Raw genomic sequence first — 72,089 nt, 5'->3', positions numbered from 1 at the left:
CCAAAGAACATGTGATGATGAAATGTACAATTAATGCAAACTTTACATGTGACGATGAAATGTAATATTATGTTTTAGTTTACTTTTACTTGTGTTGCTTGCGTGCATTGATCGAGCGAAAACTTTACAGTACGCGTGCGTATACGTATATTACTTTACAGCGAATAATGCATATTCGAAAACCAAATTAAAACAAAAAATAATCATCAATTGAAATAAGCAGGAAAAGAAAAAAAAAGACCCTTTAGTCCCGGTTGGTAATACCAACCGAGAATAAAGGGGCCAGCCCAGGCGCTGGCGTGGCTACCTTTTTAGTCCTAGTTGGTATCACCAACCGGGACTAAAGGTCCACTTCTATTCTCGGCTACTAACCCTTTATTCCTGAACTCCTATTCCTGGCTGCGTAACCGGGAATAAAGGGGGTTGGCAGCCGGGAATAGAAGCCCTTTTTTACTAGTGCTTGTTACCAAGGTTTGAAAAGCAGTTCTCTACTAAAGTGGCTTGAGCACAACTTTCCATAAAGGATGTGATCATAGATGGGGTAAACATTCTTTGAGGGTATGAGAAGCTAGTTAACCAATATCCAAACTGGTTGTAGCAGTGCAATCACTCAGATGTCAACTGATGCAAAGCTACATAATGTTCCATGTGTGCAGTGCTCTTTCTCTAATAACAACACTGTATTACCTGAGTCTGTTGAGTGAGCGGTGAATGTGATAGCTGACTCTATTGACTCAGCATTTTCGACGACCATTACTTAAGGGAATCCTCGTATCCAAGCGGCCACAGTTATCTGGGTTGAATCTGACGCAATCTCTTGGGTAAAAACACATATAAGGAACCAAAGGCATATCAGCATTGGAGAACCATTGATGCAGAAGGATGTTAGCGAGGCTTAGAGGACAACAAAAGTTGTAAGTAATCACAAAACTAGGGACTAGTTCACTACCAAGCAGGTTGAGTATAATTTGCCTTCATGGTGAAGTGGCGCAGTAAGTTGGGGTGACTTGTACTGTAGCAAAATTTTGCCTGGTCGGACTACTTTTGACATTGAGGCTTCCTTTCTACTATCAATCAACAACTCAAAATCAAAGTCTCAAATCCGTTATTTGATACTTTTCCAATTGTTTTCGACCCACAAAAGCACAAGTTGACTTGTTGAACACTTTGACTGCTCTAGCATTGTTGATATGAGAGGGCAAAAGCAAGGCAAAAATGGGTGCTAGGAGTCTTCTCAAGGGCATCTAAGGTATTATCTAACGACAAGACATTGACCATGTTGCTAAACTTAGCATCAATTACAAACACAACTTCTCTAATGTGAGGGATGATAGTAGTCAGCAGAGAAATCATAGATTTTGTACCTCTCAGTAATTAGTTATATCCGGCAACAAATGCTCCATGGTGCACAAATCTTGGTAGGCACCTAGATCCAAGAGTCCTTTAACTACTGACCAAAATTCAGCTCAAACGGACACCGTTTGACTATCCAACAATTCATCTACCAAAACTGCTTTGTTCTAAAACTTTGTGACTGAACTGTCAAAACATCTCACAAATCCAATACTTTACTCGACCAATACTGAAGCCAACTTAAGATACCGAAGTTCCTTAAGCGAGGAATGAGATTACCAAGTTTGGTGTGAATTCAACCATGTTCGAGCCACTAATCACTGTCTTAAAAATGACTAGTGGAGTGCCACAAAGCCTTGACATATTTCCCATTCTTCTCTTACTTTGCTTCACACGTTGTGGTGTGTGTTCTATACTCTCAATCTCTTTGTATAGCAGCAGCAGCTCTTTTCTCTGAGGATGTAGACTAAGGTTTTCCATATGTGGTTCTCCGGAAACAACTTAAATCGTTTGATTTAGACACCAACTTGATGACGCACAAGCACAGGACTTGTGGCTATGTTTTCAAAACGCAAAGCATACTCTACATGGAGGGACTGTCCTACAGAAATAAGGAACCATTCCTATATATCTTCCGGCACTTCGTCCAATAGAGTTCGGACACCTGTGTTAGTGGCACTTGAGGGCACAAAGATGCTGACTAAAACTAGGGACGTGCTTTTGCTAGCTCCTTACGTAGCCGATACAACGTCTTGTACTATCTGTGTGCTTGTCCAAGATGGAATTGACTTGACAACGTAGGGCTTGGAGAAGAAAGCAGTACTGGCATCGCTGACTAGCTTTGATGTTTCTTCGTCTAACATTATTCTGTGAGATCTGCCTTCATAGTTACCAAAGAGTCGTTACCTAATTGGAGACTAACTTTCCTACTGGTAACTAATCAGTTGTCTCTCAACACTAAAAAGGTTCCAAATCTTCACTCTTGATAATAAAAATTGTGGTCAAAGCATAACAGATGGTCGCCATTGAAGTCAGCAGAAAGGGGTCACACCAAAGAAGGTCGGTTCGTCTACATGATCCTTATGCACCTAAAGATTGAGAACTTGGACAGGAACTCATATATACCAGGTGACCTATTACAGCACATAATATCTTGGTCCATTTATCATCCAACTGATAACTTATTCAACCTTAAGTGTGGTGCACCTTTCTGATCCAACGAGAATGACATAAGTTGCTCACTAGATGACCTATGTCATTACAGGGATAGTCACGTCGAGTCACTTGTCTACCATCTCTTGCAGTCTGTTAATGTTCAGGTTAGTGACCTATTCATCAAAGGTCATCCTTTGAACAACTTTAAAAGGGAGTCCTATTGCATCTAGTTCGACATATAGATCTCTTGACATGATAAGGAGAGATAACCAAGGAAGAGCTTACGTGAAAATAACACATTGGTGTAGTTCTACAATGGATCACAACTAGAAACCTCGATACCAGCGTGTGCCGAGCAGCACAGCCTTATGTGTGCACCCACAGGAGGCTCTCAGTTTCGTCGCGGCACTGTAGATTGCTAATCGTGGCACCATTACTGAACATACTACCCACAAGAAATCTCACATGGCACAAATTTCATGGCATAGGAGCAAGCACTATGCGAAGGAGGGATAGCAAACAAAGGTAGTCACAAGGTTAGGAGTCAACAAGTAGGGGACCCAAAGATTAAAACACAGCGCAAGAGAGCATAGCCTAATTGCCAGAGACAACATAGCAGGGGACTCTTATCGCATTTCCATATACGCTTTGTGTCCACCAAAGTGATTACCAGCTAAAGATTAACATGAGATTTGGTCTTGCCGAGCAGCAACATGAGATCAAGATTAATCACATCCAGAGACTAGGAAGAGTTGGAGACAAAGCAAACGAGATTCGAGGGATAGAGCCAAGGCACTAACTAAGAATTCAGTTGATAAAGCAACAACATGATCAACGAGGAAAAGGTTCCAAAGCCAGGGTAGATAGCGATTAGCGTTGCACCAGATCATCTGTAGAAGAAGGAGCAATGAGATCCGATAATGATTTTGGAGCAAGGTCCTCCTATGCAGGAGCAGGACAACCACAACACAAGCAAGCATTCAAGGGAACTCTGCTGGGGCCTAAGGTCAAGCCAAGGCATGGATAAAGGTCTTCATAGCACAACTTTCAATGGCTAGCAACCACGTGTACAGGCTCAGGCTCCTAAGAGAGAACTTAATTGGAGATGACAACCATGAGATTCCCAAAACTTGGACGTTGTTCTAGGATAGCGATCTTCAACACTCGTATGCTTACCGAGGACACAAGGGTGACAACTACAACACTACCTAGATAACGAGCATCCGCACCTACATCCTGGTCTTAAGCAAGCATTTCGAAATACTCAATCTAATTAGCTTAAGCGACTATTACTAAGCACAAAGCTCGCACCTAACAAGTAGTCACCTACAACAACACTTGCTACACATATCATGCAAAACATGGTGGTAAAGTATTGTTATCTTTTAATTCCTTTTTACTGAGTAGGTGGATATCTCTACAAAACAAGTTTTACTTACATTTAGCAATTTAGTTTTCAAAGGGGTGAACCTTTTGCTAACTATTAACTTGTCATCTATTTCCTTTGGAAGCAAACCTACAAGGTAAAGCTAATCACACACTATCTTCAAGCACAGCTATTCAAGCGGCATGGAACAAGGCACTTTGTCTAGCTTCACACAAGGAAGATAGTAGCATCACATTGATCACAAGTTACTTAGTATTAGAACAAGGTGAGGGAAGCATATTTATGCACAAGCACAATAGTCAGCCTTGTTCTATTCGTCCTCACAAAATTGCCAGCCTAAGGTGGCAATCACGTTCTATGTTGGTGGCATAACACGTACTCTCTTGATATATAGCTAGTCGTTAGCTATATTCCATCTACGCATTCGTGGTTAGCATACCTGCAGGCAAATTCATTGCAGCCCATCTCCACAAGAGATAAATAAGCACACAATGAAAATAGTAAACTAAGATACCCTCCATATACACATCCCCAGATATATATACTTCGGTATCCATAGCTACCCGACAGATATACCCACAATTAAGTACCTTCATATATACATGTGTGTACCATGTAAATATTCCAGTAACCATAGCTAACTCTCCCCTAGACCGATAGTTGGACGGTCATGCTCTCACAACTCACACTTACCTGGGCATAGAGGCAATTGATCCATACATTACCATTCAAGTGAACGACATCCAAACAATAGCACGCCATATGGACGATGAAAGTAAAAATTGGAATAAAGTACATCCCCCAAAGTTAGTACTTAGATAGCCACCTAATAGTCCTTAACTGGGCATAAAGGAGGATGTTGCTAGCATAGTTTTGTAAATATGTTTTGATAAATTTGCCTGTAGCTAAAGTTTTAGTTAACATAGGCTTTTTAAAACCAAAACTTGGCTTTTAAAACTATGTACATGACAGTATTATGCTTAATCTCGCTCTGATACCAGCTATGACAGAATTACCCAATTTATACAAGATCAAGTACGACTGCCCCCGCTAACACGTTGACACGCGCATATTCTCACTTATATAAACCCGGTAGTCCACCGAGTGTCCCGAAAGACCTCGGTAAATCAACATCACAACCAAGATCGCGTGATTAAACAAATACACATCACATACGTAGAGTTGCATGGAAATAATATTACAAATGATTTCACAAATAATAGTATAAGTTTAGGTTTAAAAACCGATTAGTGAAAACAACATTTGCTTTCAAAGGATTACATTGATATAAGTTCCAAATACATTGCTAGCATAAGTGACATCCTCAGATAAAAGCATATAGATGAGAGATAACATAGAATCACCGAGTCCACCGGTGGTTAGCCACCATCTTCAGTTGGCCGAAACCTCACCTGCAACATGGTGGGATAAACCCTGAGTACTCGAATGTACTCAGCTAGACTTACCCGTCATAACTAGAAATAAAATTGACTCCAAGGATCATGCAAGGCTGTATAAGTGGATGTAGCTTGACAACATTTTGCATAAAAAGCAATTAACTAATTTATACAATTATAATTCTGTTATCAAGTTAATTATGACTATCCATCTCTAAATTAGCAACTATCCTGTGCTAAACATGTGGTATATCATTTTAATAGCATACAATAGTAACCATAGCAGGTATTGTAATTCCATATTCATTCGAACCATCATGTTCCATAACATAGTTACTACGATGCTGGAGCTAGCCAAGTTTCTCACTATCCAGGAGAGACGGCGATTCGAATCGATTTCAACCAGCTGGGAATTTATTCCAAACACAAACCCAGGCAGACCAGATCAACGGTCACCTTAGGTCACCTTTGGTACAACTCAGGTACACATTTTGCAGGTTCATACCGCGCCGCACAATCAGGGACACCAAAGGCTAAGACGTTCAGGACTACCCTGCCCTTAGGCTCAGTTTGGCTCCCTGTAAGGAGGTCACAACAGAACAGGACTTGACCTAAGTTGAGCTACTCTGCTTCGTGGTCAGAACGAGTTATCCGGCCAGCTAAGTGATAGGCATGCGTTCAATCTTGTTAGAAGTTCCAACAACGGTACGGTCCTTAACCGGCACAGACGGAATCACACGAGTCAACCTACACATAGACTCCGTCCGGCCTCGACTTACATCACCCCATGGTTCTGTTCCACGATAGCAAATATAGCCAACCATGCTTCGGTATCCACCTATATCTCGTAGGTGATAGGAAATCACCCGACTTCTACCGGTCTAAGCATGGCTAAGCATACGTTCGATCCTGGACCTACACACGGTTAACGGTGTATATATCTGGACAAGGAATTTATATGCATCAAGTGGTTCCATTCAATTCTTATAACCTAATGCGGCAATCGTAAGAACTTAAGTAATCATTTGTAAAATACTGGGAGACTTAAAATTCTCCGGGGCTTGCCTGGAATCCAACACTAGGTTAGTGCTTATTAGACGACACTCGTTTGGTGAGCATCTCCCATCCTAGCACTTGTCCAGTCCTTCCATCTTCAGGATAGATCCACCATACATCGTCTTCGGGTTTGGCTCCAACATCCCATCCGGCATGTGGTTCATCTAGCGTACCTAAATGAGATGCAAGCTGCATGTGTATGAATGTAATGAATGGTAACACAAGATGCATCACATAAGCATTCAAGACAAACACAAGATTATGCAAGACATAAACACCAATAGCTATTTAACTAACATCACACAACTAACTATAGAGAGCAAGCACATCAAGCATGACACAAGTTTAACAAGGTCATAAGTATCATAACTTGACCATCAACAAGGACATAATCCACACTTAGCAACACATGGAGTAAACAACCACAACTAGCATATGTCTATTTTTGGACTGGAAACAATAGCTTCATGTTTGGATCATAACCAGAGTTATACAAATCCAATAGCCATGCAACAAGACATTCAGGAAAGCTTATGAAATTCTCTACATTTCATCTATAACCATCACAGCATGATTCACAGGTTAAGTTGGTCGAAATTATATATTTACAGAAACTGGTCTAAACAAGACAGAGAGCAATCAATTCTGTAACCCAACTTTAAATAGGCATAACTCACAAACCACAAGGCCAAATACCACCAAATTTTAACAGAAACTAGATACATGAATTATCTACAACTTTGTTATTATCACCAAAAGCTTATTTCAAAGCTAACTAGGTCAAACATGCCAATGTTTCATATCTGCACAGAATACAATAAAAATCTGATAGAAGACTTAAAAGTCATGTAACTCCTAAACTATCAGGCCTATGGTCTTACAATTTGGACACAAGCAAGATTATGAAATTTCCTACAACTTTTGTATTCACTACAATCATAGCAAACATCATTTATACCACGAAAATAATTGCACAAGCAAAACTGCAAATCCAGCCCAACAGCAGTGGTACAGAAAACTGATAGGAACTTCAGAGAAGCATAACTGGAGTTCTCGACCTCCAACAAACATGAACCATAACTTTTTGAAAATCTTAGGAAGCTACCTACAACTTTATTATTCTCATATTAAGATGATTCTACAGTTAGTAGGGTCAATTAATCCAATGAATGAAACTCTGTCTAAAACTTGGACAGAAACTGATATGCCACTTCAAACAGCTACAAATGGAGTTATACATGTCCAATAAATGTGGTTCTAGACTTTTTAAAAATCTTAGAAAATTCTAAACAACTTTGTTATAAACACCTAAAGCTAATTCTACTATTAAGAAGGCCCCACAGTAAGAACAAGGGAACCCTCTCTAGGTTTGGGGCAGAAACAGCCACAAAGATTTAAGCAAGTATAACTCAAGATCTACTTAACCAAAAATCATGATATTTAACTTTTTGAAAAGCTTAATAAAAGTAATACAACTCATGTATTTTCATCAAGTCATGATTCATAACTTAACTAAGCCAATTAATTCCAACATGCAAAACTGTTTAGAGTAGGAGCAAGGCAATACAGGGCATTTGTTATTTTTATAACTCTTAAAATATAAATCCTAAACTCCTGAAATTTTTACCAGACAACAAAAATTACCTGATGAGGACTCCATAAAAATCTCACATTTATTTGAGAAAAATAACTATAGTTATGAAAAAGACAAGACATGACAAGTATCAAGAACCTAGCTGCATAGATCTATTTTTACAGCAAAATATTTAAACTAAAACATGCCATATTATAGATCTAGTGCATAGAGAATTTCACAAGGATTCCAAAAAGTCCACATTTGTTATTTTACGATTTGTCTACTAATTATTACGATTTTCCAAAGTTCAGCACAGAAATCTACAAAAGAAAAGATTAAACCGAAAAAAGGAAAATACTTTTGCATTAGGAACCCTGGAAATCTTAGAAACCAACAAAGCTCATATATGTAAATACATGTGTCTGGCTTTTGTGCAAAGTGGACACATGAAAGAGCTTCTATTTACAATTCACCCCGTCTTCTTCAACCTCACGACGCCGGACGCCGTGAAGGGGCAGCGTCGTCGGGTCAGCCAGCAAGGGGGGCATCGAGGTTGGACCTGGGGGCGCTGGGATCCGGCCGTGGCCAGCCCTCGGCTGCGCCTGACCTTGGATCGGTCGGCTATAGCCAGCAGCAGCCTGGCCGCGGCAGCAGGTGGCACCGGCGGCGACGAACTGCGGTGGCAGCGAACTATGACGGAGGAGGGGCTGCCGGTTAGAGCTTGGGGACTAGAAAAATGAGGGGGTTATCCAGGCGAGGTTGGAGCAGCTGCAGGTCCTAGGAACTGGAGGACAGCGTGGTTCCTATGGTAGATTTGTGGCAGCGGCAATGGCTTCTTGTTGTCGCCGTGTCTGGCTCAGCAAGGGAGAAAGAAAAAAAATGTAGAGGAAGGGAGAGGGAGAATGAAGAGGGCAGGGGAAAACGGGGCTCAAGTTCGGCTTTCATGCACCTGGGGCGAGGTGGCGATGGGCATAGTCACGGGAGGCCACGCGGCATGAGCGTTCTGTTGCAGCTGTGATACAAATTTCCAATACCACCTCAAACGTACAACTGAAACTCCATTTTCCTCCGATCATATCTCCTAAACCGATCGATTATTTGATCAACCGATTGCATCGTTACGTAGAGCTACGTGTGTACTATAATATTGCTTAAAGGAGTCTCGTCTAATTCTCAATGATTTCCAAACTAAAATTCGCTAAAGGTAGGTACACGAAAACTGAAACACGAATTTCAGTCATCCCAGACTTAGCCGATTTTCGAGGTTTCCAAAACAACACTGAGTTCAATCTTTGGGCCTCGGTTTGACTTGCTTCAAAGCTGATCTAGCTCTTGACCATTAAACAAAGTTTGTTCTACATAATATGAACTACAACTTTTATTTAGGTTCCACTGCCATGCAAATAATCTAAGACATAGTTCAAACCAAGTCAAAGTAGCATCACGATAAAGCTTAAATTATCCTTTTTGATCTATTGAAGCATTTTCTGGCCACTTGCTCAACATGAACCTTTCATAACTTTTGTTGTAGAGTTCCTCTAGAGTCATTTGGGCAAGGTTGCAAGGTTCATTTAATGACCAATGTTTCCATTCACTTAACAGGGCAATTCCAACAAAGATGTAACTTATCATTTCATGTGACTTCTTGATTCCAAACTTCATGAAACTTTTCCATGGATCAATATAGATGGATATTGATGTGAGACACATGAAAGAAGTACATCCAACATTACTCAAGCATATTTTTTTTGGAAAGGGCAACATGTAAGCAATGGTGCATGGTCCAAGTTTAAGTGGTGGCTCATTTTTGTAGATTTGATCTGACATCTCCATCACCATTTAACATGCCATGGTTGAGTTTAAACCCATTGCTTAACTGGTGACAAACACCTAGGGTGTTACACATGGGATCCTGAGTTTTTGGGAATCCTTGTGAGGCGGCTCTAAGTATTCCAACATCTAGAGCTTCTAAATACGCCTCCATGCGGATTTTCCAATAAGGAAAATCATCTCCCTCAAAGATAGGATGAGGTCTATCCCCATGAGACATCTTTCTCTAGGCAGTTAAGCCTAAATACGTGAGCACGAGGCTCTAATACCAATTGAAAGGATCAAGATGCCCAAGAGGGGGGGGTGAATTGGGCTAATTCTAAAATTCTTTGTAATAATTAAACCCTACGGTTAGCCCACTTCACCCCTTGTGCCTAGAATATGTTTCTATTGGTCCACCGCACAAAAGTTTAGCAACCTATGTTCCAATCCTACTCTAGCATGGCAATTCTAAGAATGTAAATACAAGAATTGAATTGCTCAAAAGTAAATGCTCAAAGTAAAGAGAGGAGAAGGAATGCGGCGATGTTTTGCTGAGGTATCGGAGAGTCGCCACTCCCCACCAGTCCTCGTTGGAGCACCCGCGCAAGGGTGTAGCTCCCCCTTAATCCACGCAAGGATCAAGTGCTCTCTACGGGTTGATTCTTTGACACTCTATCGCGGTGAATCACCCACAACCGCTCATAACTTGAGTTGGGTCATCCATAAGCTCCACCGGTCTAGGTGATGGCGATCACCAAGAGTAACAAGCAAGAACTCTCACTTGACCACAATAAGCCTAATGAGAAGGGTGGATGCACACTTGCTACTCTCTTTTCATTAATGAGGCATCTCTCTTGGATTCTCATATCTCAATCACCTCACTGGACCTTGCTCTTCTTGGCACTCTCAAGGGTGTTTCTCAGCTATTGAAATGAGCAAAAGTAATCCCTTGAGTGAATAGAGAAAGTATTTATAACTCCTCATTCAAAATGAACCGTTATGTGACACTGCGTGGTGATCGGACGCTCTGGTCAAGTTGACCAGACGCTCTGGTCAAGTTGACCAGATGCTTCGGTCAGTTCTCCCTGCCATCGAGCAGTTAAGTTGTGACCGAACACTGACCAGCATCCGGTCAGCACTGACCGGACACGTTCGGTCACGAAAACTACCCTCTGGAACCTTACTGATGTTGACCAAACTCTAGAACCTAGCGTCCGGTCACTTTGCTGCTCAGCATCCGGTCAGTAGCCAGAACCTGACTAGCGTCCGGTCAACACTGACCGGATGCGTCCGATCAGGATTCTCTATCTCTGGAACCTTACTGGAGTTGATCGGACTCTGGCACCCAGCGTCCGATAACATTTCACTCAGCGTCTGGTCACATCCAGATGACCTCACCTTGATCAAATAAACTGACCGGACTCTGCGCCAGCGTCCGATCACACTGGAACGCGCATCCGGTCAACAATTGACCCTTCATTCACTTCCAACTCACTAGACTCACCTAGGTCAAGCTACTAGTCCATACCCCCCTTAATAGTACGGCCAAAGAAAAAATAAAGTCCTAAACTACTCTAAGTGTCTCTTCAACACCAAACAACACTTAGAACTAGTCCATCTTTAACCTTATCATCCATCCTTTGAAAATCAAAATGATTTCCATTATAGGGGCATGACAACCATGATTGCCCAATCAATTGCCATTACCATGACCTAACTTAATTGCATCTGCAAAACACACGTTAGTCACAGTAATCTCGTATTGTCATTAATCACTGAAACCCAACTAGGGGCCTAGATGCTTTCACCCTAGTCCACGCCATCTAATTTGTTATAGTTATCTTCACTGTTTGCATCTATCCATAGCCGCCGCAACAACTTTTGCGTGCATTGTTCCCGTTTTGTCCTCTAATTCAGAGTCAGTTCTCAAAACTAGTCTAGTTTTCGCATATGAACTCAGATTTCGACGTTCCATATATCAAAATTGATCAGAAAAAAATTTAGATCCGCTTGTCCCTAGAGTTGTCAGGTTTGGAAAATTTTATTTTCGCCAAAAACTGGTCACAAGATCCTCTTTTCGTGGTCATAAGCTTTTTGTTAATTCTGAGCACGTCTTCTGAATTTTCCACAGGCCACGCCTTTCACTTGTTTAAGCTCATATTTTCCGTGGTTACTTCTTTTATGCCCCTAAGTGAAGAAAAAATATAAAAAAAGAAAAAGAAAAAGTCAAATAATCCCAAAAAAACAACGACAACCCAAAAATAGAGAAAAAATAGAGGGGCAAAAGTGGAACAATATCTAGAGGAGCACATAGAGAGCGCCATTTGAGCTGTGCGTGTGCTGATTTTTGCCTTGTTCCTAATCATATTCCTGCTATTCACATCACTTGATACATCTAGTACTTGAAATGTTAATAGGCCAGCAACTAAGACAAGTACTCGGGATACTTATTCAGCTTTGCTATTCAGTTGTGAATATTGCTATTCCTTGCTACTATATTGTGCCTGTCCAAGCTCTACTTTCTTCTAACCAAGTACAGATTTATCTTGCAACTGTTACACTCAAGCTACAATGGTATCACAGTCACCGACCGATTGCACTGCCTGTTGCTTTAGTAAGAACACTTGTAAGACCATGGTAAGACGCTTGAGAGTGTGTGACTTTACTTCTTGACCACATCCTATAGTAGCTGATAGGAAAATACATACTTGTATGTTTTCTTGTTTGTTGCTAACAATGACAGGTTACAACACGTACCGATATGAGACATCAATGATGTATGAGCCACGCACTATTGCTGCTACACCTCCTCCCATAGGTCAATCTATTCTTTCTTCCCCGCCTACTTATGATGGTATTGGTGCTGATGAGTACATTGAGTGGGAAACTAAAATAGATAATATTTTTGCATAAAGTTATATGTGTGAATGGAGGAAAATTAAAATGCAACTAGTGTTTTGAGACAATCTGCATCAACTTGGTGGGAGTCTTTAAGTTTTTTAGATAAACCTCACACATGGAATAATATGAAAGATCTTATGAGAGAAAATTTTGTTAATCCATCTCTTGTAATTAATTCAAATGATGAGGTGCATCAACTAGATCAATCTCTTATTATTCCTCTTGCTATACCTAACCTTTTGCAGGACAATGTACAAAAGAGCGATGATGACGAGACAGAAAATGAGATGCTCACAGCCTCATATGAAAATTCAGAACCATCAACTATTACTCCTGCTGAACATGAGAGCAAAGGTAATGCCCATGATGCTAAACTCACGAAAGGTGAGAGTTCTCTTGATGTGCTGAATTTTTCCACCAATCATGCTATGATAGAGCAAATTTTAGTGGAGCCTTCACTTGATTTACCTTTGTCACAAGATGATTTGCTTGATGTTCCTTGTGACGAAGATGACTTGCATGATGACATTTATGTTATACCCATGCAATCATTGAAAAATGATCATGTTTTATGTGTGCTAAAATTGAACACTTGTGCTGAAAATAGACTTATTATTCATAATGCTAGTGAAGTTGATGAGCTAAAATTGTTGTCTTCTTTAAATACTTTGGGTTGCATTGAATTTGATGTTCCATGTAATCTTAATTCTTTATAGGAGAAACTTTATGCATATGCTGATTTGCCATGGTTCTCTAGACATACATATCATATTTTTGGCAAATATAACCATCAAGGACAATATTTGATACAACAAGTTTACATTTATACAAATCTGAATTCTCCTTTTGTTGTGCAAAGTAATGATCAACTAGAGGGTAGTAAAATCAACACTATTGTTATGCCATATTCCTCTAGTTTTGCTTTTTGAACACAAGTGGAATCCAAAGATATTGATAAAGATCGTGTGCATTTCAATCGAGTGCATTTCAATCGAGCAGACTATATGTTTCTTGTTAGTACTAAACTTTTGCATGATAGTATTGATAAAGATCATGTGCATTTCAATCGAGCAGACTATATGTGTGTAGGACAAGACATGCTACAAACCTGGACATATGGTCATATTCTTTCTCACAACATTGTCCATTCCCATTATTTTGGAAACCTCGTTTGTCCTCATGTTGTGCAGGATCGACTTCAAGCAAAATCGACTCCGAGGACGGCTTTTCTTCAAGAAAGGGAGGATGATAAGGACATGAGCTCCATGCATATGACCATGCTTGGAGATAGAGGATGAGGAGATCAGTGAGGGTGTCCTAACTGAGAAGGAGGCCCGAAGCTCATCCAGTTCGAGCCACCAAGGTGGAGGCCCAAATCAAGTTCGAGCCCATCTCGAGTTCTAGGACTAGTCTGTCATAAAACTGGTCATACAGGCGCGTCCAGGCCCTGTTTTCGACGATCCACATATGGATGAAAAGCTAATTAGATAAGGAAGCCAATGCAAGTGGTCTCACATCAAAAGCCCTTTGGAATCAACGGGAATTGTCGAAACAAGTTAGCGTCCAGAATCTGCTAGGGTGCTGCGACACCGTCTTTTGGTCCGTTGGACCGTGTATCATGTTTGGGCCCATTAGGGGGCGCGTCCAGGGGGTGACGTCCGGGGCTCTATAATTAGCAGTCGTCGCTCTCCTTAGGGTTTGGGTTTTATTTAGTTCTTGATTTCCTTGTGAAACAGACGTCGTTTTGCTACAACTGTGCCACCAAGGCTGCTTGCTATGAACTAGGGCCCCGGTTCTTGATCTTATTCTCCTATGGCAATTAGTCCTTTTGAATAAAGACCTAAAATCCTTCTCATTATCATAAGCCTTATATTTATTTGCAATTTTAGATTGTGTTCATTCCGTTCTTACTTGTGTTCTCAATTCGCTTGTAGGAAAGCCTTCTTGGCGAGCTCAATCGCGTTCACAAGGTTGATAACCAACGGAGCAGTGGTGTAACAGTTGCGAGGGTCCAAATCAGTCTTGGTTCAAAGCCTAGATCATGAATGTCGAGTCTCCACCAATCAACGCTATCGTACCCATCAAAAGATCGGGCCTTGTCTACATCAAGTGGTATCAGAGACCTTGTTGCCCGTTAGGTATACTTTTATTTTTCCTTTTAGATTGTTACTATTTTTGTTTTAACTATAGTCCACAAAAAGCAAAAAAAAAATATACACCGCCTTGTGTTTCGTTTGTATCCATCAAACCCTATGAAAGGATCAAGATGCCCAAGAGGGGGGTGAATTGGGCTAATTCTAAAATTCTTTGCAATAATTAAATCCTACGGTTAGCCCACTTCACCCCTTGTGCCTAGAATGTGTTCCTATTGGTCTACCGCACAAAAGTTTAGCAACCTATGTTCCAATCCTACTCTAGCATGGCAATTCTGAGAATGTAAAGATAAGAATTGAATTGCTCAAAAGCAATTGCTCGAAGTAAAGAGAGGAGAAGGAATGCGGTGATGTTTTACTGAGGTATCGTAGAGTCACCACTCCCCACTAGTCCTCGTTGGAGCATCCGCGCAAGGGTGTAGCTCCCCCTTGATCCACGCAAGGATCAAGTGCTCTCTACGGGTTGATTCTTCGACACTCTATCACGGTGAATCACCCACAACCGCTCACAACTTGAGTTGGGTCATCCACAAGCTCCACCGGATGATCACCAAACTCCCAATCACCACCAAGCCGTCTAGGTGATGGCGATCACCAAGAGTAACAAGCAAGAACTCTCACTTGACCACAACAAGCCTAATGAGAAGGGTGAATGCACACTTGCTACTCTCTTTTCACTAATAAGGCCTCTCTCTTGAATTCTTAAATCTAAATCACCTCACTAGGACCTTGCTCTTCTTGACACTCTCAAGGGTGTTTCTCAGCTGTTAAAATGAATAAAAGTGATCTCTTGAGTGAATAGAGGAAGTCAAAGTAGCATAACGATAAAGCTTAAATTATCCTTTTTGATCTATTGAAGCATTTTCTAGCCACTTGCTCAACATGAACCTTTCATAACTTTTATTGTAGAGTTTCTCTAGAGTCATTTGGGCAAGGTTGCAAGGTTCATTTAATGACCAATGTTTCCATTCACTTAACATGGCAATTCCAACAAAGATGTAACTTATCATTTCATGTGACTTCTTGATTTCAAACTTCATGAAACTTTTCCTTGGATCAATATAGATGGATATTGATGTGAGACACATTAAAGAAGTACATCCAACATTACTCAAGCATATTTTTTTTGGAAAGGGCAACATGTAAGCAATGGTGCATGGTCCAAGTTTAAGTGGTGGCTCATTTTTGTAGATTTGATCTGACATCTCCATCACCACTTAACATGCCATGGTTGAGTTTAAACCCATTGCTTAACTGGTGACAAACACCTAGGGTGTTACAGCCCTCCCCCCTTATAGGAATCTCGCCCCGAGATTCGGTGCGAAAGACTTTTGAGGGAAGAGAAGCATGTTACCGGTTTCCAATATCAACGATAGCTTTAGGCTACATAGCTTCGAGCATCAGAGGGACCAAATTGGTCGAGACAACTTTCTATACTTGTTCTTTGTGGTAAATTTCTGTCAAAAGGATTTCGTTCATTGTCTTCCATAAAGCATTGTTGCATTGGGAGGAATCCAAGATAGCACTGTCCCGCGTACTTCGTCCTCAATGTAGGAAGAGTAATTCAAACGTAGACTAAATACTTGTAACATCTACTTCTCTAGTGGATATAGCATAGACCATATGGACTTTGCACTAGACCGCAGCCTGTTGACGGATATTCCTTGCAACGGTGCTATACTTCACTAGTAGAAAACAGACCTTTTGTCTTGGTACCAATTTTGGAGTTACTCTCAGCATTTTTTGAACCCGGGAGTGAAGGAGATTTAATCCCGGCTATACCCTCGAGCCGGGAGTAAAGGTCGCTGCCCAACGCTGCTGGCTCGGCAGGCAAACCTTTAGTCCCGGTTGGTCTTTTGGTCCATTGGACCGTGTATCGTGTTTGGGCCCATTATGGGGCGCATCCAGGGGGTGATGTCTGGGGCTCTATAATTAGCAGCCGTCGCTCTCCTTAGGGTTTGTGTTTTGTTTAGTTCTTGATTTCCTTGTGAAACAGACGTCGTTTTGCTGCAACTGTGCCACCAAGGCTGTTTGCTGTGAACCAGGGCCCCAGTTCTTGATCTTATTCTCCTGTGGCGATTAGTCCTTTTGAATAAAGACCTGAACTCCTTCTCGTTATCATAAGCCTCATATTTATTTGCAATTTCATGTTGTGTTCATCCAGTTCTTGCTTGTGTTATCGATTCGCTTGCAGGAAAGCCTTCTCGGCGAGGTCAATCGCGTTCGCGTGGTTGATAACCAACGGAGCAGTGGTGTAACGGCTGCGAGGGTCCGAATCAGTCTTGGTTCGAAACCTAGATCGTGAACATCGAGTCTCCACCAATCGACGCTATCGTACCTATTGGAAGATCGGGCCTTGTCTACATTACTATGTGCCTAGACAACGAACCGGTGGAAGATAACTTTTTTTGGCTCTGACTCCAGAGAGTGCAAATCACGGCCGGAGCAGCGCGGAGCAAAGTCCCTCAACTTTATTTGGTAGGCGGAGCCACATAGCTACGTGGGGAGTTGCTCCGAAAATGCTACCAAACGGGGCTTTATATGTGCCAAATTATATAATATATTTGCTAAATCTCTTATATTTGAAGACTATATTTAGAAAAAAAGTATGGTCAATCGAAGAGCATGCTAAGTCAAAATTTAAGTAATTTTTAATGAAGGGAGCATTATAATAAACTAAATTATGAAAATGTTCAACACGTAGCATCTTCAGATTGGATAATCCTTCCAACCGTTCAATTATCACTACCGGACTCAGTGAATTTGCCGAGTGCCAGGGGCACTCGGCAAAGCCCAATTTGCACTCGGCAAAGAGCACTCGGCAAAAAAAGAGTCGGCAAAGACGTCTTTGCCGAGTGTCTTTTGTCGGGCACTCGGCAAAGCCTTTGCCGAGTGCTGACACTCGGCAAAGTTGGAACCGAAAAAAAAGCCGAAAAAAATGGGAATTTTTACCCAAAAAAAAATGAATTTTTTTTTAATTGGTGGAGGCCCCCACCGGTCGGCGCCCATCCATCTTCGGCTTTTTTCGCGTAAATTTCACGGCTACGCGGCCGACGGGATTCGAACCCAAGACCTCCCGCTGCGCACAAACCTCCTCTACCACTACACCACACTGTCACTTGTGTCTAGATTCCGTTTTAGTTCCCAATATATTATACTAAACCGAGTGTAAATTGCTTATTTGAGACCCTAAATGAATTCAAATCAAAAAGTGGTCAACTACAAAGTTTCATAACTTTTTGAGATCTACAATTTTCATTTAGTAAGTTTTTCCATCCGAGGTCATTTGAAAAATTTGAATTTTAAATTTGAGAGATTCAAACGTAGTTTTGCATGATAAGATGATTTCAAATCAAAAAGTTGTCAACTACATAGTTTCATAACTTTTGGAGATCTACAATTTTCATTTAGGAAGTTTTTTCATCCGAGATCGTTTAAAAAATTCAAATTTTAAAATTTTCAAATTCAAACGTCGTTTTTGCATGAAAAATGATTTCAAATCAAAATGTTGCCAACTACAAAATTTCATAACTTCTCAAGATCTACAAAGTTTATTTTGGTCATTTGTTCATCCGACATAGTGGTAGTAACATTGTTCACAAATCATATATATCTCTCTTCTATTTTCATGAAATTAATGAGAGATGTATATTTTATGAACAACGTTATTGTCGCTTTGTCAAATGAAGAAATGACCAAAATAAACTTTGTAGATCTTGAGAAGTTATACAACTTTGTAGTTGAAAAGTTTTTCATTTGAATTCATTTAGGGCCTCAAAAATTGATTCGAAAAACTGATTTGCCGAGGGCCAAAAAAATGCACACGGCAAAATACCTCTTTGCCGAGTGCCAAAATATAGGCACTCGGCAAAATACGGCTTTGCCGAGTGCTAGAAAAAAGGCACTCGGCAAACTGAGAGTAAATTGCTTGTTTGAGGCCCTAAATGAATTCAAATCAAAAAGTGGTCAACTACAAAGTTTCATAACTTTTTGAGATCTACAATTTTTATTTAGTAAGTTTTTCCATCCGAGGTCGTTTGAAAAATTTGAATTTTAAATTTGAGAGATTCAAACATAGTTTTGCATGATAAGATGATTTCAAATCAAAAAGTTGTCAACTACATAGTTTCATAACTTTTGGAGATCTACAATTTTCATTTAGGAAGTTTTTTCATCCGAGGTCGTTTGAAAAATTCAAATTTTAAAATTTTCAAATTCAAACATCGTTTTTGCATGACAAGATGATTTCAAATCAAAATGTTGCCAACTACAAAATTTCATAACTTATCAAGATCTATAAAGTTTATTTTGGTCATTTGTTCATCCGACGTAGTGGTAGTAACATTGTTCACAAATCTTATATATGTATCTTCTACTTTCATGAAATTAATATGAGAGATATGAGATATGTAGATTTTATGAACAACGTTATTGTCGCTTTGTCAAATGAAGAAATGACCAAAATAAACTTTGTAGATCTTGAGAAGTTATACAACTTTGTAGTTGAAAAGTTTTTCATTTGAATTCATTTAGGGCCTCAAAAATTGATTCGAAAAAATGATTTGCCGAGGGCCAAAAAAAATGCACACGGCAAAAAGCTTCTTTGCCGAGTGCCAGAAAAAAACACTCGGCAAAGACGTATTTTGCCGTGTGTTTTTGTTTGCCGAGTGTATTTTATTTGGCACTCGGCAAACACGGTATTTGCCGAGTGCCCGATAAAATACACTCGGCAAAGCCTCGGCACTCGGCAAATCGCCGGTTTCCGGTAGTGTATAATGGTTCTCATGTGGTTAACAACAATAATCTCATCATATGATAACGTGTTAGAAAGAAGGCCACTTTTTGTTCGATTGATAAAGGCTCCCACATAGGAGTTTTACAATTTACATTACGCAGGTGCATGCTGTTCGAGCAGGATTCCTGTGGTCAGACCCGTAGATTGACAGGATTAGGGTGGGCAACTGTTCAGGGTCCCCAAAATTTATGGGTCTCCAAATTTACAGTAAGTTATTAACAATAGCTAATCCTCTAAATCGAAAAAAATAAATAAAATGTGGCATATCCAAACAAGCCTGCAATTGCTGGTTTGTTAATTGGACCGATTCACCAACGTAAGGCCCAATGGCCATGTCCACTGGCCTGCTTTTTGGCTCCTTTTTTCTTTACAATTACTAGCAAAAGTGCTCGTTAGTTGCAATGGGAGAAAAAAATACTGTCGGATATTTATGGGAAACAAAGACATGAATACTTTATAGTTATTGACTCTTTATTACCTTTTCTATAAATTTTAATAATTTTTATTTTATGATGTCAAGACACACATAATACTAAGTTCATAGTGGCAATAATATGTAAATGTCATATATTAACCTATATCGAATTAAAATATAATATTTATAGATTGTATTGGTCCGTTAAAGTCTCAATATTTTAGTTGATGGTTTGATTAGCTAGACTATCGGCTGATCCAAGTTTTAAAAGAATAGATTTTGTTTCTAATAAAAACTAACGATCAATGTGCTTCTACGGGAGGTCCTTGTGCATTCATGTGCGCCGCCATGGTCAAAGTGCATGGCGCGCGCCACCTGCCCATTGCCTGATCAAGCAGCGCCTAGATGTCATGGAGGAACGAGGAAGTTAAAGCCTTTAGTCTGTCCCTCCCCTATCTCTCCCATGTCGTCGTTGGCAATCACGGTGGGGTCCTCGAACAGGTCCTGGAGAGACGGCGAAGGCGTGGTGACTTTGTCCTTGCCAAAGAGCATGGCTGGCACCAAATGACCTCCTCTCTCGGGAGAGATTCCTCGGAGCAGCGCTCTGTCCGCTACGCGTCGGTATCAGCAGCTTTGGCTTCTTGAACGCCGTAGGCGAGGCCACCTCGACCACGCCCAGATCGTGGCCAGCCTTGTCATCCTACGCATCCCAAGGAGTACGCATGGGTGTCCTATAGAGGCCGGTATCTTTTATGGGTTTCTATATATAGTTTTTTATCGGTAAGGAGAAACACAAGTGAGGTTTTGACGCAATGTAATCGAGTTGGTTCGTATACGAAAACAAACACAAAAGGAATCCAATCGAAACATCTTGTATTTGGATTAGGATTCTAGTTATATTCAGGTTATTTGAAGATGACATACATATGTCATATATATAACACGAGCTATAGATAGACGTGAAGATTGATAATTTCCATATTTACAGAGTTAGAGGAAGATGGTCCAAAAAATGGACGGACTAAAAAATGGGCTAAAATTTTGCCTCTTTATTATTAAGAAAAAATAAATATAGATAGAAACTGAGAAATATTGGGGAAAAGAAAAATCACGGAAAATTTTCATAGAACGGATAACGCAAAAACAAACGGGAGATACTCGAAAAATGTGGAAAGAAGAAAACACATAAAATATAAAATGTAAAACCGGAGATACTCCAGAAAAGAAATATAATAGAGGAAATTCATGTAGTGCACAAGAAAAAAGGACGTAAAATATGACCTGAGTTGTAGAAACAGAAGCAAATCTCCTTCCTTTCCTGTAAGCTTTTATAAAGTGATATACACAGGGTATTAGAGAGAGGGAGGAGACATCACCGATTGTAGCCCTTCCTAGTTCCGGCCTACGACGGTGGCCTTGGCGAACGTCACATTCCTTGTTGGAGGCGTCGTTAAAGCACACCTGTGGCTGTCCATATCTCGACGCCACTTTGAGCTCCTCCTGTCTACTCTTAAACCTCTCTCCGCTCTAGTTCAACTACCCTCCTACTTCTTGTGCTCTCCCTCCCTTTGGTCTGACTACCCTCCTACCCTTTGGCCTTTGCGCACACTACTTGCTTCAGGTGCTCACCGTCAACGTCTTGCTATGTCGTTTTCTAGCTCATTTGAGTGCTTCGCCTCATCATATGCTGGGATGCGGGGATCTTGATCTCTTCTCTAGATCTCCCCGTTCTCCTCGTGGTGGTCGTCCCCTTTGAGGCTTCCCCAAATGGTGTTAGTGGGCGGCGGTTGGAACCCAGATGCTCTCATACACGATGCAACTCACGGTTGCCGTCTGTTGGCTTCGACTCAATGCCTTACAGCCTCCTGGCTGTCATCTATCAGATCCCACTCAATGCCTTACAGTTGCACGTGGTTTAGAGTTCCTCAGAGTCTGTCATTGATGGTGACACATGTTAGGATGTGGTGTTTGCATTCGCTTCGTTTAGTGTAGGTGAGCTCGTAGCTAAATCATGTTGTTACTGTTTTGTTGTTGTTGTGCTATTGTTGTTGTGTTTAGTGTTGTAATCCTTCTCTCTCCCACTCATGTACTTCTCTGACCTTCAAGGGTCGCCCATGTAATATGTGCTTGGCACCCTCCATCCCCCAGCTTGCCCGGTATCAATGAAAAATCATTCAGGTGAGGCTCACACCCCTCAGGTTACGTCTTGAAAAAAGACTTGTTTACGAATCCGTTATTGCCTATTGAGTGTCTTGCGGATTTGCTATTGGAGGTGGATGTGCGTATATGTGCGTCGTGCCTCTGCCTTGGAAGTGATAGATCCAATATGGATTCATATCGGATTTGGACTCGGGCTATTAGCTGTGAACGGAAATTTAGGGTGGCAAGAAATTTTACCTCTTTAATATTAGGTATAGATAATGTTTTCTTGGTTCAGGGGCCTCCAAATCTTTGGTACGGCCCTGCCTGTGGTAGCCAATATTAGCTACCTCTGGTCAAGGTTCACTTGGTGTTCTAGACTAGAGAAACAACGTGTGTTTCCTGCTTCTTGTAGTTCGAACGTAGAGTTTAATGTACTTAGGGCTGTATTTGGGTTAGGTTCTACTAAGTGCTTTTTTTTACCAAAAAGCAGAAAACTAACTAAACGGGTAGAATCTGAAGCTGTTTTTCATATACAGATGCTTTTGCCCAATTTTCAAAGCACCTTAGACCATACTTTTAGCTTTCAGATTTTCAAAATGGGTACAAATAGAGATGCGTTTTACGACTATTTCAAGGGAGGTAAAAGAGAGTGTAGATTTCATAGTTGTTTTAATCAAATAGCTTATAACTTTTTCACAACATATAGCTCACAATAACTTTTTCATAGCTTACAAAAGTTTTTTCACAGCCCACAGCTTTGGGGGTATAACCCGGCATACCCACAAGACCATACATGGGCCACGCCGCTAGGGGAGGCCTAGCCCACAAGGTCAAGTCGCGTGGTGTACGGCACAGGTCGGCGTGCGCTGTAAGACCACGTGAAGAATCCTTAATGACAAAGGATGATATGATCGGATATGCTAAGATGCCATATTCCTTGTAAATAGATATCATGTAACCGATCAGGATTAGATTCATCCGACCTGTAACCCTACCCCCATACTATATAAGGTGCGTAGGGACCCCCTCGATTTTATCTCATCATAATATACAACCCACCAAAGACACATGACGTATTGACTTGATGGCCTGAACCTGCCTAAATCGCTGTCTCTACACCTGTGTCACCGTCTAGTTCGTATCTCGCGCACCTCCACTGATTCAGCTACTACCGTGGGCATACCCTCGGTAGACTACCGACCATATTTCATCGATAGTGGTGCGCTAGGTAGGGGGTGTGCGTGCTGATTCCATGGCGAGCCAGATGGTCCACTTCCCGAGCTCCATGTTCCTTCCCGAGCCAGGCCAATCGTTCATGGTTGGATCCATCACCTGGGTGATCGGTCCCAATGGCATCGGGGAGATCATGGAGGCGGTGCAGAATCACCCTGCACCGATCGTGCCAACATCTTCAATAACATCTCCAACCTCGGTACCCCGCCGCTGGGTTAAGAGATCCATTGACCAAGACGATCTGATCGCATCTATCGATCGGGTCACAGATGGCTTAGCCGAATGCCTGTCTCTCATGGACTCGGTCTTAGATCGGTCTACTATGAGTGGCGAAGTTCCTGCACTCCGAGATCACCAAGCCGCTACAACCGAGCGATCTGCTCAGTCGCATCGTTCGAGGTTGCAAGATTCTGATCTGGTGATCACGGCTACTCCAGAAGGGCGTACGATGCAACGCCAACCACTTCCTGCTACCGGCCTGTGCCTCACCGACTATGAAGCCCCGACGGAGAACATGTTGAGGCCCTATCCTTTTGGGCTGGTGGGTGCGGGATCTGCGTATCAAAATGCCATCCACCACATTTTCATCGACCACGCTAAGCGCGACCACATCGACGACCTCTACATGATTCATCTGCCTAAGGCTGATCAGCCTGCTCCCATGGTGAACATGGCGGCTATCTGCTAGATTTTGGATGACTCCCTCCACACCATCTTGGAGGAGAGCCCCGATGCCTACTCCGAGGGCTCGACCAAGACCGCCTCCAGTTGCCCCCTTTCTCCTAGGGTTCGGGGGCAAGCTTTTCCATATCAGCCATGACAGCGTCACCAAGGATGGCGAAACCACAAACGAGCGCAATGCTCGCCTAGCGAAGAACGCTGACCGCCAACATCGTCGAGACGAAGAAGCCACCCATGCAGCTGATGGGGATCCAAATGCCCCGCACCGCATCTGTCGCAATCTCGATGAGAAGTTCGACATTGTGGGTAACCAACCAGTGCAGTAGATGCCAAGTGCCAACCTCGTTGTTGCTTTCACCAAGTTGGCTAGACTCCCACAGACTCTAGAACTCGAGAAGATCGCCGCGCATCTTGAAGCAGCTCAAGTCCAAGTCAACGAGATTCGGAATCCTGCTCCATCCTACTTGACCGCATCAGCATGCAACCGTCACCCCCATGGCTCTTTCCATGATAGGGGAAGTTAGCGCTAGGTCTCCGATTGCCCTCATTATCAAGCAGGCGGCCCCTATCTCTATAGAGGGTCTAGAGGCAACTACGAAGGGTATCTGGACTAGGATGGACGTCCCCCACGTCCACCGAGCGGCCGAGGCGACCGCCGCAATGCCAACCAGGAGGTTAATCAACCCCTGCCATATGACGTTCATGAGCGCATCAATGCCAATTTCGATGTCTGCGACCACACTGAGGATAGCCAATCCACAAGCCATGATGTGGAAATCCAATGCCGGTAGCAGTATGATGCCAAGCACGGTGCACCCAGCGCAGCCCGAGCACCACCTGTCGTCAATACCTCTGGACTTTGTCCCTTCATGGCAAGACTATGGGCTGTCTGGTGGCCCACGAGTTTCAAGATCTTTGGGGTGGAGACATACGATGGCAAGGCAAATCCCAAGCAGTGGCTGATGCTGTACGAGATCGCTGTGCGCACCACCAGCGAAAGCGACAATGTGATGGCAAATTATTTGCCCATCATGCTCAACCAATCTATGAATAACTAGCTCCTCAGCCTCAGGGCAGACTCCATTGAATCTTGGGATGACCTCAAGAAGGTTTTCATCACGAACTACATGGCCACGTGACAACAACCGGGCACCAAGTATGACGTGGAGAAGCTTCATCAAACCTCTAGGGAACCTCTGTGTAGTTTCATCAAGTGTTTCTCAGAGATAAGGAACTCCATCCCCAACATTAGCGACAACGAGGCCATCTCTATGTTCACCAAAGGACTCCACTACCACGAGTAGCTTCGCTCCAAGCTATATTGCAAGCGGCCAGCAACCAACGGCGAGCTGCTGTAGACAGCAAACACTTATGCCGACGCCAAGGAAGCCGATTGGGCAACCCGCCCTGAGCGGCACCAGCACCTTAATGACGACCATCACGAATAGAGGGGCCACGACGATTGCGAGCGCTGCCATGATGAGCATGACTGTCACTATGATGATCGCGACCACCAGAGTGATGATAGGCCGGAAGGCTCAAGAGGGAGACAGTCCCACCGATGAAGACCAGACAACTCTATCAACGTTGTCAACGCTCGCGCTAAGCGCAGCTACGATGCTGACTATGTAAAACTCATGGACGACCCCTGTCCCATCCATAAAGGCAGTAAGCATACCATGGGCAAGTGCAAAGGATTGAATAAAGCATTCCATGAAGAAGATAGGAAGAGGCCATGGCACAAGGACGACAAAAACAACGATGGCCAGGAGGAGGATCATGGCAAGGACGCTCACCCTACCTACTAGGATCCCACCAAGACCGTCGCCTCGATCTTTGGCGAGAAGGCTGCCACCAAGACCAAGCAACAATAGAAGCTCACCACCTAGTAGATCATGTCGATCACCACTTACAACGACACCATTAACGACCCCAAGTACCTAGACTGGTCAGAGCACCCTATTACCTTCTCTAGGGCTGACCGGTGGGAAGATATCCTGTACCCAGGCTACTTTCCACTTGTCCTGGATCCCATCATCAAGAGCATGCACTTTAAGAAGGTCCTCATCGACGGGGGGAGCGCCCTCAACATTCTTTTCACCAGATCCCTAACAGAGTTAGGGCTCACCAAGGAGGACCTCACCCCCATTGACTCTCCATTCTAGGGAATCGTTCTTAGGAAGGGGTCCCAACCTCTAGGGCATATCACTCTGCTAGTACAATTCGGCAGCGCCGACCACTTCCGTACCGACTACGTCAACTTCCTGTTCACAAACTTCGATACAGCGTATCATGCCATCCTAGGCCGACCAGCTCTCACCAAATTCATGGCCATACCACATTATGTGTACTTAGTCCTAAAGATGCCGACGGAGTAGGGAATTCTCACCCTATGTGCCAACCTCAACACCGCCTATGCCTGTGAGAGGGAAAGGTTCGTGCACATCGAGGCTACCGGCATCTCCATCTGCATGCAGGACTGCCTCGTCGCTTTATAGCAGATGCCACCAAAGGAGCAGGAGATCCCCACCATGGAGGCCCCCAAGTATCCACCAAGTCCAAGAAGGTCAAGGAGGTGGTCCTTGTCCCTGACGACCGGAGCAAGTTGGCTTGGATCGGGGCCAACCTGGACCCCAAATAGGAAGACGCGCTCGTCAGCTTCATATGGGAGCACGTCGATGTATTTGCATGGAAACCTGTAGACATGCCCATCATACCTCAAGAGCTGATTGAGCACTCCTTAAATGTCTCAGCGACCGCCAAGCCGATCAAGCAGAAGCTTTGACGATTCATGCAAGACAAAAAGGAGGTAATTAGGGTAGAAATAACATGGCTCTTAGCAGTCGATTTTATTAAAGAGGTGTATCACCCAGAGTGGCTAGCCAACCTAGTTCTTGTAAGAAAGAAGAATAAAGAATGGAGAATATGCATTGATTACACCGATCTCAACAAACACTGCCCTACAGTCCCCTTTGGCTTACCTCGCATAGACAAGGTCGTTGATTCCAAAGCTGATTGTGAGCTTCTGTGCTTTTTAGATTGCTATTCTGGTTATCACCAGATCTCCTTAAAGAAGGAAGACCATATCAAGACTTCGTTTATCACACCCTTTGGCACCTATTGCTATACCACCATATCCTTTAGACTTAAGAACACTGCTGCTACATATCAGAGAGCCATCCAACATTATCTTAAGGACTAGATCAGGAAGAACGTCGAAGCCTACGTCAACGATGTGGTGGTTAAGTCTAAGACTACCGATAACCTCATCGCCGACCTTGAAGAGACATTAAAAGCCCTGAAGAAGTACCGATGGAAGCTAAATCCCACTAAGTGCATTTTTAGCATTCTGTTTGCTATCCTCTTAGGCAACATCATTAGCCACCATGACATCAAGGCCAATCCAGAGAAAATAGAAGCAGTGACCAAGATGAAACCACTAACCTATGTTCAAGACGTCCAAAAGCTAACGAGGTGCATGGCAGCTTTAAATTGTTTCATATCTCAGCTAGGTGAAAAGGGACTCCCTTTCTTCAAGTTGCTCAAGGCCAAAGAGAAGTTCACTTGGTCGGAGGATGGAGACAAGGTGTTCGCCGAGCTCAAGCATGTCCTTACCCAACCTTCGATCATGACTGTGCTCCAAACGGTGAAACCCTATTAGTCTATATCACGGCGACCAACTAGGTGGTCAGCATGGCTATCGTCGTCGAACGCAAAGAGGACGAACATGCCTACAAAGTCTAGTGCCCAGTCTATTTCATCAGTGAGGTCCTAAACGAGTCTAAGACTCACTACCCTTAGGTCCAGAAGCTGCTATACGCCATCCTAATCACATCCTGCAAGCTCCATCATTACTTTGAGACGTTCCCCATAGCAGTGGTTACTGAGTACCCACTTGGCAATATCCTCTACAACAAGGAAGCCAATGGCCATATCATTAAATGGGTGATCGAGCTGGGCACATACACTATTGACTTTAGAAGCCGCTAGACAATCAAGTCACAGGTGCTCGCCGATTTCATCACTGAATGGACTGACAAGCAGACCCCTATCCCGATCAATCACCCTGAGCACTAGACCTTGTACTTTGATGGTTCCCTTAACCTTGACGGTGCCAGGGCAGGTGTATATTTTATTTCTTCAACCAGGGATAAGCTTTGATATGTCCTTCGGATCCACTTCCTGGCCTCCAATAATGCTGCAGAGTATGACATGGCACTACATGGTCTCCATATAGCCATAGAGCTCAACATTAAATGCCTCATGGGGTACGGTGACTCCACACTCATAATCAACCAACTCAACAAGGATTGGAATTGTACCAATGCAAAGATGGATGCCTATTGCGCCGAGATAAGAAAACTTGAAGTCAAATTCTATGGTATCGAGTACCATCACATGGCTCGGGCTGATAATCAAGTAGTTGATGAGTTGTCTAAGCTAGGGTCGACCCGAGCCAAAGTTCTAGCTAGAGCATTCATCCAGGGCCTCGTGACTCCATCCATTAAGCAGGGGCAAGAAGTCATTGAAGAAGCGCCACCTACCAAGTAGATAGTTGTAGTGGTCCCTAGGCCAAGCAGTGATTGGAGAGAGCCTTTCGTCAAGTACCTAACCACTATAGATGTCCCGGCTAACAAGACAGAGATGGAGCACCTTATTCGCCGTAGCAAGCATTACGTCCTAGTCTGTAACGACCCGAGTTCGTTACACCATAGGCTATCATTTTTGGATATCCAAGACACAACCCATCGAACTCCATGGACATCCTTAATAGCCCAAACCAAAGAAATGCTATGTCCTAGCAACCAACTACCCGACGACGCACAGAGTTAACTACCGATCAACTAGGTCAACCAAATGACCGTCAAAGGAGGACGCCAATCGAAGAACCCAACTCAAGACATTTATGTTCACCAAAAGAATGAGCAAGGCCATTGCAAGCCTCAACATGGACTCAAAGGTCAATGAGATTAGGTTCTTAAGCTTGGATAGGCATAACCAGATTCTATCGGATAGTCCGCCACATCTATCGGACCATCCAATAAAAGTGCAGGGACTATAGATTGAGTGGAAATGAGTTGTCCTCCATTAAAGGGCATGGCCCACATGTCAGCATGAATTGGAGATATTTCCCAACACCTGAACCTCAGCTCCACTCACTCTCCCCTCATTTCCCTCACACACATTCTCTCTCTAGAAGGAAGACCAAGAGAAGGAAAGGATGAACTAGAGTGAGAAAGTGGAGGAGAGAACCAAGATTGCAAAGGGTAGCAAGATCGGCACCTAGATCAAGCACTTGAGCTTCCACAATCTGTCATCTCGTGGTTAGCTCAAGAACTCTCTCTTCTCATCATCTTGAGATCAATCCCTAAACCCTAACTCAAGTCTTCTCTCTTGCATGGTTGGATCATGAGGATTACTTGATGGGAAGCAATCCAAGGACAAGAAGAAGTCTCTCCCTTTAGCTTGGAAGCAAGGATGTCAAGTGTTGGATATTCCACCTTCATGACAAGGAACTCATCAAGAGCCCAAGCTAAGTTGCCATGCTCAATCTCTCTATATCCTAAGGATTTTTTTGCTAATTAAGGAATTGTTAGTTACACTAGTTAGAATATAATGATCTTAGATGTAATAATTGGGTGTTATCTATCAGTCATGTGTTGGTTTATTATTTGGACCACTGTATGCCACTCACCTTGATCCTGAAGAGGAGTTGTCGAGTGCGCTCTTGGGGGCCTCGCGGTGGAAATGCGACAACCACCGTCGGCCTCGGTCTCGGGACGTGACAAGGGTGGGGTATCGAAGCAAAGGTTGACTCGCATATACGATCCTTGCATTAAACCTTCATTGACTAATGTATAACACTCGAGAAATTGGGTAAAATGTTGGAATTCTACTATCTAGAACTAAACACTAAAGGTGATAGTAGCTCCTTCCTAGTTAGTCCATTCTAGCCTCTCACCTAGGTCAATTAGAGGCTAATCATTTAAAGGGTTTTGGAAACAAAACAAGCTTGATAGAATTGCAAATACTAACTCGGGACAGGAATGATAGGATAACCCAAGTGAGGAGTTGTCTTCTGTAGTCGCCCTACGCGTAGTGTGTCATGGCGATAGGATAGTCGAGACAGCGGTAGCAATCCCAATCTCCTCGTCATCCGGAGGCAATCGTTATCCCTTATCTCGTCAGAAATTTCAAGAGAGTCTCCCATCTATCTTGGCCTTATCTCCTAATCACAGAACAAGCAGGCAAGTATATATACACAAGATATTCAAGAGACATCACCCACATTACAAGAGATTCACAGATATAGTCCACAAGCATGACATAAAGGGTTTATTAAGTCCTTAACCATTCAACCACGACAAATGTAGCGAGATGGCCACCTCGATGGGTGACCACACCACCAACCAAGTTTCAAGTGTAGCAAAACAAGTATCACGCCCAATGTGGCTAGGCGACAAACCAACGATCGGATCATGTTTTCAAACTATTACTAGAAGGTAGCCGGGAGGCAAGGATGAACATCACTGTTGTGGAGGCGGCGGTGGATTCGGCTGTTGCGGTGGCTGCTGGGTGTGCGATGGTGGAGGAATCGGCTGATACGTCAAAGGAAAGATGCCAATGGCAGGTATATTCAGGGGCACTCCTACATCAAAGGTTAATCGTCAATTCTAGACTCAATGGGTTGGAGTATGTGAGGTACAAATCTGAAAATTAAAGGGGATTTAAGTTTATACCAGTCAGGGCAGAGCCTGATGCAGTAACTACTTGAGGGTATGGCGCTGGATGGGGCACTGGAGTTATACCTGCAAGAAAAGTGAGTTCAAGTCAACTGGGTAAAAACTTGAGAAGTGAGTAATATGGAATAACCTAGAGTCACCAGCTGGAAAACCTGGCAGATATGGGCAGCAAGTTTGTCATGGGATTGCCTAAGCCGCGTAATGTTCTAGCATCGGCCATTAGGTCATTGCGGACCCCCTGTAGCTCTTCCCTAGAGACGAGCAACTCCATCCTCTCCGCCAAGTTGCGCACTGAGGTCTGTAGCGGATTAATGAGGTGTTCCTACAAGTAGCCTCATTCATGCTCGAACCTCTGGTGAAGGCTCCCCTCCATTGGCGCTATCATGTTGTGCACATGAGCACAAATGTCCTCAAAATATGTATTAAAGAAACCAGATGGAGGCACCCAACCACCATGACCCCTAGCACCTGCATCCCTCCTGCAACCATGAGCAACACCTTGAGTTGAAGACTCACCTCCCTCAGCTGACAAAGCTTGAGGCTGAGGCAAGCCTTTGGTGAAGAAATCCTTATCGTTGACGCGCTGACGGAAGGACTTATGCACTATTTCTTCAACACCATGGAAGGCTGCCTTAGATTTGACCAGTGCCACGATGTAGGGCTGGTGACCTAAGGAACCCCACACCTCATGCTTGCACCACATCTGCTCCTCAACAAGGAAATCAACCTAGTTCACCTTTGTGCCATCTAGGATGCTCTTGATTGCCATGTAGTACTTTTTGCGGATAGCATCAGTGTTACAGACCATGAGCAGTAGAGTATAGCGAAGCATCGTGTTTAGTACACTTGGTTCCATTGCTAGATCCTTGATCTTGCCATACTCGAAGTTTGGAGTCACATAGAGCTGAGTCACCTCACTCCTCTTCTTCGCCTTACGAAGCTTGTTCATCTGCTCTCCCTCCTTCATGGTATGATAATCAAGCCCGCACACATCTACAAATTCCCCGAAGGAGGCCTTGTAATTTCCCTTCCCAGTCATCCACTTAATTGTTTCCTTCTCATAGTTCACCTCTAGTGTGGAATAGAACTATCGGACCACGGCTTCATTCCAATTGTGATAGAATATCATGATCTTCTTCAACCCAGCCTCCTCAACTTTGGACAGTAAACCCTGAAGAGGCTCGTACTTGCTCATGAAGTCCCAATCCACCCACTTCTGAGTCTTGCACATGACGGCCTGCTCGAACCTGCCCCAGAAAAGGTCATACTGGTCATGAGTATGAAAGAAAGCATTTGGGGAGGCTTGTGGCTGGCTAAACTACTTTAGTTCATAGGCATCATGGAAGGCTTTGAAGTGATCCTCTTTCCACCTACTCGGATGAGTGGGCGGACCTGATACTTCGATGGGGGATACAACTATCCTTGGGTTGTATTCCAACACCTCATCACTAGACTCTTCCTCTTCCTCAGCACCCTCCTCACCCTCATTGCCCTCCTCCTCATCACTCTCATCACCACCATCACTCCCTTGTTCCTCCTCCTCATCATTACTGTCATCTCCACCACTCCCAGACGGTGACAGAGATTGTGAAGGCGAACTCAAAGGTGACGACGAAGGCGAAGGCTATCGTCGTGGTGGAGCTGGCTGACGCCTTGGTGGAGCATTTGAGGCACTCTTGGACCTTGTCCTGTGTGGAACTAACTTCTTGCTCCCCATCTCCTCTTCGGCATCATAGTCACTGTCCATTGGATCATCGCCATCAGGAACTGGACGTCTGCTACCACCTACATCCCTCCTTGGTCTCCTTTTCTCCCTGCCACCACCACGGAGACGGAGAACTGGAGTACGCCTAAGAATAAGAAGACAGCAAGGGTTAGCAAACTGGACAAGAGTGAGCAATGATTGGCAAAGATTGGATTAAAGAAAGTAAAGATAAAGATTTGGGGCGAATGCGAGTACGGATATGAGAACAAGGTAGTAATGCCATATACAGCGTATACACAAGCTCACTAGTACATCTGAAGGGTATCTACAAAGTTGCTACAACAAGTTGAATAAATCTAAACTAAGTCAGAACTGGACAAAGACTAATGGAGCGTCCGTCAAGGTTCGCAGACCATCCGTCAGTTCAACAGCAAGCAGAAATAACCATGACAGAGACCAACCAGACACTACCAGAGTATTTCGCCAAATTATCCAAACCTTCCGTCAACGGACAGATTTTACACAGAGAGCAAGGACACGCTACAGACTGACTAACGGATCATCCGCAGGGTTCACGGACCATCCGTCAAGGAGTGAACAGAACAACATCTCCACAGTAACCAACCGATGTCCAATCCACAAAATAATCTCGTGACTCAATCAACACTGTAACATCCCAGATGTTAAAAAGCACTTAAAACTTGATCATGAGCATCATCAAGCATAATCACCAAGTATCATGGCATACATGCAATTTATGTTTCAAGTATAGCATTCATGTGTTGCATATGTGATGTTTCATATGTTGCATCTATAGTGTTTCTTATGTTGCATGAAATGTTAACAACATTAGTGTTTAAGGTTCTTTATGATTTTATATGTGAATTTGCCTAAACAATTAAAATTTTGCCTTGATAAACTTTGAAGTAATAAGTTTATACTTTACACTAGTGTCAAGTTGGGCACTGTTAGCATTTGAAACATGTTTTAATTCGAGCTCCAAAAGTGAATTAAGCATTGGAATCTACGCAGCCAATTTTTTGACTGTCCTTGAAAAACAGTTCTTAAGTTCAATTTTGGGAGGATTATTAAATAAATTTCCATGAATAAAATTTGTCCAACTTTTGTTTCATTGGTTGGTGTGATGATTAATCTTTGATGATGTGTTATTAGTTGTGATGTATGACTAGTGGTTGTTCACTAATTAATTCCCAAAGTTGCTTAACCAAAACTGTTTCTGAAAATCTAAAAATGAATTCAGTTTTGAGTTTCAAAGTGCCTGTGTTCAAAATTCAAAATCGTTCCAACCATCGATCTTTTGAGGATGATTCTTAAATCAAAATTGGATACCTCGTGTAGATGAACAAGTTTTATCAATGGAGTTGATCGAGTTTCTTTATGTAATCAAGAGAAAAGGAGGGAAGAAGATGGCTGTCAGTCGGTGAACAGTGACGCCGGCAGCAGGCTGCTCCACTGCTCGCCGTTTCTCGCGCTTGGACACGTAGCTTCGCGCGTGGACGATCTCAAGCAGGTGCTGGCGCATCCAGAAGTGTCTCCCGTGTCGTTTTAAAACGCCAGACGCTGGCCGCCGTCTTCTTTCCTTCTTCTACGCCGCCGCCGAGCAGCTCCGCTCGCCGGCCATTTTCGTTTGCCGTCGCCTTGCTGCCTTAGTCCGATTCCTCTTGCAAGAAGTTTCGCCTCGTCCTTGCGCTCATCCGTGACCTATTCGCGTTGAGCTTTGTGGCCGGAGTCGCCCCCAGCGCCGGCAACTGCCGCGGCCGTGCGTTGAGCTCCCGCCGTGGCCGCCCACTCCTGCCACGGCTTGTCCATTACCTCCGAGCTTACTCCGCCCAAGTAGACTGAGACGCAACCTTCCTCATCTCACGCTTTACCTCCTCAGCCCCTCCTCCGACCGCCGCCGCCACCAGAGCACCGCCTGCAGCAGCCGCCGCCGGCATGGCCTCCTCTGGTCCGCCCACGTGCGTGGCCACGGAGCCACGGACCGCCTCTAGCTGGTACAGAACCAGGATCAGGTGAGGTCCGACGCCTCTCCCTCGACGCCGGCGAGCACCTTTCCCCGTCGGAATCGGCCTTCTCCGGCGTCCTCTGTTCTTCAAATCGCGAACAGGGACCTCGCACAACAATAGAAGCTTTTCCAGGGGGCTAAGTGCACAGACTGTGACTCATATGAACAGTGATATACAGGATTCCCCTTTTCTTTTTATGTTTTCAGCTGAAACTTGTGAATTTCATAAGTAAATATAGAAACATGATAAAAATGTGAAACTTTTTCTGTATCCTTGTTACGACATGCTCTACCATGGAAAAGAATGAATTAGCCATAATCAGTGGTTTTGTTATGCTTAAAAATTACCTCTTTTAATAGAAAAATGCTTGTTGTATGATTTTTGTAGACAAAAATATTAATCCTGTTATGCTGAAACTTTTTGTGTAAGTTTATCATGTTCAGATCTGCCTTCACAAAAAGTTTGGTATTGTTTTGATAATTCTAACTTGGTTAATTAATTTAAGTGTGTTTAAATGTTTTTTTTCTTAATTAATAAATGCTAAAATGATTTATATAAATGCTTATATGACTTTGGTGTATTTTGGAGTTGATTGTAGACCTTGGGACACAAACACTTATGCTGTTCCTTGGCAACTTAATTATATTCTTGGTGTGCTCATAATCAACTTTTGGTTAATAATGAAAATGACTTAATTAAATGCTTAATTAGTAGATGCATGTATATAAGCCTTGATTGCTCCTTGTATGCAATAGTTTGAGTAAGTGGTTATGCTATGTAGATGCTTTTCATGTTAATCACTTGCTGGTCCATGTTAGTATAATTCCTTTCATAATAAACAACTAATATACTTGATAAGTTAACTAATTGAAATACTTTTATGATAATGAACATGGTTCTTTGGTGAAGCAAGGTTGTAATCAACTTTCTTAACTTTGTTTAACTTCTATCGTGCACTAGAATGTCTCTCATCATGCATCATGCATCATGTCATGTATTTCATCATGTTAAGCAAGCATCATTTATTACGTATAGTACATACAAGAGTGAGAAGACTCGTGTTGATCAAGTTTCAGAGAAGGTCCATCTACCCGTGGTGCTAGTGCCTAGTCTAACTCCTTGATCCACCGTGGATTCTAACCTTCTCTGCAATGCAGGCAAGCCCTGGAGCATAAACCATTCTCTAATATTTACAAATATTTATTACACTTTATGTCTTGTGAGATGTGCATTAAGTAATTAGGAGTTGGTCGAATACCATTGCTGCATAATTACCTTGATATACAGGTATCCTTAGTTATACCCTGCTAGTATGGATAGGTCGATACCTCTTATGCTTAGTAAGGCGTAGATTTCGGTAAAAGTCGAATGATGGTTTCATCGTTCGCAAGAAATAGGTTTTACCTTGATCATCTCAGCTCTGTTGATGGCTCATGAGATTACCCAGATAATGTTAAATATCTAAATTGAGACAGGGTGAGACATGGTTATGTCTTCGTATGGGATATTGGTAATGTCCTGGTACAGAACATGAGATGTGTCTCTGGTGGGTAGGCCAACGGGGAGAGCCTGTTGTGCATCATCCCACCTGTGTCGATTGAGGACCGTACCGTTGTAGGCCACCATGTGGTCGAGACTTTATAGTACTGGCCACATACTCCGGTAAGTCTGATACCTCGGCTATTCCATTATGTGAAAAGACAACTACGCATCGGGCATGGGAGATGGTGAGAGTAGCGTATACACATCCTGTGGATCCACCAAGACTAGCACAAGGAGGTGGAGTAATATGCTCACAGGTAGCGCAGACCGGTTCATGTTTTGGAGGATCCGAGTGGAGGTTGATATATGTAGGTCTTAGACCTGCATATGTCGTGTGGTAAGGAAACCCTAGTTGGGCCAAACTGATTCGAATCGCCGTTGCTTCTCAGAGATGAAGACTCGATCCTCTGACCTGCATCGTAGTTAATCAATAAAACATGGTTACTGATGGATATGAGATGATATAAGTTGAGATGGGATGAGATGCTTAATGAAGTTATTGATTTAGACCAGGTGCTAACTGGATACCGATGATAACTTAATACGCAACTAAAATGTTGAAAGTAAGGATCCACTTGTAGTAAGCTTTTCTGTAAAAGTTATTCTTGCTTCTACCTTACCTTTAAACCCGCATGCTCTTGGAGTCTTTTCTTTTAGTCGGGTAAGACTTGTTGAGTACCCTCAAGTACTCAGGGTTTGTTGACCCCTGTTGTAGGAGCTGACTTGTGCTATTGATCAAGGTCGTGTCAGTGGGCTCGACATGATCTGGTCGTCTCTTCTTCCTTAGATGCTACACTTAAGTTGCTTCTGTAGTTCTACTCATCTTTTGGAACTTAAGATAAATTTGACTTGAACATGTTTTGTAATCTACTATCATAATTCTTCCGCACTCTGATGTAAGTTATTTTTGTACCGAATGTTGTAATGTTGTGGTAACTCTATGTTGATCCTGTATGAGTTATAAAATATGGATGATTCGAGGTTCCTCGAGGACACCCGACAGACTACCAAAGCTATCTGGCTCTCGTATGCAGCAGTCAGAGGTCTGTGAGACAATGATGGGCACATGTGGGCCATATAATTTGGGTGGTTCTGCCACACACACCAATGCATCAAAACTTGCATAGAGGCACATCCAAACATACTCTACAAGACCCCCAAGAGGAATTTGGAGTAACCCTAACCATTGCATAGATCGGACCAACCCTAGCTTTTCAACCATGGAGGAAAATGTAAAAACAAAAGGAAAAAGGAGCTTACTCAATGCCCCACATTTTGGAGAAGCAAGTGGTTGGGCACATGACTGAAGGAATTGTGGAAGAAGAGTCCAAAAGTCAGCGTTGCGGAGTGGGTGGTGGCATGGGCGCATGTGCGTGGGGGACCAGCGGGTGGAGAAAAGAAAAAGACATGTCCAAGGGGCTATCGGCCTATATATAGCCTGATTTTATCGGATAGTCCGTGAGGATGGTGGAGCGTCCGCCAGATTGCTGAGCCCGGTAGTTAGGGTTAGATTCAAAGATATACCGAAGAATCCGTGAAGGATTTCGAACCATCCGTCAGAATTAACAAATTAGCAAATTCTCTAGTGATTAACGATTCCGGAGAAAAGAAGGAAAGGTTTTGGAAAATATCCTCAAGTAAATCCAAAGCAACCACTTGGCCAGCTCGAGGATGAGCTTGAATTTAAGTGAGGGAGAGTTGTAATGACCCGAGTTCGTTACACCATAGGCTATCATTTTTGGATATCCGAGACACAACCCATCGAACTCCATGGACATCCTTAACAACCTAAACCAAAGAAATGCTACGTCCTAGCAACCAACTACCCGACGACGCATAGAGTTAACTACCAGTCAACTAGGTCAACCAAGCGACCATCAAAGGAGGACGCCAATCGAGGAACCCAACTCAAGACATTTATGTTCACCAAAAGAATGAGCAAGGCCATTGCAAGCCTTAACATGGACTTAAAGGTCAATGAGATCATGTTCTTAAGCTTGGATAGGTGTAACCAGAGTCTTCCAGACAGTCTGCCACATCTATCAGACCATCCGATAAAAGTGCAGGGACTGCAGATTGAGGGGAAACGAGCTGTCATCCATTAAATGGCATGGCCCACGTGTCCGCACGAGTTGTAGATATTTCCCAACACCTAAACCTCAGCTCCACTCACTCTCCGCTCATTTCCCTCACACACTCTCTCTCTAGAAGGAAGAACAAGAGAAGGAAAAGATGAACTAGAGTGAGAAAGTGGAGGAGAGAACCAAGATTGCAAAGGGTAGCAAGATCAACACCTAGATCAAGCACTTTAGCTTCCACAATCTCTCATCTCATGGTTAGCTCAAGAACTCTCTCTTCTCATCATCTTGAGATCAATCCCTAAACCCTAACTCAAGTCTTTTCTCTTGCATGGTTGGATCATGAGGATTACTTGATGGGAAGCAATCCAAGGACAAGAAGAAGGCTCTCCCTTTAGCTTGGAAGCAAAGATGACAAGTGTTGGATCTTCAACCTTTTTTTGATCTCATTGGATCTTCAACCTTGATGACAAGGAACTCATCAAGAGCCCAACCTAAGTTGCCATGCTCGATCTCTCTATATCTTAAGGATTTTTCTCTTAATTAAGGAATCATTTGTTACACTAGTTAACCCAAGCCAAACCATAAGTATCCTAAGCCTAGTTACCTACCTAAGCTACACTAGGAATATCTGGCACATGCATGAAGGCCTCAACCCAAGATCTAGACATTAATCCTAAAGTCTTCACCTAAGAACCCAAGAGCATAGGTTCTGTCGCCTAACTGATGGAGTGTCCATTGATCCTGAGTCTAGCCACCAACAGCCTAAGTTCTCTTCCGAGCAACACAATGAAGTGTCCATCACTCATGGCAGAGCGTCCAATGAATTATAAAGAATAGTTACCTAGTAACCAAGAGAGCCTAGTTCATACCGGATCGTCCATCAGTCCGTTGGACCATCCGATGGTAGCAGCGGACCTTAGAATCGACTAAGTCCTAAACCTACCGGAGTCTCCATGACTTCCCATGGAGTATCCGCCAACCTGTACAAAGCCAAGCAAAGACATTATATCTCAGAGCCCTACACAGCGGAGCATCCATCACCTAGGACGGAGTGTCCGCCACTCACAGAGAGTGTGAGTTAGTTCGAGTAATCTACCCAAGTAACCGACCACTACCTAAATAGCTTAGCTACCAAATAATGCAATAGCAGAGCCATAGTTAAATGACTTTTCCCAAGTTTCCAATCAATTCTGAATCTCTATCTATCACGAAACCATCTCCAATTCTTGGATCCTCTCTCTTTCAGGTTCGGTTATCTAGCCTTGTGAGGATCATGTGTGAGTCATCACCACTAACTGGATCTTTAGGAATCGATAGCATTATCAAGAAGGCACCCCACTACTATAAACCCTATTTTGGATACTTATCGAGTTTTATTATGAGTTATGCATTTCATGTAGGTTTGGATAGTAATCTTGTTCACCTTACACTTAGAGTCACTCATGGAATCAATTAGAAGCCTCTCACCTAAACAATGGGATTGGGAATGCTTAATTGCTTATTGCTTAGTTGCTTAGCAATGGTAGAAGTCAAGCATGAGAAGGGAACTCATACTCGCGCGTGTAGGATGCTACACTTGGATAATTAATTACTAAAAACAATGAGGGTACAACTTGACTTGCTTTCCTAATCTGGATAGGATTCACTTCACTAAAGGTTATAAACTTGGACACCACCTTGATAACTTCGCTCATGCAAGGGGTAGGTCGTTGTGAGTGTGGGATCTCAAGCGACGTAGCTCGTGGAGCAGTTAAGGACCATTTATTGGGATACGTGAGTTTGAGTAACCACCCATACAGGCCACATGTTGTGGATGGGGTCGACAAGCCAAGTAAGTAATTGTGACCGGTTTATTCGTGAAACTGGCATGGGGGTTGCGCCGGTCGGGAATGTCTAGGACATTGACTGAGACCAGTCGAACCTTTCATGTGACATTCGGGATGGATTAGGGAAAGGTTGGAGAACGTGAGGCAACCCCTACCCGAGCATGAGTATGGTGGTTCATCCTAGTCTCCGTGTGGGTACAGTTGTACACCTATGCACTTAAGAAACGCCATTGCCTTTCTGCAAATGTACAAATGCCTGATAATTACTTTGCATCCACCAAATATCTATATGTTGGAATTAAGCCCTACGAGTTGGCAATGTACTCACGGTGCTACCGTTAAGTTGTTTTGCTGGTATGTGATAGAACAGGTAGAGCCACGACTCTAACCACCGTTGTATATTAGCATTTGGAATGGGTATTCCGATTGTGCTGCAAGTTAACTCCGAAGTTCATGTATGAGCGACCATGAGTGTCAACTTTAGTTAGAATGGGTACTCTTGTCCATGGGTGGGACCGTACAATGAAATCTTGTAACTTACTTAGAATATAATGATCTTAGATGTAATAATTGGGTGTTATTCGTCAGTCATGTGTTGGTTTATTATTTGGACCACTGTATGCCACTAACCTGATCCTGAAGAGGAGTTGCTGAGTGCGCTCCTAGGGTCCTCACGGTGGAAATGCGATGACCCCTATCGGCCTTAGTCTCGGGGCGCGACATAGTTGATGGGAAGTTGATGCGCAAGAACGCCAAGGAAGAATTGCTCCAAAAGTGTGTCTCCAAGGAAGAAGAAGAGAAGATACTCAAAGAAATCCACGCCGACACCTATGGCAACCATGCAGCCTCTAGAACACTAGTCGGCAAAGCTTTTCGAGCATGTTTGTATTGGCCTTTAGCCATTGTTGACGCAGAAACACTTGTTTGCCGGTGTGAAGGTTGTTCGCCAGTATGAAGGTTGTCAACCGTTGTTGACACAGAAACACTTGTTCGCAGAAACACATGTTCGCCGGTGTGAAGCAAATCCATGTTCTAGCTCAGGCTCAACAAATGATCCCTGCTTCCTAGCCATTTGCATGCTGGGGTCTGGATATGATCGGGTCATTCAAGCCTGCGCCAAGAGGTTTCCACTGGGTTTACGTCGCTATCGACAAATTCTCCAAATGGATCGAGTACAAGCCCCTCGTTCAGGCCACGACAAAGAAGGCTGTGGAGCTACTTGACTATATCATTCACAGGTTTAGCCTACCGAATAGCATCATCACTGACCTGGGGTCTACATTTACCGACAGCGACTTCTGGGATTTTTGCGACGAGCGATGCATCTCAGTCAAGTACATCTTGGTCGCACACCCCAGGGCTAACGGTCAGGTAGAACACGCTAACAGTATGGTTCTAGATGCATGGAAGAAGAGACTCTACGAGAAAGAGAAGAAGCACCCGGGCAAATGGCTTAAAGAATTGCCGTCTGTGGTCTAGGGACTAAGGACCCAACCCAGTCTCAACATCGGCATCTCCCCTTATTTCCTGGTTTTTGGCTCCGAGGCTATATTACCTGCTGATGTCGCTTTCCAAGCATCCAGGGTGGAGCACTACGATGAAAAGAACTCCGACCAAGCCCGGCTTGTTGATGTTGATCGCTTAGAAGAAGAGCGTCTGGTCACATGTGTTCGGACGGCCAAATACCTAGAAGGCATGCGAAGGTACTACAACCGTAATGTCCAAGATAGGTTCTTCGTGGTCGGTGACCTAGTTCTCCGTAGAAAATAGAAGACTGATGGGATGCACAAGCTTTCATCACTCTAGGAAGGCCCCTACATCGTTAAGGTGGTCACCCGACCCGGGTCTTATAGACTGTGCGATCTGGATGATCGTCCTACTTAGGCGTTTCTATCCTTGAAACATTTCATACAAGATATGTAGCCTTTATGTTTCAGTATTAAATAAAGTTTTTGCCATGATGTTTCTCCATACCGTTCTCTCTATGATTATTCTCCAAACGACTTTCCTCCATGTATACCATCTTAAAGATGTCATACGCTTTTGCCATAACGGCCTCCCCGAACAGCCACGTTTATGTTTATGCTTTCTAGAGAACCAAATAGACCACTAATCTATATCTATATCTATATTCTATTATAAAGGAAAACCCCACTACAAGTTTTATCTAGCTCCATAGTGTTCTAGGTCATCACCTAGCTAAACAGCCGCACATCCTCTATCTCCTTTTGCCATGTACATGTTCTCAAATGGTGCACTTTGTTTCAAGAATCAAAAACTCATTAAGTATTAATGCCATGGTAGTGGCTCTTGAAACAGTGCACTTCATTTTATATTCAAGAATCAAAAAGTCATTAAGTATTAATGCCATGGTAGTGGGAGATGATATGAGGAGGTAGCAGCAAATTCATTAGATGGCGACTGTTAGGGCTTGATGCCCTAGCGTTACTGCGTAGGTTGTAAGGGTGGAAGAGGGGAGGACGTGGTCTGTACTCTCAACGCCGGCGAGGGGCCATGGCGGTGAGAGCGCGGCGGCTGCTACTGCAGCCCTAGAACTCTTGTGGTGCTACAGTAGCGGCGGCACTGTTCACGCACGACAACAGCAGGAGGCGGCTAGGGTTAGGAAATCCTGGCTTCCTTCAGGAAGCCGGAAACAACTCTGTTTCTGCTTAATTCTCCAAAGTAGTCTTACAAAGTATTTATATGTCCTCTAATAATAATAATAGAAATAACCCCCTAATAACTATAGTAATTCTGATAAAAAGTAAATGCTGATGACTTGGGCCTTCTGGCCTTCTCCTGCGCGGGCGAGGCCTAGCCACTGGAGGGGTTGCGCCTGGTGTACTAGACGCCCATCATAACATCTCTCCCCGCCTACGAAAACAACTCGTCCTCAAGCTGAAAGTCAGGGTAAGCTTCCTGGAACTCATCGAGGCGCTCCCAAGTGGCATCATCTTCAGCCAAGCCATGCCACTGGATCATCACGCGCCAGACACCATGGCAATGCTGCGCCTGCAGCGCGTGTTCAAAGTCACGGCTAGACACCATGGCGACGCTGCCATACCGAGAGCAGGAAGGATGTGCCTGTCCTGAGTCGAAGGTAGAGCACCCGAAGTCGCGGGCGGTTCACCGCGGTGCTGCTTCAACAGGCTGACATGGAACACATCATGGAGGTGAGCACCATCCAGCAGCTAGAGACGATAAGCAACGCTCCCAATGCGCTCGAGCACGCGGAAGGGCCCTGGCCAATGTGGCCCCACCTTGTGTTTGGCGCGGGAGTCCAGAGACTGCGCCGTGCAATGGAGGAGGGGCAGCCAGACCCATGAACCGACGTCGAACTCCATGTCCTGGTGGTTGGTGTCGTAGTACTTCTTCGAGAGCTGCTGGGCTTGAAGGAGGCGCTGATGAACCTCGGCGAGGATATCATCACGGCTGCAGAGAAGGGCATCCGCAACCTCCGTACGTGTTGTCCCCGGCCGGTATGGCAGTATGGGTGGCGGGGGATGGCCGTACACCACCTCAAATGGCGTCGCGCAAAGGGCAGTGTGGAAGGAGGTATTGTAACAATACTCCGCCCACGACAGCCAGTCGACCCAAGCGCGAGGGTGGTCCCCTATAACACAACACAAATACATTGCGATTACCTTATTGACTACCTCCGACTGGCCATCCGTCTGGGGGTGGAATGCTGTGCTCATGCAGAGCTTGACGCCCGCCATCTTGAAGAGGTCACGCCACACGTGCCCGGTGAACACAGGGTCCCGATCACTGACAATGGACGTCGAGAACCTATGAAGCCGGACAGTGCCATCGAAGAAGGCACGAGCGATGGACGCCATGGTGTAGGGGTGGCCGAGCATGATGAAGTGCGCATACTTGGAGAAGCGATCGACGACGGTGAGGATGACCGACTTGCCACCGACCTTTGGTAGCCCCTCGATAAAGTCCATGGAAATGTCAGCCCACACCTAGGATGGCACGTCCAGGGGCTATAGCAAGCCTGCCAGCTATAGGGCTTCGGTCATGTTGCGTTGACATGTAGCACATGTGTGCACCCAATCCTACAGAGCGGTCGCCTAGAATATAAAAGTCCAAACAAAGGCGATGCAGCGTCTTCTGGATGCTTTCGTGACTGGCACCATGGGCAAGCTGAATTGCCTGATGCTAGAGGTCGCCAAAATCGGGGACGAAGATGCGGGAGCCGTGTAACAGTAGCCCCACGTCCTTGCGCCAGGCGGCAGCAAGCTCACCCGCACGGAAGCGCTCCTACAGCAGCAAGGCGTTGGGGGCAGTGGCCGTGGCACGGCGCACATCGTCGAGGTAGGCGAAGGATGGCCCAGAGAGGGCCGCTGATGCTGTTGCTGTGTAGTACCGCCCTCCGCAGTGGTGGCCTCGGCATCGCAGCGGGAGAGGGCATCCGCCACGGTGTTGAGGCCACCGGGGCAGTACTCCACAGCGAAGTCAAAGCCCAAGAGCTTGCTGACCCATTGATGCTGCGGCACCGTTGACAGGCGTTGGTCTAGCAGATACTTGAGGCTGTAATGGTCAGTATGAACAAGAAAGTGACAACCCCACAAGTATGGCCGCCAATGGCAAACGACCTAGACCAACCCGATGAGCTCCTGCTCATAAGCGGTGAGCTTGAGGTGGCGGGTGGCGAACGGCCGGCTGAAGAAGGCGAGAGGCCCGGTGCCCTGGTGAAGGACGACACCGAACCCCGCACCCGAGGCGTCGCTGTCCATGGTGAACATCCGGTCGAAATACGGCATCTGAAGGACCGGACCGGTGGTGAGGGCACCCTTGAGCGCCCTGAAGGCCGAGTCAGCATTGTCGTCCCATGCGAACGCATCGCATCGCAGAAGGCGGGTGAGGGGCGCCGCGATGATGCCGAAGTCCCGGATGAACTTCCGGTAGTAGCCGGCGAGCCCCAGGAAGCCCCACAGGGCCTGAGCAGGCCACAGAGCGGGCCACGAGGCAACCACCATGATCTTGTTAGCGTCCATGGCGACGCCTCTAGTGGAGATCATGTGGCTGAGATAGGCCACCGAGGATGCCCCAAACGAACACTTGGAACGCTTGAGGTGCAGATGGTGGGCGCGGAGGGCGTTGAGGATGATGCCGATGTGCTGCAGGTGTTCGGCCCACGACGAGCTGTAAATCAAAATGTCGTTGAAAAACAACAGGACAAACCTGTGGAGGTACGATCGAAGAACATCGTTCATGAGCACCTGGAATGTGGCCTGGGCATTGGAGAGGCCAAAGGGCATCACCAAGAACTCGTAGTGCCCTTGGTGAGTGCGGAACGCCGTCTTGCTGATGTCGTCCGGGTGCATCCGAACCTGGTGGTAGCCGGAACGCAGGTCAAGCTTCGTAAAGAAGCGGGCACCGTGAAGCTCGTCAAGGAGCTCGTCCACTACTGGGATAGGGAATTTGTCCATGGAGGTCTCGGCATTGAGGGCGCTGTAGTCGATGCAGAACCTCTAGGAGTTGTCCGCCTTGCGGACCAAGAGGACCAAGGTAGAGAACGACGACGTGCTAGGGCGTATGATCCCCTGTGCGAGCATCTCTGCACACTGCCGTTCTAGCTCATCCTTCTACAACTGCGGGTAGCGGTATGGGCACACGGCAATAGGAGCCATGCCCGGCAGGAGGTGGATCCTGTGGTCGTAGGGTCGGACCAGCGGAAGACCGCGCGGCTCGTTGAAGACGCCGCCGAACTGGTGGAGGAGCCGGTCCAGGAGCGGCTGCCCTGGGGACGTGTGGATGGCCCGTACCGTGGGCTCTCGAATGTCATCTTGGGGGGAGCCCAGTCCTTTCCACAGAAGGCGGCGGCCACCACGAGTGAACGCAATGCAGAGGTCCTCGAAGTCCCACAGGATGGGTCCGAGGGTTCGGAGGAATTCAACACCAAGGATGAGGTCGAACTCGCCCAGACTAATGCCGAAGCAGCTGATGGAGAACTCCTCGGTGCCAATGGCGAGGGACACATCGCGAGCAACCCCTTGGCACGGAACACGGTCGCCCTTGGCCACCAACATCCACAACGTGGGGTGGGGGGTGGTGACTAGCTAAAGCCGACGCATGAGATCAGCGTTGATGAAGTTTGTCATTGAGCTGGAGTCAAGAAGCGCCACCATGTGGTGGCCGTGTACTGTCACCGGTAACAGCATGGCGTTCTCCATGCGCACGCCAGCTAGCGCATGGAGGGAGACCTTGGGCTCCACCATCGGGGCGGTCTGGGCAAGCGCCGCGGCATCCTGGCCGAGGGAAAGGGCAGCGGCCGCCTCCTGCGCCTCCGGGAACACGGCCGCAGCAACGACCTCCACCGACACCTCGTCGTCGAGGAAGTCGTCGGTCTCGAGGTAGAAGAGGCGCTGACAAACGTGGCCGTGCACATTGGGCTCATCACAGTTGAAACACAGCCCTTGGCGGCGGCGTTCCTGCTATTCCGCCGGTGACAAACGGCGGAATCGCGGCTGTCCGGCCGCTGCTGGTGTAGACGCTGGCAGGGCGGGGGCTCCTCCCCCACCCACGGTGGTGTTGGCCGTCGGCCGAGGGGCCATGGGTAGCCCAGGGCGCACCGGAGGCCAAGCGCTGTGCTGCTGTTGCGGCGTAGCTAGGAAGGCTGCCGCACGACGCTCGTACGCCCGAGCATAGTACATGGCCGACTGAAGGTCGGGCGGGTGGCGCATCTCGACGTCGACCATGATGTGCTCGGGAAGGCCACCCACGAACAGTTCTGCCATTTGGCGAGGATTGAGGTCGCGAGCATGACAGAGCACGGCATTATAGCGGTCCGAATACTCCTGGACCGATGACTAAAAGGGTAGCCGGGCGAGCTCGGCCAGCCGCGTGCCGTGCGTCGGGGGCCAAAACGGAGCTGGCACAGGTCGTGGAAGCGTTCCCAGGTCGGCATGCCTTCATCTTGTTCTAGCGCATAGTACCAAGTTTGAGCAGCGCCGCGAAGATGGTACGAAGCTAGCCATGTGCGATCCGAAGCCAATGTTCGCTGGCCACGGAAAAACTGCTCGTAGTGGTTGAGCGAATTGAGCGGATCAACGGCGCCGTGGAACGTTGGGAATTCCAGCTTGTAAAATTGGGGAGGGGCATGGGCGCCGTTGGGAGCAGCGACAGACGAGTCCTCGGCGGATAGGGCGCCGCCGGAGTACCCGCCTCCACCGTAGATGAGGGTGCCGTCCGTCTCTCCATAGAAGATGCTGCTGGTCGGGGGCGGCTGGTGTGCCCCGAAGGACGCCGCGACCGCGGCCGCCGACGGTGTAGGGGTCATGGCCATCGTGTAGATGGGCGGAGTCGTTGAGCCCATCGCCCACGACAGGATGGGATATGGCAAGGCCGACCACCGCAGCAAGTGGAGGGGCACCCCCGTCCCGCTGGTCTGGGGCATGCCGTAGGGGAAGATCGCCTGCGGCTGCGATGGCTGTGGAGGTGGTGGTGGTGCTGGCTGTTGTGGAGGGGGAGGTGGTGGAATGAGGGTGGCCAGGGTTGCTTGCATGGCCGCCATGCCGCGGGCAGTCGTAGCCACGTCGCCGGCCAAAGATTCCAACATCAGGGGCGCTCCCGAGGATGCGGACGACAACCCCAACGTGGCTGACGGCGCTGGTGCTGATGGCACGGGCAGGGAGGCGAAGGTGGACGGTGGCTGCGTGGATGTGGATGGAGGACCTGACATCTCTGATACCAGGCTGTTATGGCTTGATGCCCTAGCGTTACTGCGTAGGTTGTAAGGGTGAAAGAGGGGAGGACGTGGTCTGTACTCTCGACGCCGGCTAGAGCGCGGCGGCTGCTGCTGCAGCCCTAGAACTCTCGCATGCTACAGTAGCGGCGCCACTGTTCACACACGACAACAGCAGGAGGCGGCTAGGGTTAGGAAATCCTGGCTCCCTTCAGGAAGCTGAAAACAACTCTGTTTCTGCTTAATTCTCCAAAGTAGTCTTACAAAGTATTTATGTCATCTAATAATAATAATAGAAATAACTCCCTAATAATTATAGTAATTCTGATAAAAAGTAAATGCTGATGACTTGGGCCTTCTGGCCTTCTCATGCGCGGGCGTGGCCTAGCCACTGGAGGAGTTGCGCCTGGTGTACTGGATGCCCGTCATAACAGCGACATGACCACATTTGCTGCCCCGGCGTGCTCTCTCTCTCTCTCTCTCTCTCTCTCTGCGCTTCAATATTTGTCTCTCTCATTTGCTGCAGTCTAGACGATTGAGGTGAGAGTATTCATACGGTCTCTCTCATATTATTCGCTGCAGTTTAGACTATTGAGGTCAGAGTATTCATATGTACGAGTACTGTACAACCAAAATCCGATCCTCTGCCTGGGCATCACATATTCACATTACCAAGCAACTGCCATCTTTGTATTCTACTATGGTGCAACTCCAGGCTGTTTCGGTGAACTACTCTTATCATGAGGCTGCTACAGGGAAATATTCCGGTAAAAGGAATAAATTAGTCGCTCAATGGCTCCATCATTGTTTTTTCAACAAAATTTCTTTTTATGTATATAACCATATTTGTATATTCTACTATGGTGCAACTCGCATGTGTCCTTTAGGCTGCCTCAAAATTTCAATAACAAAACTCTACCTTTATTCTATCACACATCTTTTGTTCATTCATCACTTGCGCTCATCTAATATTGTCTCTAAATTCCCGTAGCAACGCGCGGAGAATTCTAATTGGATTAAGGTATTATTTACTTTTTCAATTCATTTAACAACGGAACACGCAATGGCAATGGGTATTCAGACCGGCACTTTTGGAGGCTTATCTGAACTATTCCTGTTTCTTCTGGTCGCTGCCTCTTTTCTCCATATTGTCTTCACCAGGCAACTTCTTCCGCTGCGCAGTATATTAAAAAGAAAAAAAGGAAGACTGAGAGGCATGAAATTGAAATAACAGGCAGGTCAGGTGTACGCATGTATGCCGTGCACTGCAATTTCTATTGTTTTGTTAAGTTAAAGAACTTATGCTGCTTATCCTTGCAGATTTTTGTAACTATTTAAAAATCAGTGAATTATTTTCTCTAGTATATATATACTGGAAAATTATATTGGAGGTGTAAAGATATACCTCTGCTAAGCTTGCCTTGTGATACCTGTATCCCTGAAACAAGAAACATTAGAAGAATGAACAAAAATGAGTGAGTGCACGAGGACCGAACCTTAGATGTGATGTAATAAGTGCGCAATTGGCAGGGTGAACAATTTTAATCTTACTTTGTCTGTCCCATATATATAATCGCAGTATGTGAAGAAAGGAGCGTAGTTGCCGTGGCGCCCTCCTACTCGGTGATGGAAATCATGGAATTCAGCACCTCCATAGAACGGGATGGACTTTGTGGGGTTGAACGGGAAGTCGTAACTGCACGTGTAGATAAATTTACGATAGATTCGTTATTTTCACAAGAGTTCATTCATATTCATACACACATCGATAGGTACACTACCCGAATTCAGAAATTTCGTGAGAGTGCAAAACACGTCACGAAATATGGTTTTACTCTCACGAAAATAATGCCTAAGGTTACACCATCACATATCAACTCTCACGATAATAGACAAACGAAAATCACATTTTCGTGAGAGTTCACCGCCATGGATTATTTTCATGATGGGAAGACCGTGGCGGCCACCCTCATGAAAATAACGTGTCGCCAGGTTTGCATCGGTGTTTTCATGATGGCTTTTTGGTATTTCATGAGAGGTCACCTTCATGAACTGATTTCGTGAGAGTTTGGTATTTCGTGAGTCACCCTCATGAAATTGATTTCGTGAGAGTATCACAAACACATAGAAAATATAGTATTTCGTGAGAGAACACCACTACGAAAACAAGTTATTTCGTGAGTGTACAAACCACCATGAAAATTGCCTAACTGGAGCCAATCCAAATTCCACATGCACACATATAGTCCAAATGTCAATCCACCACACAAATACAATAAATTCAAATACATGTATATATGCACCTGATTCCAATCCCAATATATTTCAACTTCATTCAAACGTAGTTTTCCATGACAAAATGATTTCAAATGAAAAAAGTTGTCAACTACAAAGTTCTATAACTTTTCCAGATCTACAACTTTCATTTTGGTCATCTTTTCATGTGACTTCGTTTTATCAATTCAAATTTTGAATTTCAAAAAATATCAACTTGAAACAACATTTTCAAAAAGTAAATGATTTTAGTTGAAAAAGTCATGAACATACAAGTTGTACAACTCATCAAGATCTACAACTTTTGTTTCGGTCATTTGCTCATCCGACAAAGTGACATTAACATTGTGAACAAATGACCAAAATAAAAGTTGTAGATTTTGATCAGTTCTACAATTTTTATGTTCATGACATTTTCAGCCGAAATCATTTACTGCTACAAAATATTGTTTGAAGTTGCCATTTTTGAAATTCAAATTTTAAATTGATAGAACAAAGTCACATGAAAAGATGATAAAAATAATAGCCAAAAGAACATAATAAATTGATAGAGTATGATTTTAGAAAATTTTAGGCAAAAATCGTTAAATTAGAAATTAGTACGAGGGAGAAAGACTAGTTACAAGTTTTAGTCAGAGATTAAAAATAGAAATCCGAGTTCTTCAATAATTTAAAAATTAAATTTCAAATAGCATTTTAAAGTAGTAAATGATTTCAAACGGAAAAGTTATAAACATCAAAGTTCTATAGCTTTTCGAGATCTACAACTTTTATTTTGGTCATTTGTTCATCCGAGGTCGTTTGAAAAAATTCAAATTTTAGTACTTCATTTTTACGATCATCCTACATTTGCTTGAGAAATAAAATGACCAATAAACAACAATAAAAAAAGCAACAAGAACGCCATGAATTGATAGAGCATGATTTTAGAAACATTTAGGAAAAAGAATCACCATATTTGGAGCTAACATGACCGAGAAAGACTAGTTACAAAATTTCGCTGTAGATTAAAAGGAGAAAACTTTTGTTCATCTTCTTCAATGTCTAGTATTTAAGCAATTATTTTTCTACTAAAAACCAGCAACCCATATTTCGTGGCGGTGGAATTTGACTCTCATGAAAATGATCACTCTCATGAAAATAGGCAATTTCATGGCGGGATAGTCATTTTCATGGGAAAATTTAAATACTCTCACAAAAACAGCTGATTTTCGTGACCTTGTGTGCAGCACTCTTATGAAAATAAGTTTTCGTGGCGGAATTTACATCACCCCGATGAAAACAATTATTTTCATGAGAGTGTGTTTGCCACTCTCACTAGTACAGAAACGGGCTTTACTCCCGGTTGGGAAACCCCTTCAGTCCCGGTTTCCCAACCGGGAGCACGAATCCAGGACTAAAGGGCCCCTCCTTTAGTCCTGGCTTCTCGCCCGGGACTAGTCCCGGTTGGTAAGACCAACCGAGACTAAAGAGGCCTCCCGGCCTGGCCACGTGGGGCGGCCCTTTAGTCCCGGTTGGTATTACCAACCGGGACTAAAGGTTTCCTTTTTTTGTTTCTATTTTCAATTGATGATTCGTTTTGGTTTTCGAATAGGTTTTCAAATACGCATTCTACGCTGCTAGTAATATACGTATTCTACATGTTTATAATGTTCGAACATTTTGTACAAACTAAAGTATGAAACTAACATATATATTACATGCATATATATATATATTATACGTTATTTTATGTACATATAATATGTATATATATATATATTACAAATAAAGCTTGCATTGTATATTCTATCATATCATTGGGATAATAAATTCACTCCATCTGGTTTGGCTTCCATGTTTCGTTGACGTCATTGTAGAAGTCGTCGGCGGGGTTGAGGACCTGGTCATTAAGAAATCCTGCTATGGTCTCTTGAATTGCTTTCAGTTGGTCACGTCGTATGACTTTTTCCTTCAACCATAGAGTCTTCAATAAAAATTAAAGGAAAAGTATTAATATATATATATATGTGTGTGTGTGTGTGTGTGTGTTGGTCACGTGATTACTTATATATATGAGCAACAAAAGAAATTGTGAATATATGAATATATTTATATAACGTACTTTGAGGATCTCTTCAGGAGTTCTTTTTGCATACGCCATGATGAACTCGCAAACATATAGTATCCGCAGTAGTTGTTCCCCTGTTCTTGCCTCAGAACCCACTTTTACGAGAAAAAAGATCTGGTGAATTGAAAACATGCATGGTGTTAATTGAATTATATATATATATATATATATATATATATATATATATATATATATATATATATAAATGTAGCTAGTACTTACTTTGTGTGCGATTACATCCAGTGGCACTTTGCAATGTTTCATGTGGTGTTACTCAATGAAACTTTTCTAAACACTGCGCCCAATAAAATAAAAAATTAATTTGGCCTTTAATAATTGTTGCAGTTAAGAGATCGAGGTATATATAGTTGCTAGAGAGACCAAATTACCCTTGGATAATATCTATCATGTCTTGATACTCTGTTTGCTCTTTTCTTAACGAGTCTAAGATGCTCAACCGATTATTGGCCATATCGATGACCATCAATATCCAGTGATTGCTGCATATGTTTTTATACACAAATATGATCGACATTAACTAGAGTCAACATATATATCGGTTAGGGAGATAGCTTAGCTAGTAAGCAAATAATTGAACAAATATCTATATGATCGACATTAATTATTTAACACTCACTTGAAGTTGTAGGGGAAGAGTATGTTCTTGTTTTGTTGGTTCACTAAGAACCTCATGAGATTTTTCTCGAGTTCAGCTTTCCATTGAGGCGGGGGGTTAGGGTGTTTGAATACGACATTTGGATCAACGAAACCAACATCATTATCCTTTCTCTTTCTGAGTTCTGTCATCTCATATCTGCATATATAAAAATATAGTGTGAGGATATATAATTTATATATATACATGTAGCTTTATATATATACACTTTAATAGTAGAAAATAATCACACTTACAGACAATAGTAGCTAATGAGACTTTTGTCGAGAGAGTCCAGGTGGCATAGTTGGTGTAATTTTACAAACTCGACATATATATAACGTCATCGCCACGGAAGTAATGTTGGTTTCTAACTCTGACAGGAACAAAGGCCTCTCCCCGTTCACACGCCGCCATGTACCACTTGTTTTGCAGGTACATTTGCGTACCCAGTTCACCTAAGGCCTTAGGGTTGTATAGACTCTTTCCATGTTCAAATTTCTTCCAAGGATCCACTTTCGGAGCAGATGGTCCTTCAGCGAGCACTTGGGCAAGGTCCAAACCAGTTTCCTCGTAAAACCGAGCCAGCTCCTCAAAATCGACATCTAAGTCTAAGTTCGAACCATATTCATTACGAATGACAAGAGAGGGGACTGATTGTTGCGATTGTTGTCCGAGTTGTGCAACACCTTTCCCTAGTCTAGTCTTTTTCTGTGCCGCCTCAAATGACTTGGTGAGAGAGCGGTCGTAGTTCGATTTTGGTAGGGTCTTTTGAGATTCCCGCTTTTTCTGCTCCACCTTCTTTCATAGAAGATCTAGAGGTAGGTAGAAGTACGGTTTCTTCGGGTTCTCCCTCGCTTCTCATTGCTTTTTCATTTTTTTGAAGAAACTGTCCACATCTTTTTGTACTGTAGCATTTAATTCCTTTTCACTTTTCTCATAAGACAGTTTTTGGGGAATAACTGGATTAGATGAGGCTTTCTTCTTTGCTGGCTGGTGGGCCAACGGCTTCGTTTGTGGGGCGGACCTCTTAGGAGCTGTCTTCTTCTTAGTCATCAAGGGAGGCGGGGAAGCCATTGGAGACCTCCTTGGAGGCATTGGAGACCTCCTTGGAGGTGGCGGCGGTGGCGGCGTTGCCACCTGATTTCCTGAAGCACTATGATGATCTAGAGATTGGATAATTGGACTTAGGTTGGCGGAGACCCTGCTGTGTGAGTATAAAAAAGAATAATTAGGTATAAAAAATTGTTATTTTTAATCAGCATGTCAATAGAAAATTAGTGAAACTTTTTTTGTTCACTTTTGTCCGCACCTATTGTCTGGCAATTGAGGAAGCGGCAGTGGACTAGAGACCCCGGGAATAATGATGTAGCGATTGCGCCATAGTATGAATGTCTTCTCTGCTTCTCCTAGAGTCTTCTCCCCATCACCTCCTGGAATGTCAAGAGCCAGATCACTAAAATCTTTGTTAACTCTATCCACTGAGACGCTAACAAATCCAGGTGGTATTATTGCCCCATGGATTCTTGGTGTCTTGGTAGGATCTGGAGGAGAAAAAACACCGAGACCCACCATGATTGTGGCATTCTCTTTTGGAATATGTAGCTCACATGATGTAAACGGTGCAGTGATGTCATCCACAGGGAAACGTAGCATTGCGTCATCTTGATTTGGCAACTTCGTGGAAGCGTAGTTGCTTTTCAACTGATCAGGGGGCTAATATTAATGTTGATTCCTGGATCTGATGCCTGCCTTTGGGCACTCATTGCTATTTGCACTTGCTTTATGATTTCGTCCTGCATTCTAGCTTGCATGCTTTTTTCGCGCTCTTGTGCTTGAAGCAACGCCTCCCGTGACTCACGAACATATTCCTCCAACCTGTTGATCCGCGCTGCTTCCTCATCCTTCCTTCTCTGCCAGCTTCTGTAGGTATCTTTGTCATTAGGGAAACCATGCTCCCAAGAAATGTTCCGTCCTAAACCTCTCGTTCGGCCACTGTGTTCAGCAGTCCCAATGGCATACATCAGTTCATCCTTCTCTCTATTGGGCCTGAACACACCAATAGCTTTAGCTTGTAGAGCATAAGATAATCTTTGTGTTGCTCTTTTGAGTTTTGGGCCATGAACCAGCTTCCTAGTCTTTAGGTCCAGTCTTCCCCCATGAGCGAAAAACCAATTCTTCACGTGTTTGGGCCAATTGAGTGATTCTGGTGTGATACCCTTGGCAAGAATGTTTGCTTCTATTTTTTTTCACTTGGGAATGGCAGTTGCGTAGCCACCAAATCCCATGCCATGGTGGTATACCTTTTGTCAGGCATTCTCTTGGTTCCTTCTCACCCGTTCCTCACCCTCTTCCGATGTCTTGTACTGTACAAAATCATTCCGATAGGGCCTCAACTTCGAGAGCAGGCCCCTAGTATTGAAATTAGGCGTTAGGTTCTTCTTGATGTATTTCGTGTATAGGGATTTCTTCCAAGTCTAGAATTGTGTGGCCATCTTCTTCATAGCCCACTTTCGAACTAGCTCCTTCAATTCATCATCGTTGATATCAACATAATCATCCGCTTGCAACGTAAAATGTTGAAGGATATCATCCCAAATTAAATTCTTATCAAGATCAGAGACAAAACTAACATGAGGCTCGTTGATCTTTTGCTTCCATTCACGGGCACTAATCGAAAGTCTGTCCCTTACAAGGTACCCACAGTGTTGCACAAATTTCCTTGCATGTGGACCAAGTGGTTCGCCTGTCTCGATATTGAATTCCGATATTATGTAGCGCCCCTCCAATGGCTTTTTTGGGCCTCGAATATTTTTGCTTTTCGCCGTTGTGGTCGTCGATCCAGAGGGCTACGTATAAAAAAGAATAAATAAATATCATGTGTACACATAATAGATGATAGATATTCAAATATATATATACAATATTCAAATATATGTATATATAAATATATATACCTCGCTAGTATTTTCTTGTACAATATTTTCTTGGTTATCTTCAAGAGCCAGGTATTGACTCCCGTCATCTACATCCTGCTGGTCACCATCGGCAAATTGAGTGCCGGTGTTGATAATATTCATCATTTCTTCATCCATGTTGTCTCTCGGGGCAGCCATCTAGCTTTTACTCCACTAGATATATCTATAAAAAATAAAACATGTTTCAATAAATAATCATCTGTACTACTTGACCTTGCTTACGTGATTATCTCGGTGAGCATTTCTCCACCGGACGGCACCGTACTTGGCCAAGGAAGAGCTCTGATTCTACGAGGAAGGGAACACGATCTTCCACGACCGTTGCCGCTCTCCCTCGTAGAATCAAAGCTCCTCCTTGACGTCCGTTACCGCTCGACAGAGAACATGCTCGCGAGATAAACACAGTCCGCAAATTCAACTAATACGGATTTTCTACAATTTTCTAACTATTTTCTAAGTTTTTCATTTCATGGAAAAATTAATTCGAAAAAATAAAAGACATGATTTCTAAGTATTTCATTTCATGGAAAAAATAATTCTAAGTAACCTGCTCGATATCGGCGAGCTCGCGGGTGTTTAGGTTGCCAAGGATAGTAACATTTGTAGATGACATTTGTACGTCTAGAGTTATCAAATATCCATCAAATTATAGCTCAAAAACATGTTTCAATAAATAACCATCCGTACTAGTTGACCATGCTTACGTGAACATCTCGGCGAGCATTTCTCCACCGGACGGCACCGTACTTGGCCAAGGAAGAGCTCCGATTCTACGAGGAAAGGAACATGGTCTTCCACGACCGTTGCCGCTCTCCCTCGTAGAATCAAAGCTCCTCCTTGACGTCCGTTACTGCTCGGCAGAGAACATGCTCGCCGAGATGAACACGGTCCGTAAGTTCAACTAGTATGGATTTTCTACAATTTTCTAACTATTTTCTAAGTTTTTCATTTCATGGAAAAATTAATTCTAAAAAATAAAAGGCATGATTTCTAAGTATTTCATTTCATGGAAAAAATAATTCTAAGTGACCTGCTCGATATCGGTGAGCTCGCGGGCGATTAGGTTGCCGAGGATAGTAAAATTTGTAGATGACATTTGTAGGTCTGAAGTTATCAAATATCCATTAAATTATAGCTCAAAAACATGTTTCAATAAATAACCATCCGTACTAGTTGACCTTGCTTACATGATCATCTCGACGAGCATTTCTCCACCGGACGGCACCGTACTTGGCCAAGGAAGAGCTTCGATTCTACGAGGAAGGGAACATGGTCTTCCACGACCGTTGTCGCTCTCCCTCATAGAATCAAAGCTCCTCCTTGATGTCCATTACCGCTCGGCAGAGAACATGCTCGCCGAGCTGAACACGGTCCGCAAGTTCAACTAGTACGGATTTTCTACAATTTTCTAACTATTTTCTAAGTTTTTCATTTCATAAAAAGTAAAAATAAAATGTTTAGTCACGGAGTCCATAGAAACGACCATATTTTGACCTAGCAACGCATTGTCAATTGTCATTGCATTGCATTACACCTCGGACCGGACTCCGGACAATAAAATACTATGGTTGATCGATGCCGTTCTTTGTCGTACAGTCGCACGGTGACGGCCGATGGACCCGTAACCACCAAATCTATCGGGCCGGCTGTTCGGGCGTATCATCAAAAGAGAACGAAACCGCAGCAACGCAACGAAATTTGTCAGGCTGGCTGTTTGGGCTCCGATTCTACGAGCGAAGTGCACAAGACACCAATGCAACCGCAAAACCATGACAGGCAGAGCAGAATTCCAAATGGATGTGCACAGAGTCGAGCTGAACGACGACTGACGCCTGCCTGGCGCTCCCGATGGAAACGAGCCGCACCGCACCGCACCGCAGCCGCGTGGAGTCGGCAGCATGAGTTCTCCGCCGTCCCGCACGTTGCATTTTCAAGCGTTATAGAAACTCAAACATAAAATGCTACTAACAGGCACATACAAGAGAAACTAATTACAACATAAAATCTTTCCTTGGTTCGGTATGCAGCACGTCCGAATGAAGGAAGCACATACAAGAGAAGGCTCGGCCGTGCTCATGTGAGGCAACGCGCGTGGGGAAGGCTCGGGCGAGCTCCGGTGAGGCAGCGCAGGGAAGGCTCGGCCGCCCTCCGGTGAGGCAGCGCACGCGGGGAAGGCTCGGGCGAGCTCCGGTGAGACAGCGTGGGGAAGGCTCGGCGCGCTCCAATGAGCACGAGCGAGGTGGGGGCCAAGGACGAGGACGGCGCGCGCTCCAGCGAGGACGAGCGAGGCGCGCTGGCCGGCCGGAGAAGAAGCGCTCGTGCACGTGGGGCCGGTGACAGCGTGCGCGCGTGACGAGGCGAGGCTAGGGTGGTCGCCTAGGAGCGGCGGCACTGCTGGATCGATCTGGTGGAGAAGATGAGGTGACGGCGTGGCGGAGACAGAGAGGAAGAGAACAAGGGCGTGGTTTATAAAGGAAGGCCTTTTGTCCCGGTTGGAGCTATCAACCGAGACTAAAGACTCTTTAGTCCCGAGCTATGGTTAGAACCGGGACTAAAGGTCTGAGCTTTAGTCTCGGGTGTACCCATGACCCAGGAGTAAAGGGCATTTGGGCGGGCTGCGAAAACTGCAGCTCCACCTTTAGTCCCGGGTGGTTGATCCACCCGGGAGTAAAGGGGGAGCTGCAGTTGGCTTTCTCCAATTACCATAAGTTTTTTTTTCTTTTTTTATATATTTCTTTTATATAAATATGTAGAGAGTTATTAATTACCTAATAAATAAAATATTATCCAAAAAAATTATAAAAAAATTCTTGGACTTGGTTTTGCATTATTATACACAACAAAAATTTGTAAACTAAACTCTTTTGTTTTACTGTATAAATATTTGACAGTGTAAATAATAATTATAATTTACACCATGCAAAAATATACTACTTAATTAAAATCATTCAAACTATTGTTTTTCGATAGGAAATTAGTTTTCACATCTTATTAACGTTCATCATTTGGTTTTTCATCACACATTCTCCACAGGAAATCCACCGTCAAGCAGAAAATTCATTTAAACCGTAGAAAATATGAAAACATGACAAAAAAAACTGAAGTCACAATTATTACATAATAGGTCTAATGCATCACTATATATATCAAGCAGGAACAGTAGTGAACTTCTTCTTAACATATATCCCTTGGTTATGATCGCGCCGTAACCATGGAGTGTCCTCATCATTTAGCTGGATGCTTGGGTCTTTGTTCACTGTGAAGGGTGGAATTCGGTCATCCTTTTCATAATCTTCTGATATGTCTGACTTGTCTTCAATTCCGACGATGTTTCTTCTCCCTGAAAGAACTATGTGGCGCTTTGGCTCATTGATTGGGTCGTTGTTGTTTTTCGCTCTCTTCGGTTTTGTAGATATGTCCTTGACATAGAACACCTGATTCACATCCTTGGCAAGGACGAACGGTTCATCTTTGTACCCAATATTATTGAGGTCCACGGTTGTCATTCCATACTGGTTGTCGACTGCTACCCCGCCTCCAGTCGCCTTTACCCATTGGCACTTGAACAAAGGTACCTTAAAAGTAGGTGCATAGTTTAGTTCCCATATCTCCTCTATGCGGCCATAATATGTTTGCTTATTTCCATTAGGGTCGGTGGCATCTATGCGAACACCACTGTTTTGGTTGGTGCTCCTTTTATCTTGGGCTACTGTGTAAAATGTATTCCCATTTATCTCGTACCCTTTGTATGTGAGGATATGCCATGATGGCTGCCTAGCCAACAAATAAAGTTGCTCATCAATACTCTCATCACCCTGACATTCTTTTCACAACCAGTCGTTGAAAGTTTCCATGTGCTGACGCATAATCCAAGCTTCAAACTTCTCTTAAAACTCGGATCGGAGCAACTCTTTATGTGTCTCGATATACAGATCCACCAAAGAGGAGTTTTACAGAACTATGTAGTGTGCTTTATTAAAATAATTATCCTGCATACCAATATATGGTTTCTTCCCTAGTGTCCCCTTTCCACTTAGTCTCCCCTCGTGTCGCGATTCAGGAACACCAATCGGGTCAAGGTCAGGAATAAAGTCAACACAAAAGTCAACACAAAACTCAATGACCTCCTTTGTTCCATAGCCCTTGGCGATGCTTCCTTCTGGTCGAGTACGGTTGTGAACATATTTCTTTAGGACTCCCATGAACCTCTCAAAGGGGAACATGTTGTGTAGGAACACAGGACCAAGAATGCTAATCTCCTTGACTAGGTGAACTGGGAGGTGTGTCATGATATTAAAGAAGGAAGGAGGGAACACCAACTCAAAGCTGACAAGACATTGAACCACATCATTCTGTAATTTAGCTGGATCCATTGGATCGATTGCCTTCTGAGAAATTGCATTGAGGAATGCACATAGCTTCATGGTGGCTAGACATACATTTGGAGGTAGAATTCCTCTTAATGCAACGGGAAGCAATTGTGTCATGAGCACGTGGCAGTCATGGGACTTTAAGTTTAGGAATTTCTTCTCTGGCACATTTATTATACCCTTTATATTCGAGGAGAATCCAGATGGTACCTTGATGCTTGTTAGGCATTCAAACATGCTTTCTTTCTCTTCTTTGCTAAGAGTGTAGCTGATGGGACTTAAGTAATGGCGTCCATCATCTGTCTTCTCTGGATGCAGGTTGTCTCGTTCTTTCAAACACCGCAGGTCTTGTTGTGCTTCAAGTGTGTCCTTAGGCTTACCATACACACCCATGAAGCCTAGTAGGTTCACACAAAGATTCTTCGTCAGGTGCATCACGTTGATCGCGCTACGGACCTCTAGGACTTGCCAATAGGGTAGCTCCTAAAATATGGACGTCTTCTTCCACATGGGTGCGTGACTGTCGGCGTTATTCGGAACAGGTTCGCTGCCATGTGCCTTTCCAAATACTACTTTCACATCCTTGACCATGTTGAGTACATCCTCACCAGTTCAGTTGCCCAGCTTGGTCTGGTGGTCTGCCTTACCTTTAAAATGCTTGCCTTTCTTTCTTAGGGGGTGATTCGCAGGAAGAAATCGACGATGGCCAAGGTACATGACCTTTTGACATTTTTTCAAGAATATACCTTTAATGTCATCGAAACAGTGCGTGCATGCATTATATCCCTTGTTTGATTGTCCTGAAAGATTACTTAGAGCAGGCCAATCATTGATTGTTACAAACAACAATGCTCGCAGGTTAAAGTGCTCCTATTTGTGCTCATCCCACACACATACACATGGTCTGTTCCATAAAAGTAGAAGTTCTTCAACTAGTGGCCTCAGGTACACATCGATGTCGTTGCCAGGTTGCCTTGGGCCTTGGATGAGCACTGGCATCATAATAAACTTATGCTTCATGCATAACCAGGAAGGTTGTAGATACATAGAGTAACAGGCCAAGTGCTATGACTACTGCTCTACTCCCCGAAAGGATTTATACCATCCGTACTTAAAGCAAACCTTAAGTTTCTTGCGTCATTTGCAAACTCCGAGAATTCTCTATCGATTGCTCTCCACTGGGACCCATCAGCAGGGTGTCTCAACATATTGTCTACCTTACGGTCTTCTTTGTGCCATCGCAACAACTTTGCATGGTCTTTGTTTCTAAACAGACATTTTAAGCGTGGTATTATAGGAGCATACCACATAATCTTGGCAGGGATTTTCTTTGTGGGATGTTCGCCCTCAACATCACTAGGGTCATCAAGCCTGATCTTATACCACGATGCATGGCATACCGAGCATGCATCTAACTTCTCGTACTCCTCGCCACGGTAGAGGATACAGTCATTAGGACATGCATGTATCTTCTGGATTTCTAATCTCAAAGGGCAGACTACCCGTTTTGCTTCGTACGTAGTGGCGGGCAATTCGTTATCCTTCGGAAGCATCTTCTTTTGGATTTTCAGTAACTTCTCAAATCCCTTGTCAGATACACCATTCTTTGCCTTCCATTGTAGCAATTCTAGTGTGGTACCCAACTTTTTCTGCCCCACATCATAAGTTGGGTATAGCAATTTCTTGTGATCCTCTAGCATGTGCTCGAACTTGATCTTCTCCTTTTTCACTTTCGCATTCTCTTTGTGCGTCACAAATGGCCTGACCAAGATCATCAGCGGGCTCATCTTCTGCCCCTACCTCTTCTTCAGTTTCTCCCATTGCAGTATCATTGAAGGCCCCATATTCAGCAATAATGTCATCATCGTCCCATTGTTCTTCTTCACCTTCTTCCATTACAACCCCGGTTTCTCCATGCTTCGTCCAACAAATATAGTTTGGTATGAAACCCGACTTCAACAAGTGTGAATAAAGACTCCTTGAGCTAGCATATTCCTTCAAATTCTTACATATGGCACATGGGCAGCACATGAAACCATCGCGTTTGTTTGCCTCGGCCACACGTAAAAAAGAATGCACGCCCTTAATGAACTCTTGGGAGCGGCGATCAGCATTGTACATCCAATGCCATCTCATCTGCATTACATGACATACATACCAGAATAAAACCTAGAACATAATTAGTTAATTATACGACATGCATGCCACCACACAAGGTATTAATTTATGAAAGTCTCGCTATAATGTAGACAATCCCAACTACCACTAAAAAAACTAAAGCTAAAATGCACTTCAGCAACATAAGGATTTCACGACCAATCCCAACTAAAAACAGACAGATCATGCATTTGTTCAACATCTATGGGCTTCTTTCGCAGGATCACTGCCTCATCAGCCGCCGTAACTGCCTGTGCAAGAGAGTTTTGCACGTGTTCAACATACTCTTCCTCCCAGTACCAGCCTAAACATCTAGTGCCATCCCACTGAAATTAAAACAAAAAATTAGAACTTTAATCACAATCATCATGAAAATAAGTATAAATTAACCATAATCATCAAATACGATAAAATAACTCACATTGTGATCCGGACACTTGTAGAAGATACGGCCCTTGTTGGGACACTCCTTCCTCACCCGGTACTCCATCACAATCTTCTCCTCACACTTGCCGCATGTAATGAGAGGGAGGTCCGGCCTCAGTCGCTTTGTAACCCGATGAGAGGCCGAGGACCCGAAAGCGGTTGCCATCTACTCTCTATACTCATTTTTAATATAATATAAATTTCTCATTTTATAAACAAATAAAATTAAAAAACTCTAAAATTCTCTATATCTCTAAAGCATGAAGTGTGCTATGCATGCTAGAAATGAAAGCTCAATACTAGTTTTGAATAACTACTTTAACCTTCCTTCATCCAAATATGCAAACTTTAAAGTGATTTTGAGCTTAAATGGCTTACAAATAAAAAAAAATCTACCATAAAAAAACCACATATATCTAGTCCACAAAATGAAATAAGCTACTGATGAAACATGAGAGTATAAAATTAGTAACCTTTAGAATTGAAGAATCGATGGAGGAATGGAAGAAATCTTGTGATCACCGGTGACGAGGAAGAAGAGAGGCCGGCGATAAAGCAAGAACACTGAGTTCGAAGTGGCTCGAGCTCGGGGAGAAACAAGGGGTATATAGGAGGGGACCTTTAGTCCCGGTTGTAGACAGAAACCGGGACTAAAGGTCTCTTTCTAGTCCCGGATGGAGCCTCCAGCCGGGAGTAGATTTTTACTCCCGGTTGGAGGGACCAACCGAGAGTAAAAGTGAACCTTTAGTCCCAGTTGGTAGCTCCAACCGGGACTAAAGATCCCCTCCAGCAAAAGCCTACCGCAGTAGCCGTTGGGCAGGGACCTTTAGTCCCGGTTGGAGCTACCAACCGGGACTAAAGGTTTCTCTAGTCCCGAGCGGGAAAAATACCGAAACTACAGCCAAATTTCGAAGTGGATCAAATGTCGTTTCTCTACTGGTGTCTCACGAAAAACTATCCTTCTCACGAAATCTCTGGTTTCTGTTAGTGATAGAACAGATTGTAAAAACCACACTTTAAATGCATGAAGGCAATATGTAATTACCCGCTGTGTGTTTCAATTGCTTCGATGGCGCGGATTGCATACCACAGCCAATGTGTGGTGACGTGACATGGAAGGATGACGGGGCCAACGATTGTAGCCATGCCTCCGATGGTCAACTCAGCCCAGTGAGCGTAAGCTGCGGCAAAGCCGGTGGGCATTGTGACCTCGTGGTGGACATGATGATGTTGCCGTAGCTCCACGCTGTGTGCAGAAAGCGGTGGATCCAATAGGGGAGAGAGTCTTCCAGCAAAGCGTAAACCACCAGCTTTGCTACAATCTCACCCGCAGAGGGCAATGGAATCCCTGTCCAGATCCCAGCTATCGGTGAGCATGCATTGTGTAGAATACAAAATTAATTAAGGTCAGTTCTAATATATATGTTGGTCTCTGATCCATTTAAATGACATTAATTAATTGCAAACTAGCTAGTTTGTTCTTAATAAGATTATTGCATAAACTAGTAAATTAGTTTTGTCCAGGATATTATTTGTCATTTCTTTTCTTTTTATTTATTTGATTAATTAATTATACACGATCGGTACCTTTTAATTTTGCTAGGTCGTAGATCATCGTTGGTGCGGTACGGTGACAAAAAATGGCAATCTAATTATGTGAAACTTGTTTTACTCCATTCTGTTCTAGAAAAAAATGTAGTTAGTTTTCTTATAAAGGAACCTTAATTTGTTTACTAAAAAATGTACTTTTATATATATAGGTTTTTATTGTTTTGATCTTTATATGAGTTTATTTATGTTGTGTTTCCTGTGAACGACCCAAGCAAAAAAATAAAAAAAATATACTCCCAATAATGCAATGCAAGAGTAAATATAATAAAATGTATACATACGTTAAATGCAATGAGGTAGATGAGTTGATGGGGGGCGTAGACGAGCAGCATGCTACGCGCACTGTCCCCGATGATGATGCGGAGGTGAGCGGTTGGTGACGGGGGCCGCACCTGGGGCTGCAGCTTGTACCGCAAGGCTACCGCAGGTGCCAACTGCTCCAGAAGAAAGGGAGGCAGTGGCACGACCAAGAAGACCATGGCGAAGACCAAGGTGCTGTGACGCAGGAGCCACGTGTCCGGCATCACCGTTGAGTAGCGGAACCATGCGGCTTCAGCCCACGTCATGGTGCGCCCCAGCACCACCTCCCCGCCTCCTGCATCGTGCCGTATGGGATCATCTCCGTCCTCTAGTCTCTTTGTGTGTGGGGGACCGAACTGGGTCTCCTTCCAACCTCGCTCTTGTCCTCGAATATAGATGGAGCGTCGAGTCCATGCATTTATAGCCGGTGGTGGTGCTGGCAGTGCGGTATCTTAGTTTGATTCTTGTATCATGTTCACTTGACTGATAAGCCATGACTGAAAGTACTGTTAGCTGATTTGTTGTGAGAGAAAAATACTGTTCGTTGGCTAAAAAAGTACGGCTTATAAGCCAAACGAGTCATTAATTATATTTTCATAATATACATATTTGATGTCATAAATCTTTCTAATTCTGTCTATAATTTTGATCAAACTTGAGAAGCTTTGACTCTCGAAGAAAGTTAGAACGACTTATAATTTGTGATAGATGGAGTATATCCATATCTATATCTTATAATCCCAAACCCCACAAGAGTTCAATCTCAACGCGCAAGTTATCCACCTCACCAGTCCGCTATAAGATACAATTATAGCCAACTAGCATTTGCTATTCATCTTTGTGGGGGTATTAACCCCTATACCCTTACGGCTAGGATTGGGCCGGCCCGGATCAGGGGGTCCGGTCCACTAAAAGACGACGCGCGGCCCGGCCAACCTGTTCGGAGTCCCGCGCAAGGAGTCAAGACAGATTTGGAGATCAAGCAAGATCCTGGTCGGTTAGAATATGAATCCTTATCCGGCCACCTATGGCAATTGTAACTAGCTAGGATTAGTTTCTAGATCTGTAACCCTGTCCCCTGAACTATATAAGGCGGGCAGGGGACCCCTCTAAAAAACATCTCTCATTGACATACAGCAATACAATCAGACGCAGGACGTAGGTATTACGCCTTCGCGGCGGCCGAACCTGGATAAAACCTCGTGTCTGTCTTGCGTCACCGTCTTGTTTGTGGCTTGCGCATCTGTCTGCCGACAATCTACTACCTTGGGCATACCCCTAGGTAGACTGCCGACCATATTTCGTCGACAGTGGCGCGCCAGGTAGGGGGTGTGCGTACTGCTCTCTAAGCAAACAAGATGGTCATCATCTCCGGCTCCGTGGCTACGCCGAACGGCCTCACATTCACCGTCGGCCAGATCACCTGGACCACTGGCTCCGACGACTTCATCGCCATGATCAAGGAGGAGGCGCGGACTCAATCCGCGTCAACCACTGCTTCATCTGCATCGACTACGGCTCCGACCACGGGGGATCTGGCTCCGACCACGGTGGACCTGGCTCCGACCACGGTGAATCTAGCTCCGACCACGGTGGATCTGGCTCCAACCACGTCCGCATCGCCTTCAGCCACGCTGACAACCCGTCGTCTGCTTCCCCGCTACAAAGAGAAGCAGATCGACAACACCGACCTGCTCGACTCCATCGATCGGGTCGGCACCAAACTCGCTGAGACCCTAGCTCTGGTAAGTTTAATTCAAAGTCATCCTAATGAGCAGGTAACCGCTCCCCACAACAGATCTACCCGACCAGCTCGGGCCAGTCGTCCTGCACGACTTGGTACAGATCTCGTGGTCATATCTACTCCTGAAGGGCGCTCCACTCGTCGCCGGCCAGCCTCCGCGATGGGTCTCCGGCTCTCTGAGTACGAAGCCTCGACGGAGAACTACCAGGCCCAGCCCTACGGCCTGTGAAACGCTGCCTCCAACTATGCTTACAATATACAACGCTGCTCGGATCTATGTTTTATACTTCGACCTCGGCCAAAGCCACGCAACTTCGTCAACATGGTCCGGATTGGGGATTGTCAAGAAGGATTGGCCCACACAGTTCAAGAGGGTGGCTCAAGCTCTTCGTTCGGCACTGCATCTAATGCATCTGTTCGCACCGAGCTCTAGAATCACGATGATGAAGGCGTCGAATACGATCTAGATATCTCAGACCATGCCCTAGGATACCCGCGATTCCCGTCCTTCCCACCAAGGCGGGGAGACTTGATCAATGTTGTCAGTAATGATGAACCACCGGCAGTCGGTGAGACAGAATAAGAAAGGCTGGCACGCGAAGCACGCAATATTGATCGGTTTAATCGCCAACAAATCGAAGCCGAGGCGGAAGAGGAGGCCCGACGCATAATGGTCCAGCCACGCGATCTTAACAATGCCTTTGACAGGGTGGGGGACAAGTAGGTCTTTAGGACTCCAAGCGCCAACGTAGCCGTTGCTATGGCGATAATGCAACGACTACCCAATACCCCGGAAACCCAGGCAGTTCGCGATGATATACAAGCTTACCTGACGGCTGCTATGGCCCAGACCGTAGAGATTGTAAATCAAGCCCGGGCTCCATCCGTCTCAGTCGAATCAAGCCACAGCCGCCAGTACTCAAGTCGCTCACAGCCACCCAACCAACGTGGCTCGCGCAACAACGACCCGTTAGACAACCGTCAAGGCGGAAATAGTGGCCATGATGGTGGTCGGTATGACAACCGCCGTCGGGAGGACAACCGTCGCGACGTTCGGGACGACAACCGCCGAGTCAACCGCGATAATCGCCGCGATAACCACGGTCGCAGGGTTAATCAGGATGGCAACCGAGATCGCCATGATGGCAATAACGATCTCCACCATTACCTCGGAGGACGTGATCTACGCGATCGCATCAACCAAAGAGCCAACGATCGTGCATCCCACGAAAGCTATCGCCGTATGGAATATGATACTGCCCACGGCCCACCGGGTTTGAAGCAGTTTACTCCGCACCTTCGCCAAGTCATATGGCCCAAGAACTTCAAGCTCGAAAAACTTTAGAAGTACGACGGCAAGGAGAACCCCGAATTATGGGTCATGCTCTATGAAACTACGTGCAGATCAGCCATGGCTGACGAGCACGTCATGTCTAACTACTTCCCAGTCACTGTTGGCCATGTAGGTCACCAATGGCTAGTCAGCTTGCCGGCGAACTACTTTGATTCTTGGCAAGAGCTCAAGCAAGCCTTTATCGACAACTTCATTGCTACTTGCGAGCAACCCGGCAATAAATACGATCTGTAGCGGATTCGAGATCGGAAAGATGAGCCACTGCATGAGTACATCCGGCGTTTCTCGGAGATGCGCATCAAGGTTCCGTCAATCTCTGACAACGAGGCAATCGAGGCTTTCATCACAGGCCTCCGCTTCCATGATGCCCTAAGGAACAAGCTCCTCCGCAAGATACCTGAATCAGTCACAGTGCTCCTGGCCACTGCTAAGAAATATGCGGACGCCGACGATGCCAAAAAGATAATTATCGAAGAAGTAGCAAGGGTTCCACGCTCTGACCACCCCCCACAACGCGACGACTACCGCGGCAACCGTGGTCGGAACGACAATTTTGACTGCCACAACCAGCGCAACGACTCCCGCGACCATCGCGACCAACATAATCAGTGGCGTAACCGCCGTGACGATTACAGGGGCAAGCGTGCTCGGGAATATGACGGCGAGGTCAACATCGTTAAAAAAAGTGGCGGACGTCATAACTACGAAGAAGACTACGCCAAAGCATTGAAAGGGCCCTGTCAGCTGCATCCCAAGTCAAACCATACCATGGAGAATTGCCGCATTCTCAAGTCTATCTACACGCGTCAACAGGCTCCGGATACGTCCGACAAGCCTAACGACGAAGGGGAACAGCGCAACGAGGACAATGACGATGAAGACGTAGATCCCCGTCACAAGTACGTCAAGCCAACCGATCGTGTGCACACCATCATTGGAGGCAAAGTGTCCATCGAAACCAAACGAGAACCCAAGCTGCTCGCCCGCGCTTGCTTGAACGTGGCCAACACCGACAACCTTATCACCGATCCATGGCTCCCTCCTTGGTCTCACCGCGAGATCTCCTTCAGCAGAAAGGACCAATGGGCCGTAATACCTGAACCAGGACATTTTCCCCTGGTCCTCAATCCTTGTATCAACAAGGTTTAGTTCGACAAAGTGCTGATTGACGGCGGCAGCTCCATCGATATACTGTTCAAGAACAGTCTGCCGGCCCTGAAGATAACCCAGGTGGATCTCAAGCCATATGAGGCACAGTTCTGGGGTGTTCTCCCCGGACAGAGCTCTACACCTCTTGGGCAGATCACGCTACCTGTGCAGTTTGGGACCCCGGACCACTTCCGCACCGACTACGTTAACTTTGTGGTCGCTGACATCGACGGCACCTACCATGCTATCCTTGGTCGATCATCGCTCACCAAGTTCATGGCCATACCTTATTACAGGTATTTGGTGCTCAAGATGCCTACCGAGAAAGGGGTTCTAACTCTCAAGGGCAACGTATACGCAGCTTATACCTATGAGGACGACAGTTTCAAAATAGCAGAGGCTCACGACCTCTCTATTCGCATGGCTGAGACCATGCTCGGCGCCAAGAAAACCCCAGTCGACCACCTAGAGATCCCAGAGCTCAAGGCTCCACGCAAGAACATCAAGTCCAAGGAGCACAAGGTGATCTAGCTGGTCGACGGTGATCCCAGCAAAACGACCCTTATCGGGGCCAACCCGGATCCCAAATAGGAAGACACGCTCGTCAGGTTCTTGAGGAGCAACATGGATGTGTTCGCATGGAAACCTGCTGACATGCCCGGTGTACCTCGGAATTTGATCGAGCACTCCTTGAATATCAACGGCAAGGCCAAACCTATCAAGCAGAAGCTACGACGGTTCGCTCACGACAAGAAGAAGGCAATTAGGGTAGAAGTTACACGGCTTTTGGCAGCCGGATTTATCAAAGAGGTGTATCATCCGGAGTGGTTAGCCAACCCGGTTCTTGTACGCAAAAAGAATAATGAATGGAGAATGTGTGTTGATTACACTGATCTCAACAAACACTACCCTAAGGACCCCTTCGGCTTACCTCGCATAGACGAGGTCGTAGATTCAACCACCGGTTGTGAGCTGCTTTCCTTTCTCGATTGCTACTCTGGTTATCACCAGATTGCTCTCAAAAAGGACGACCAGATCAAGACATCTTTTATCACGCCTTTCGGCGCCTACTGCTACACAACCATGTCATTCGGGCTCAAGAACGCCGGGGCTACCTACAAACGCACCATATAGGCCTGCCTCAAAGACGAGATAAAAGATGACCTTGTCAAGGCTTATGTTGATGATGTAGTTGTCAAAACCAAGGAAGCACATACCCTTGTTGACAACCTGGAATGCACCTTCGCAGCCCTTAATACTTTCCAATGGAAATTAAACCCAAAGAAGTGCATCTTTGGTGTTCCTTCTGGTATATTGCTTGGCAACGTTGTCAGTCACGATGGCATACGCCCTAACCCGTAGAAAGTCAAAGCTGTCTTAGACATGAAGCCACCCAAAAAGGTGAAGGATGTCTAGAAGCTTACCGGATGCATGGCTGCTCTCAGTCATTTCATATCAAGATTAGGAGAAAAAGGACTACCATTTTTCAAGCTGCTCAAAGCATCCAAGAAGTTTGAGTGGTTGAAGGAAGCAGACGCTGCCTTCACACGGCTGAAACAATACCTTACATCACCTCCGGTCCTCACTGCTCCCAGAGAAGATGAAACTCTTCTACTTTACATTGCGGCAACTAATCGGGTGGTCTCCACTACCATGGTGGTCGAGCGCGATGAGCCTAGCCACACCTACAAGGTACAACAACCAATTTATTTCATCAGTGAGGTACTCAATGAATCCAAGACTAGGTATCCATAGATTCAGAAGCTGATCTATGCCATATTGATAACATCACAAAAGTTGAAACATTACTTCAATGGATATCGTGTGGTGGTCATGACCGAGTACCCTCTGGGAGACATCATTCGCAACAAGGACGCAAACGGGCGCATCATCAAATAGGCAATGGAGCTATGCCCTTTCTCGTTGGAATTTGCAAGCCAAAATACAATCAAGTCTCAGGCACTTATCGATTTCATCGTCGAGTGGACAGACTTAAGCACACCTGCCTCTCAGGGGCCCGATGAGTATTGGAAGATGTACTTCGATGGCTCTCTCAACATCGACGGTGCAGAAGCAGGAGTCCTTTTCGTGTCACCATCCAAGGAGCAGCTTCGGTACGTCCTCAGGATTCATTTCCCAGCATCTAATAACGCCGCCGAGTATGAAGCATGCCTACATGGTTTGCACATTGCGGTCGAGCTCGGTGTCAAATGTCTCTATGTCTACGGAGACTCGGCTCTAGTCATCAACCAGCTCAACAAGGACTGGGACACGACCAGTGAAAAGCTGGAAGGCAAGTTCTATGGCATCGAGTACACACATGTGGTCCGGGATAAAAATCAAGCAGCAGATGCGCTGTCAAAGTTAGGATCATCTCGAGCTAAAGTCCCACATGGCATATTTGTTCAAGACTTGCTCGCGCCTTCCATCGAAAAGGAAGATCCCACAGTCGAAAAGCCTCCAGACCAGCTTTTGGTGGCTACGGTTCCGGCGTCAAACACCATCGAACCACCTTCGATCACTAACAAGCCTGATTGGAGAGTACCTTTCATCAAGTACCTGACAGATGGTAGCGGTTACACCGATCGGACAGAAAATGAACGCCTGATGCGGCGCAGTAAGCAGTATCTGCTCGTCGATGGCAAATTGTGGCGTAGGAATGCAAAGGAAGAAATCTTGATGAAGTGTATAACCCAGGAGGATGGCGAACATCTCCTGGACCAAATCCATTCTGGTTTCTACGGCAACCACGCGGCCTCCAGAACACTGGTTGGCAAGGCCTTCCGAGCAGGGTTTTATTGGCTGTCAGCTGTAGCCGATGCAGAGAAGCTAGTCTGCCGTTGTGAGGGTTGTTAGTTCTTTGCCAAAAGAGTCCATGTACCAGCACACGAGATTCAGACAATACCAGCCTCTTGGCCTTTCGCATGCTGGGGACTGGATATGATCGGGCCCTTCAAGCCGGCTCCTAGGAAATTTACATGTGTCTTTGTGCTGATCGACAAATTTTCTAAGTGGATAGAGTACATGCCTCTGGTATAGGCATCTTTAGAAAAAGCCATCACATTCATCGACCAAGTCATCCACCGCTTCGGCATACCCAACAGCATCATCACTGATTTGGGTACTCAGTTCACCGGGAACGCTTTTTGGGACTTCTACGATGAAAGGAGCATAGTGGTAAAATACGTCTCGGTGGCACACCCTAGAGCTAATGGACAGGTCGAGTGGGCAAACGGTATGATCTTAGACGCACTTAAGAAGAGGATGTACAGAGAAAACGACAAAGCT

At 44.8% G+C, this 72,089-nt stretch overlaps 1 pseudogene; it reads right to left on the bottom strand.

The window, feature by feature from the left end:
* Positions 1-48,781: 48,781 nt before the first annotated feature.
* On the bottom strand, positions 48,782-64,873 carry LOC136488884 (very-long-chain aldehyde decarbonylase GL1-10-like; annotated as a pseudogene).
* Between the last annotated feature and the right edge of the window lie 7,216 nt (positions 64,874-72,089).

The sequence above is a fragment of the Miscanthus floridulus genome, chromosome 10, assembly GCF_019320115.1.
Source record: "Miscanthus floridulus cultivar M001 chromosome 10, ASM1932011v1, whole genome shotgun sequence".
NCBI classification, from domain to species: Eukaryota; Viridiplantae; Streptophyta; class Magnoliopsida; order Poales; family Poaceae; genus Miscanthus; species Miscanthus floridulus.
Note: the sequence above shows the minus strand (reverse complement) of the source record. Positions and strands in the feature narration are given on the sequence as shown.